The sequence below is a fragment of the Vombatus ursinus genome, unplaced genomic scaffold (assembly GCF_900497805.2).
Source record: "Vombatus ursinus unplaced genomic scaffold, bare-nosed wombat genome assembly UNPS02014810.1, whole genome shotgun sequence".
Lineage (NCBI taxonomy): Eukaryota > Metazoa > Chordata > Mammalia > Diprotodontia > Vombatidae > Vombatus > Vombatus ursinus.
In genome coordinates this window covers 21,319,739-21,391,827 of record NW_020954588.1, presented here as the reverse complement: position 1 = coordinate 21,391,827, position 72,089 = coordinate 21,319,739, and the positions used below count along the sequence as shown (strand labels likewise).

At 40.7% G+C, this 72,089-nt stretch overlaps 1 protein-coding gene across 2 annotated transcripts; it reads right to left on the bottom strand.

Annotated features, from left to right (window-relative positions):
- Positions 1-12,215: 12,215 nt before the first annotated feature.
- Positions 12,216-48,528, bottom strand: ZMAT3 (zinc finger matrin-type 3). 2 transcript variants are annotated; one of them, XM_027875929.1, is made up of 6 exons: positions 48,449-48,528; positions 43,130-43,459; positions 27,490-27,609; positions 22,973-23,139; positions 22,728-22,828; positions 12,216-13,352 (listed from the first exon to the last, which is right to left on the bottom strand). In XM_027875929.1, exons 2-6 carry the CDS (start codon positions 43,403-43,405, stop codon positions 13,144-13,146), a joined length of 873 nt encoding a protein of 290 aa, XP_027731730.1. In that variant the 5' UTR covers positions 43,406-43,459; positions 48,449-48,528; the 3' UTR covers positions 12,216-13,143. The 2 variants fall into 2 exon arrangements, with proteins under 2 accessions (XP_027731730.1, XP_027731731.1); XM_027875930.1 differs by lacking the exon at positions 48,449-48,528 and adding an exon at positions 48,194-48,257.
- Positions 48,529-72,089: the final 23,561 nt, after the last annotated feature.

The window sequence follows — 72,089 nt, the reverse complement described above, 5'->3', positions numbered from 1 at the left end:
TACTACCTATGTGACCTTGGACAAGTCAACCATTCTATGTTTTAGGAAGCGGGGTGGACTTGATGACCTCCAAATGGCCACGAAAGTCCCTTCCAGATTTAAATCTGTGATCCCAGGAGCTTACGACTACGGTATAAAAAAAAGCCACCAGTAAAATCTATTTTTATAAAGGGTTATTATTATGAAGCCAAAATAAGCCATAGAAATACTGAAAGGACAACTCAAAAGCTTCAGTGCCTTAGGAAGGAATGTGTCGCCTATTAACCAAGCTTTCTTTTCAGCTGAAAATCTCTAGATGATTGAAATCAGACATAATGGCACCCAAACAAATTCAGCTTGGCCAACGCACTCCATTCAAAAATATGTTCTGGGCAGACAGACTGGCTTCAAAGGAAACATGAGAATGTTTCCCACACAGTCAGGGCACGTGCCCTGCATCCAAATGAAGATGCAACACTACCTTTGAAGCGTATAATCTGCTTCCTTGCAATGAGCATGCAAGGGCATACTCCATGCAGGACACTGAGGCATGCAAACAACTCCAGGCTGACAATCAATGGCAAAAAGAAGTCAACTCTCCCAGAAAGTGTTTTATACGGAAAATGCCTCAAAGATTAATTGCTGCAGCATTATGCTTTTAAAGAGATACACATAGACCATATAAAGACCTGCATTTGTGGTCTTTGTTTCTCAGCATTTATAAATGTTGATGAATGGGAACAGTGCAATATATGGTGGAATGAGCGATGGAATTTGAAAGGCAATTTGGAATCATAGGTCAAGCCGGAGACCTAGTCAGGAAGTTGTTGTTTAGTTGTTTCAGCCATGCCTGACTCTTCATGGACAGCCCCTCCCACTCCAATTTGGGGTTTTCTTGGCAAAGATACTGGAGTGGTTTGCCATTTCCTTCTCTAGCTTATTTTACAGATATGGAAACTGAGGCAAACAAGGTTAAGTGACTTGCCCAGGGTCACCCAACTAGTAAGTTTCTGAGGTCAGATTTGAACTCAGGTCTCCCTGACTCAGATATGAAGAGACGTTTGAACTCGGGTCTTCGTGACTCCAGACTCTGTGCTCTACCCCCCTGCATCACCTTAGTCAAGAAGAGTTAGGTTCAAATTTCACTTCAGACACTAGCAGTTTGATTTTGGTCACTTAACCCTTTTTAACCCTTTTCCTCCATTTCTTTATCTGTAAAGTTGGAATAATAAGAGTACCTACCGTCCAGCATTGAGACTCAGATGAGATGGAAATTATGAGCTCTTCTTAGAATCCCAAGACCTGAGATCAGTCTCTGGCCCTGCTACTTACTCATCTGTATTTCCTTGAGCACATCATTTCTTCCCTCTGGTCCGTTTCCTCATTTCCCAGCCCACACTAGCCAAACTGCCACTAGTTAAACCATCATTTCTACCACCCCTAGGGAAACTGGATTCTGCCCTCGAGTCTTTCAGCTCTGATAGATAAATTTTTTGCCTTATGTTGCGAGGACCTAGGCCTTCACTGCTCTACCTCACACCATTGTACACAGGACTCCTCCATTCCAGCTCTCCCTTCTGTATTGTTTTCTCCTATAAGAATGTAACCTCCCTGAGGGCAAGGACCATCTTGCTGGTATTTATAACCCCAGCATTAGCATGTATCTAGCTTACAGAAAGTACTTAATAATTGCTTTATCTGTCTTTCAACTTGTAGAAATAAGGGCATTGGACTAGATGACCTATAATGTCCCTTCCAGCTCTCAGCCCCATGTATGACCCAGTTTTGAATTTGGATTTTGTCACTTACTACTCTGAATAAGCCACTTAATCACTTTGAGACTCAGTTTTCCCATTTGTAAAATGAACATGTTGGACTAGGTGAGTGGTATCAAACTCAAATAGAAATGCAAGCTATTAAGCCATACATAAATATCCCTGCAGGCTATATCTTGATTTAGAAAGCCACACATTTATATATATTCCCTTTTTGATTAATACATCAACACATTAAAATCTGACAAGAATTACGTTTTAATCTGGCCACACTCAGCAATGTTGCAAGCCATGGGGTTGATACCCCTGGACCAGATGACTGCCAGTGGCCCAGTACTCAAGTCCTGGAGTCTCAAAAGAAAGAAAATAAATTAATACCAAACACAGGCATAGCTCACTTTATTACACTTCACAGAGATTGCTTTTTTTACAAATTGAAGGCTTTTGACAACCCTACATTGAGCAAGTCTGTCAATGCCATTTTTCCAACGGCATATGCTCACATCATGTCTCTGTATCACATTTTGGCAATTCTTGCAAAATTTCCAATTTTTTCATTATATCTGCTATGGTGATCTGTGATCAGTAATCTTCAATGTTATTATTGTAATTCTTTTGGGCACCACGAACTACATCCACATAAGACAGCAAGCTTCATCAATAAATGTGTGTGTTCTGACTGCTTCACCAACCAGATGTTCCTCCATTTCTATTCCCTGAGACATAATGATATTGAAGTTAGGCCAATTAATAACCCCTACAATGGCCTCTAGGTGTTCAAGTGAAAGGAGAAGTCAACGGATGAGGCAAAATTCAATGTTGTCTGTGCCACAGCCGGGCCAAGCTTCAGCACCCATCGCCCTGATCAGTCAGCAGCCATCGACTTGGAAGCAAGACCCTCCACCAGCAAAAAGATTACAACTCGCTGAAGGCTCAGATGATGGTTAGTTTTTTTTTTAAACAACAAAGTATTTAAGTATGTACATTTTTAACGTATTACTATTGCATATTTACTAGACCAAAGTATCGTATAATCATAATTTTTATATGCACTGGGAAACTAAAAAAATTCATGTGACTTACTTTATTGCAATATTTGCTTTATTGCAGTGATCTAGAACCAAACCCACCGTATCTCCAAAGTATGCCTGTAACTGGCAACCTTAAGATATCTCATGGGTTAAATTCTGAGGCAAAAACAACTTTAAACTGACTATTTGAGATCTTCTATTTTCAAAGTCTTAAAGCTTTAAGAACAAAGGACCAGGGCGCATAAAAAGGGTGACCTTTGAGATTTTGGAAGGTTGGTTAAACATCAAAACAGTGGGGCATACCAGGCTTATAAATGCCAGGATGGCAGCTGAATAAATGAAAAAGCACTTATGAAGTGCTTGTTGTATTCCAAAGTCTGGGGATATAAATATAGACGGTGCTGTGTGCCTCCTCATTCAAGTTACACAGGACCAACTATGTGCCAGGCTTACGAATACAATGAGAACAGTGAAACAGTCCCTGCCCATCAGATTGTTTTGATTGCCTCTGCCGGACTATCATTTCCCTTTTTAATTCTTTGTTATAAGGACTGTCTCTCTAAAAGAGGAGGGGGAAGATGACATCGGGAAATACAGGTGATGTGAAAACAAAAGATGATTAAAAAAAAAAACAGTTCCTGCCCTCAAGAAACTTATATTCTACCTAGATAGGGGAGGGACACTGATAAGTAAATACACCATGGATACAAAAAAAAAATTCAATGAAATCTAATAACAGGAAGGACCAGAAAAGGCCTAGTATAGGAATCAGCATATGAGCTTGAAAGAAACTAAGGATTCTACTAGGAGGAGGTGAAGGAGTGCATTTCATGAAGAACTTATGTAAACGCACAAAGGTAGATGTAATACGTATAGAAACTAGCCAACGGGCCGACTGGACTGGAATAGAAAGGAATAACGGGAAATGCGAATGAACGGTAGGCAAGAATCACATCATGGAGAGATATAAATCTTAGAGTTTTATTAGGGCCAGTCTTGAACTAGCCATAAGATTAGGAACATTCCTGGATAAATAGACGAGTTCCACAGCTATCTCTGTGGTTTCTCATTTGCTCTGGAAGAACAGTAAAGTCTTAGCCATGTTACTAGAGTCCCACCAAGAATGATAGGTGGGAGGAAGACAGGGAATGATGTGATGGATGACAAATTGGACCCTACTTTATTTCAATCACTATTAATCAGTTTGATGTGATTCCACAGGGGTAGTGATAATAAGATCTGTATAATAGGCCCCAAAGCTGTCAACTGTGGATTGTAAGTTCACTTGCTTAATCATATGAAGCTAACCTTTGTTTTTCCTTCTTATGGTGACCGAGCCCGGCATAGCAGAGGCAACTTAATTACATGGAAAGTCCCCCAGTTATTTTTGTTGCCCCTTCATTCCTCATCATCCCTCTATTGCCAACACAGGGAGATGACCATGAGCATTTGACTAACAAGTGGCCTTGTTTGCTGGCCTGTGGCCTGCAGCCTGCCTACCAGCCCATCAGTCCATGTAGTTTTCTGACATCTGTTTATCAGCCCAGACTATGGGTCTGCTCATCAGCTTGGCAGGACCTTCTGAAAAATCAAGATAGGTCTGTCAAGGTCTGTTCATTAGCCCGTTCATCACCCAATGGGATTCTGTACATAGTGTAGACACTCCTGGAGGGTCAAGGGCAAGGTCTGTCAACCAACGAGATTCTGCCTTTTTAGTTTACTCCATCTGTATCGTTTCAGTATCAAGCACTATAAAACTAAGGCCCTGGAGGAAGGGGGCATCTCAGATCATGAGGAACATCTGAGGTCCATTTCATTAGAGGGGACCATGGACTCTTTAATAAAGTGCCACTGACTCAGAGCTCTGCATCAATTTCTTTTATTGTAGGTTGGACAATTCTGGACCATACAATGAGTATTTATTAAGGTACCCCAGCACTACGTTAAGCGATTTACAAACACTATCTCATTTTGTCCTCAGAACCATCCTGGGAGGTAGGAGCTGCTATTATCTCAATTTTAGTCAAAGAAACTGAAGCAGACAGCAGGTAAGTGACTTGTCCAGGATCATACAGCTAGTGTCTGAGGCCAGATTTGAACTTGCATCTTTATGACTCCAGGGCCAGCACTCTATGCACTGCACCACCTAAGCTGTCTCTGGGTGAATGCAGATTTGCAGAATATCATAAGATCATAGGATCATGATATAGTTAGAAGGAATCTTAGAGATCTAGTCCAAGCCCCTCATTTTGCAAATGAAGAGAGTAAGGCCCAAGGAGATCAAAAGACTTCCCCATGGTCAGAGATGTAGTAAGCACCAGAAGCAAGATTGGAACCCAGGTTCTTTCATTCAAGTTGGTACTCTCTCCACTGCACCACACTCATATTGTTAACCAATGTCAACCATTTCTTTTGCCCTTCAGTCTCCAAATCATGACCCAAAAAAAGTGCAAGTGAGGCTCAAATGAGTTTATTAGATTGTGACACAAAACACCTGTTATAACTTCAAGCCTTTACTAAAATGAGGACAGAAATGAGGCCAGAGCACTAAGTGAAAAGAAGCGAATAACAGCAATTACATCTTAAACATGTCCCAGGTTGTATATTAAGCAGTGATCAAAGGAAACAAAACAACCCCTCCCCACCCCAAAAAATATTTAAGGAACATTGTTAATTTCACAATTCACATTTGGTTGCTTTTAATCCTGACACCTTGGTCATTTGTGCAGTCCCCAAACACAAGAGAGATTTCTCAAATGGGGAATAAGCATTGTGCCCCGAGGCCCTAAGTCTCTGTGCAACGTTTACGGCAAAGTTTAGGGGACAAGATCTACCTTTCTGTTGCTTTGACTGAACTCTTCAGGTCAAGTCTTGTACCATTGATGTAGCACTAGAGAGAGCACAAAGGAGTGCAATATGCTACCACATCAATGGTTCTTTAAACCCCGCCCCCCAAATGTCACCAGAATTCTGTTTTCCAACTCAAAAGCACCTCTGTGCTGGAGTCAGAGCTTAGTGCTAGAAGCAACATCAGGAATGCTTTGGAATCTAGGGCATACATTCACTGACACTGCTTTCAGGTCATAGCTAAACTAGGGGCATGTGGTATGCCGTCTACCATACTCTGACCTAGTCTGGATAAGGCATTACTAAGCAGATGTAGCATATACAAATCCAACTGCTACCATGCATTGGGAGGTACCCCTCTTTTCACAAAGGTAAACATCAGCAAATGGAGAATTACCATTTAATTCCTGCAAAATGGCACCCTGAGTCACAGAAACAGAGAAGACTTGCATGTGTTTTTAAAGCAACAAGACAGCAAATGACCTCCCATTTTACAACAGGATTTCTGTCCATAGGAGAACCTAGAATAAATAGGGCATTTCCCATCCAGATTCACAGTCGAGAACCATAAGCTGAGTTCCAGATGGGGTTTGTTCTCAGATGGTACCATCCATCATGACACTTGAGGCTCTGTGATTTTGTTTTCTATAAAAATACATCATATAAAGAATACACACGCAGTAAGACAACACTGATTTTCACTAGTGAGGGGGTCACTAACGCACACTTACAGAGAAAGAGAAAAGAGTGGATTAAGAGGATTATTTGGAATGCAAAATAAGGTTTTTTAAAAGGCAACTGTCAACACTATGGCTTCTAGCATTTAGAGAAAGGAGCGAATGTGGTGGTCAGTGGTTTCTTCCCTTACACAGGGCTTGAAGTACCTTTTCTGGTCCAGACCTGTGATTTCACAGATGTAGCCTAGGATCATGCAGCCAATTATGTTTCTGAGATTGACTTGAACCCAGGGTTTCCCAACTCTGGGAGAATCTCTGGGTGTTACCTACCATGACGTGTGGCCGACTCTGGGTAAGACTGTGGGTGTTATCTAAGATAACATGTTGCCAGTCTGAATTGACTATATTAATCCTTCAGGACTAAAGAAAAAAAGTTTTTTTCAACAATTGTACAATAAATAATAAAATTCTAAGAAGTAAAACACATTTTCTTATCATCCTTTTGTGGGCCCAGTGGCAGGGTTCAGTGGCTTTGAAACTGAGTCATGTTGTCCGAATCAAGGAGTACACACTAGGAATTCCTAAGATTTCATTCTGGCTCAGTGTTTTTCCCTTACTCACTAGGCCCCAGGCCAAATCAGTCAGGCTTTGCCCACCAAGTAGACATAAATAATAAAATATAAGGATACGCCACGGAACTCACTAATGTCTAGAACAGCACTAGAGAAGTACTCTATGTATCATTAATAAGGCTCAATGACTTGGAGTACAGTGCAATCAACATTGAATTATCTGCCCTAACCCCTGCCAAAGGAGTTTTGACAGTTACAGTCCTTGGTCAACCCAAACACTCCATTGAAGTCAATGGTTTCAATCTTCCAACCTCCCAGACATTTTTGACTCCAACAGCTGAAACCTCTTCAACTAAAAGGTCAGTTTCACCTCACCTCTCTACTCTCTTTTGTTCTCAGGACAAAGAGACTCTCAAGGTACCTGAGTACCCTAAAGAAGGGTAATAAATGGGAGGTACAGAAGCAGCTTGGACAAAGTTCAGAATGAATAATCAACTCAAAATGACCAAGAGTTGACAGAACCATAGGTTAATTCCCAAAGGTCAATTTTTTAAAATCTCACAATAAGGGGAATAAATTCTTATTTCTAATTTTAAAAAGAGTTGTAGGAAACCTTAAGATGGCATTCTTAAAATAATTACTACCAAGGAGCTTCCTGATCTGGTGGGAATTGTCTCCATATATTCCACAGACACAAAGGAGAAGCTTGAAAAAGCACAGTCCAAAAGAGGATCCATGAACCTAACTTTTTCATTGAGGTAACACGGCACCTTTAAAAAAAAAATGTTAATGTCTCAAAGGTAGAAGTAGATTCACAATATGGGCTTATACCTGAAAGTAAGCAGGCTATCAAGAACCGAAAATGAAACAGAGCAGGGAAACAAAGTCCTCAATTCTATGCTCTGTAAGATGCACATCTCAAAACAAGCAAGTTCAATTCATGACAGCAGAGGATACCCTTTCCAACATATCTCATTGGCAGATGTATAACTGTGATCCCTTTGAAACAGACAGGTTTATGAAAAGAATGTGGAAATTTAGAATACTGCAAACATTAAACCTAATTCCCCCACCCCAAATTATATTTAAATGAAAAACATGTATCATAATGGGGGCTGGGAGCTATCATTGTCATTGTGGGAAAACTGGGCTAATTTTCCAGAGCTACTTTGTGGTGGTCTGGTGTCTGATCAATGTGCAGTCAAAGTCTATTTAGGATTGGTCATGCTAAGATAACATAGAATAATGTTGGCATGAAGGATTGCGCAAACCTACATAGCTCCAGGTTGTCAATCTCTGGATCAGAACTCAAATGACCCCAGAACAGGCTTCATCAGTTTTTTTCTCTCTTGGGGTTTGTGAGCACTCGCTAAAGGCACTTGTAGTCTGGGCTTTAAGCAAGCATGTCTGTAGGTTCTCAAATGCACTACTATTGTGGGAGTTGAGTGGGTATGTGGGTGAAGGCACACACACAGCATCAGATGGGGAGCTGACCTTGAAGCTCGGAGGGTCTGGGTCAAAGTACTGCCTTTCATACCACATTTCTCTGTGACCTTAAGCAAGTCACTTAACTTCTAAGACTACAGAGTTGAAGAGAAGGGCTGGTTTCATTGGCAGAGAGAGTTTCCTCACCTGGCTATTCCCTAAACCAGTGAGATCACAGGTGTGAGCCTTATTCCTGTCTTATGTGGGAGAAGGGACTCCTCAGTGAGCCTCCCCCTCAAAATGAAGAGAAATCATCAATCTGGGGGCCATTAGTAGTTTTCTGAGAATTAACCATATGTCTGGAAACTGGTAAAGAAATTCAACATCAAAATGAATAGCTAGTACAATTTGGGGGGTAGGGGTCCCTAAACCTGTGATTTCATCTTTCTATGGGACTTTGGGTATGGAAACACTCTACTAATTCGGACAGACAATTTATAATCTTATGATTTGTTTGGGTCAAAAAGGCTCGTAAGTCTCTGATCCAAGATCACAAAACCAGAAGTAAGGCCTGAATCCAGGTTCTTTTGACACCAAGGCCAACACTCTATATACCAAGCCATGTTGTCTTCCAATGATAATTTTTTTTAAAAAATAGATATTTTTACTACCTGTGAACTTCAAGAAGAAAAATCAGGCTTTTTTTAAAAATAATAATTTTAAGCATATGGGCGAGTCTTTTTGTTATTTCTACTTGCAAGTTTTCATTAAACTTCTTATACTAATCACTATAACTAACAATACTAGTTAGCCAGTTTATGTCAATGGAACCAGTAATATTGAGTTAGAGTGTCTCAGTCGAGGTACCTCCAAATCTGGCCTCTCAAACATTACTTTCAGAAGTCTAGAGTTAAAATCTGAGGGAACAAATGACTACTAAGTTTCCTGGCTGCTCATCTAAGGAAAACAGATGTAGGTATGAGGGATGCTTTCATCTGCCTTCCCGGAAGTAAGCTAGCAGTAGGGCTGCCCACTTTTCAGGAGCCTCTTAAGGATCATCTATCCATTTATGCGACTTTCTATGCTCATTTAAGTAGGTCTGAAGCCCCTGTTCTAGAATGTGAGCTCCTTGGGGGCAGGGATTATTTTTGCCTTTGTTTGAATCCCAACGGTTTAGCACAGTGCCTGGCACCTAGTAAGCATTTAATAAATGCTTATTAATTAACTGATCTGCAAGAAGGTTCCATGGAATAGAGAGACCTTGAAACTCTAACCTTTTAACTGGCACAGTACAAGAATAAGCTGCAGCACCTATGACTCTTCACTGTGGCCACAATCTTTCCAAAAATCTTATACAGCTTTACCAAGACAAAAATGTTTTTCCTAAGTAAAAGACACAGGATTCTGAAAACCTCCCTGGGCACCTCACAGAATACACTTCAGCCATAAGGACAAGGGAACAAAGCAACATGGACACACAAAATATGGGTGTTGCACCTGCCAGATAAAGCACATGATATCCAAAAGAAGAATATATCTTAAGTTACTTCCTGTTTTAGGCAGAGGAGACTGCATTACCTAATACATGTAGTTTTCTTTTCATTTAAAAAATGTCAATGATCTAGCTTTTTAAACAGGCCAGTTCATTTGACAACTGGTAGGCCTTGGCACCTTAGCAGTGAACAAAAGCTGAGGTGCTAAAACATCAAGTCCTAATGCCACTTTCTGAACACAAATTCTCTATGTTCAAATGGTTTTTCATCCTTTCAGATGACTCTTGAAATCCATTGATTTTCTTTAACTAAACCCGAGGTCCTTAACCTTGTTGTTGTTTTCTTTTTTGTTTTTTTGAGATGGATGACTTTGGCTGTCTGGTGAAACCTATGGACCCCTTCTCAGAATACTTTTTTTAATGTATAATATAAAATACATAGGATTGAAAAGGAAACCAATTATATTGGAATACAGTCATCAAAAGACCCAATTTTTTAAAAAATTCACAGACCCCTGCTTAAGAATACATCAAACTAAATACTTCCAGGACTTTAGACCAACAACCTTCCACACACAGAGGATATGTGAGAGTGTGTGCACACACCATGCACACACATACATATACATACATATACCCCACAAATACTAATATGAATCTGGGGAGCAAAAGGACAAACCCTAAATCATTTTATAGTAAAGCAGGGCTCAATTTAAAAAAAGAAAGAAAACTCAGCAATTCTCTCATCCCATTGCTCAAAGTACCACCAAGAGGCTACATGACCTGACAGAAGGTAGTCCCTAGAGAGAAGGGGCACAAGCACGAGAATTTACAATTCTTGTGCAGACTTGTATTAATTCCAAGATACGCTACCAAGTCATTTTTGTCATTCTCTTTTTAAAATATCACGTGTGTGTAATTCATTGCAAAAACAGACTCCAAACTGGAATCTATCTTTGGATTCTTCCAGTGGGGAAGGAATGGAACCAGCATGAATGACAATGAGCAGTGCTCAGCAGGAAAGACTCTGGAGTCTGGAGTCTGGAAGAGTAAGACCGAATTGTCACAGGTAAGTGTTACGTTCCCAAACTGCTGACTCTTTTTTAGTGCAAAGAAATTATAGCTGGGAAGAAATTATAGCTAGCAAGAGCTAATGTCTTTCATCCAACTTTCTTTAAAAAAAACTATTTTAAAAACAATGCAGAAGAGGGATAAATGAACCACATCTTTGAGCTCCACTGGGAGCCCATGTTGCTTAAACAATCTATGCTCATCCTTTGATTTACAGATGAGAAAAACAGGTCCCGAGGGGAAGTTGCTTATTTAAAGTCACACAAGAAGAAAGAAAATTATAAGTAAGTAATGAATAAGTACATTTCTAGTACATAGAACAGCTGGAAGGTTAGAGACCAAAATTCAATTCTATTTCATTCACAAATGCATAACTAAAGAAGAGTACAATTGAACTTCTATAAAATAAAATCAGCATCCAGCATTTTTTTTTCATAGGGTTTTGAAATAAGAAGCCAGGCAAGTTCTTTAGGAGACCTCACACAAAAACTAAACATCCTGACATACAATAGGAGACAGAACTTTCAGATTCGTAGAATTAAACCACCAGCACAAGGATATTACATATACAGACAGACCTTTAGCAGCAAACAAAAGAACTTACTGGTCAATGAGAAAGACCCAAAAAAAAAACTCCCTCAATTCCTCATTTTTTGAGGCAGAGCTATAATGCTGGTTTTTCTTAAAACAAAGAAGATGGAGAGAGAAACCTCTAAGATGTCACAGAGTTGATCATCCTTCTGTCTCTAGAAAGCAATACTTATCCCTCAATCCCTCTACCATTTTTTGTAGAAGGCAGGTCTCTTAGCTATCATCCAATTGTCCCCAAGTTCAAGTATTAAATGAAGAAACTACAGTACTCTGAAATTGATCTCATATTCTACTTGAAGGAAAATGGAGAAGGATGAGAACAATTATTAAAAAAAAAAACCCTGAGGGGCACATTTAATTGAATGAGCAGCAAAAGGTTAGAATTGGACAAATGATACAATCTAAAATCAACTTTACAGAGAAACTGTCTTTTAAGGGAACTCTTAGCCTTGGCTCTTTTTATTTGAAAAGGAGCAAAAGGTTAGGAAAAAGCAGCAAAGGTACAGTCTTTCTGAGATACGAAGTAAACAGTTTCACCCAACACCAGAAAGCACTATATTAGTTAACCAAGCACCTACAGAAGAGAAGGGGGGAGCAGTCAGATAGGGAAGAGGAGGTGCAAGGAGATGCCTAATTCAATGATCAGACATGCACAACATTCTAGAATGATTATAGTCATTCCAGAGAAGATAAAGTATAAAAGGAAAGGGGACCAAACACTGTGCATTTAAATGCAGAAATGGTGAAAATTAAAATACATTTTTTTTATCCTACTTTATTTAAAGAACAAAACATAATGGGTATCCCTTAGAACATTGAGTAGGTCCAGCCTAGCAAATATAGAGAGTGAGCATGAAATTGTTCATAACATCTGTGAAATAGCCCAAATCTTATGGCCAGGAACTCCCACATAAGTGCATATTATTACACAACATAATACAATCCTTGGATTGAAAACTAATCAAAATTTTGCCTATTTTCTGAAACCATCTTTTGTATACACACTTTATCATTTTTAAAAAGCTCAGAGGTTATTAAGAGTTGTTTTAACCTCAAAATACCCACAGCACAGCTGGGAACTACATAAAAACAAGCTGATTAGAATTGAAAAGTATGTATCTATGAAGCAGAAGGTAGTGGTAGAGAGGATGAAGGCAGACAGAGATCAGAAACTGGAAATGAAGCCTGGCCACAAGGAGGGTGGATCAGATGTGTTGGAGTGTAATGAAATTCACACAGTGGACAGACCCTTGTAGTTCTATTAAGAGATCACATTATAGAAGGAATTAAAGTGTCAGGAAAGACTCTGAAGCCATTTGTACCAATCGTCCTAGTCATACTGCACCAAGATGGTAGCCCACGTAAAGGCATGGAGAACTGAAACCTACACTTCCCTCCATCTAGTCAGTTTCCAAAGCTACTTTCCATACGGTAAGGCCACGTGCCTTCTGAAGATTAGCTAAATAAAACTAACCTGAAAACCCATCATGACCCAAAAAGCTCATTCTTTTTGAATCAGATTTTAACGCCTCAAGGTACCATTAGGTTTATAGATATCTACATGGAAGCAGAGGCATGTAATCATGTCAAAAATGGCCACAAAGCAGGACAGGTTGACAGAAGGCAAAAGAAGCAGGCAAGACAAAGTGCTTTATCTGAAATGACAATCAGCAATGGGCTTCACTATAAGTATCCCAGATTCTCCATCTCATTCCTGTACCGCTGCTCAGACACCTTGCTCTTGTGCTGTTTACTTTCTAAATGCTGCCTAAATTCCATCTCTTCACCAGCCCCGGCATTACACATGGAGCAGTAAAACTGGCCGCTGGGGGTGACACACATGGCAAGGTCACGGGGAATCCACTGTCGAGATCGAGGATTGAAGTAAGGCCCTATTGAAACAGACACAAAAAGATAAAGGGGAACACAATTGAAATGGCTGGGCAAGGTTTCAGAAGTACACGTTCAATAAACAAAGCCATAAACCATATGTTTGTAAATTCAACTTTAAACGAGACAAAATGTGCAGTGAATTATAATAGCTAGCATTTATAGAGTGTGAAAGAGGAATGTTTAACACAAATTATTTCCTTTGATCCTCACTACAACCCTGTGAGGTTTTACAGATGAGGAAACTGAGCCTAGGAGAGGTAAAATGTCTTACCCAGGATCACATAACCAGTAAGTGTCCTAGGCAGGATTTGAACTCAGGAGTCTTGTGGACTCCAGGTCCCGCACTTTATCCATTATACCATCTACTTGATCCAAAACAAAAAAAAAAAAAGCTAGTAAGTGTATGCTCCATGGTAACTCAGTGCCTCATTGTTGTATGAAGGTGACTCCAGTCTACCAAAGGCTTTGCCAGTGAAACACAAGTTCCTCTTGGTCCTATGGAGCTGGCAAAGCTTCCACTGTCATCCTAGTTAAAGGTCAATTTCTCCTGCCCACAAACCAACCTAGCCTCGAAATGATGAAGCCTTTAGCCATGGTGACCCAGAAAGCAAAAAGACCACATTTTAACAACTCATGCTTAGAGTGCTCTGCCTTTTGCAAAGTGCCTTCCTGACAATACCCCCTGAGTCATGGCTTCACACTATGTAGTAGAAGTATTAATATCCCTTTTCTACAGCTGAGCAAACAAAATTAGAGAGGTTACAGTCACACAGCTATTAAATCAGAAGAATCAGGACTCCGAGTCTGGAGTCCACATCATGACACCAAATTTGCTCCTTGTGCAGGACGGAATTATCCAAATTCTTCCTTAAAAGGATACAGTTCATCCAATCCTCCAATGTCTTAAGGGTTTTATTGCCCTAAACAAAGGAAAACAGAAGGAAACACTAGAGGACTAATCGAGGATTCTTCTCGCCATCACAAAGAGTTCCTTTTAATTCCTGTAATATTTGCTACCTCCAACTTCCCCCTCCCAAAACAAATGCTTCACATCAATACGGAAAATGCCTAATGACTTCATTTTCTGAACAGATGGGCTCTGGGGGTCATGGAATTCTTCTTCCTGATGAAGTAAACCCATAAGCAAGATCAGATGATGAACTATAAGATACAGAAGATAGAGTCTCCCATCAAGAAAATAGATAGGCGCAAAGAGCCTTCCAGATGGTAAAAATGTTTGTGCAATGCAGGGAGCCCAGACTTACAAGGGAGCTGGCAGCCACCCATAAGAAGGGGCAGGTCAAAGAGGGAACAGAGCAGAACTCTTAGCTTCACTAGCTGCTTACCATGACACTTTCCTGTAACAATAGAAACAGCAGTAAACAAGCCAAACCAATCACCTGGTTCCTACGAAAGGAGTGGTGGCCTACCCAGATATCTGCTCCTCTCCAAACTCCCTCAGGTGGACCAGACCTTGAAAGAATGCAAATCTAGACCCAAGATTTTCTTAGCTTGCCTTTTTTCCAATATATCATCTGCCTATACCCTGTCTTCAAAAGAACTGAGAATAAGGACTAGACTGCTGATTTCATTTATTAGAGATGCTGAGAACATTAAGAATGTGACTTGCCCAGGGTTACATAGCCAATATGTGTCAGAGGCAGTACTCAAAGGATCATTTTACAAATAAAGAAACTCAGACCAAGATAGGTTAGGTGGCTTACAAAGAGTCACAAAATCAGTATGTATCAGAGACAAGACTTAAAGGATCACAGATCATAGGATCAGAGATTTAGAGTTTGCCCCAGACCTTTACTAGCTATGTGATCCTGGGCAAGTCACTTAATGTCTCAGCCTCAGTTTCCTTACCTATAAAATGAAGAGGTTGGACTTAGTGGCCTTTAGGCTCGGATCTTTCCAACTCCATATCCAGCACTCTGCCCCCTGAACCACCTTGAACACAGGTCTTCCTGGCACCCAAACAGATCTCTATGCATTGAACAACATTGACTCTTTTTCCTTCTTCATCTCTTAATTTTTTTCTATATCCTTCCCTCTTACTATCCTCACTGTCCCTGCAAAGATGCCATCATTGGAAATCAAGAGCAGGGAGAAATGACTATAAAGCAAAAGATCTGAATTCTAAGACAACTAATCAATACTTAAGCATATTGCCTGGTATCCTCTTCAAAGCTGCTGTTTGTAAGACTATCCTCTTACACTGACAACAGTGTCATTGCCCAATACATTTGGGGGGGACCTCTCTTTGAGAATTGTTTTCAGTGCCTCTAACCCAGTCAAACATTCTTCACTATTTCAGGTATGGGTTCAATTAGCTGGCTACATAAGCTTCTTCCATTCTGTCATTCATCTCTTGAGAATGGTTATGACTTAGGGAAATGGTCAAATGTCATTTGTGGCCAAAGCTGGTGACTCAAGCTGATTTAATACCTTTGAGGAGTCTCAAGAATGAGGCATGGACTCAAAGTCTGATTCCTAAACAGGCTTTGAAAGAAATACCCAAACCAACACTCTCCAGAACTGTTGGGAGCAATGGTAGGGGCATCTTTGGAACAAAGACAGAACTAATTTAAAAGAAACATTCATTAGGTTACATTGGAATCTGAGGCTTCGAGCTGGGTGGGACCTTGGTGGGACCTTTAGAGTTCATCTAGCCCCATCCTTTCATTTTACAGATGAGGAAACAGAGACCCTGAGAAGAAAGGTGACTGGTTCCTCTATTTCCTTACCTCCCACTCACTTCTCAAACCAGTGCAATCCAAACAACTCTTTCCTGGATTACTTGTGATTTCCTTAAAATAGCCAACCCAATTTGATTTTTCTATATCATATGTTGTCTGGAATTATACCTTCAATCCATAGATCCATTTTCTACCAGATTTTCTCATCATGTCTCTAACCCTAATCCTATATGACTAAACCATGCCTAAAATCATCTTCCACTTAATCTGTAAGTACCTTATGTGTATATATAGTCACTTGTGTTGTCTCCCCTCCCCTATTAGAATGTGACCTCTATGAGGGCAGGGGCTGCATTTCCGCCTTTCTTTGAATTCTCAGCACTTAAGATAGAGCCTGGCACATAGTAAGTGCTTAATAAATGCTTGTAGACTGCTTGCCTGATCTCTGAGCTACTAAAACCACTGGCCTTTCTTCAGTCTTCATCCTTCTTGGCCTCTCTACAGTATCTGATACCATGGAACATGCCCTCCTCCTGGACATTCCCTTCTCCCTAAGCTTTCATGGCATTGCTATCTCTCATCTCTCCTCAGGCTCCTTTGTAGGATCGTCATTCACATCCAACCTCCCAAGCATCAATATACCTCCCCTTCAGGGCTCTGTCTTCTATCTCTTCACCATCTCTCAATGAGTAATCTTACCCATGATCACATTGGTTCATGCTCATTACTTTGCTAGGTCTATAGACCTAGATTTCTAGGTCTATATATCCAGCCTTCACATCCATCCATCCATCCATGGGTGTGTCTTCCAGTCACACATCACCAGTTGCCTACCATCTCTACATGTCTATCTCCCATGGGCATCTCAGATTTGACATGGCAAAAAGGAAGTCATTATGATTTCCTCTAAACAGACCTTTGGGTCCTGACTTTCATATTTCTGTCCAGGAAACCACCATCTTTGCAGTCATGCAGGCTGACCAACTCAAAGTCATCTTCAACTTGTTCCTCTCCCTCATCCCACATGGCCAGTCAGCTGCCAAGATCCTTTGATGCTTACTTGCATCTCTCTTTCACCCATCCCCTTCTCTTTATTCACACATCCTCATCTCATCTTACCTAGACTGCTACAATAGCATAGCAATTGGCCTCTTTGTCTCCAGTTGCCCTTGTCATCCATCCCCTACCCAGTCATCATGTGATTATTCCCAAAACATTCCCAAAGGTTTGAACATGTTATTTCTTTGTTTCAGTGACTCTATTTTCTCCACAATAAAACATAAACTCCTCTGCTGCCCACGCAACCACCATTCACCATTTATAGTCTACTGTGTATGCTATCATACTAAGTGCCAAAGATCCAGAGACATGACTTGCTCTTTCAGTTGGAAAGAAGAATGTTCAAAATAGAAGTGGAAAGAAGGGGTAGACATGAGAGGTGGGAATCCTTCAAGCCCTAAGCTATGGCAGAGGTAGAATCGATGTGATTTTGCAACTGACTGGATGCATGAGGTGAATGAATGGAAAGAGTCAAAGATAACTCTGAGATTGTGAGTTGGAATCATTGGGGTGATAGTGGAACCCTCAGTAGAACAACAAAGATGTGAGAAGAAGAAGTAAACTTCAGAAGGAACATTTCAAGTTCAGGTTGCATCATATTGAGTTTGTGGGGCCAACAGGACAGCCAGGTGGAGATAGCTAGCAAGCACTCAAAAAATAAATGAGCTGGGACAGGAGCTCCAGGGAAAAGGTGGGGTGGGGGTGAGAACACCAAGAAGGGAGATAGATGGAAGATAGAAGAGGCTCTAGAGCAGGCCCTTGAGGGCTATTAGGAGCCAGTTGTTTTAGCCACAAAGATAAGGCTACTTGGACAGTCTCATCTCCTCCTGAATCTCTTGGCTTTGACACTTTAGACCTCTGACACTTAGCTAGTCTTCCATCCCTCCTAGTCAAACAGCCAGGAAAACAGAAAATCCAACAGTCACTGGTTCTCTCCTCTTTCTCACCGAGTCCACTAATATACACATATAGGGATATTGGTGTGTACCAGAGATTTCACTGGCATAGATAACTAGCTAGGTGGAAAAATCTCTCAAACAATGCAAATGACTGAACAGCATGCAATTTATAAGCTTAGAGAGTTGCCTAAGGCAACTGAGAAATTAAGTGACTTTGCCCAAGGCCACATAGACAATAGGTATAAAGGCAGGACTTAACATCAGGTCTTCTAGACTCCAAAGCCAATTATCTATCTAGTACATAAGGCTGCCTCCCTATATGCATATACACACACACACAGAGATCATAAAGCTAGACTCAAAAAATTAAATTGCAATTATACAAATGCAAAAGCTATCTTTGCTCTGGAGGACCCAAAATGGTTTTTAATGACTCTTTCTTTGCTTACACTGGGAGTCACTGATTCTATTTCTTTATCAAAAAGTTCAGGAAGGACTTGCATTTAAGAGGTAGGAGTCTGAGAACAAGAAGCAATGCTGAACAGGTATCAAAACATATGGTTCTCCTTTTTGTAAAGAGGTGGGAGAGGATAGGTAAAGAACGTCGAAGGGGGGGGAAGGAACAGCTAGGTGGTGCAGTAGATAGAGCACTGGCCCTGGAGTCGGGGAACCTGAGTTCAAATCTGGTCTCAGACCAGATACCTGACATTTACTAGTTGTGTGACCCTGGGCAAGTCACTTAACCCCAACTGCCTTGAAAAGAAAAGAAAAGAAAAGAATGTGGTGTACACCAGCAGACTTGTTTGCTTTGTTAGTCAGTTTTACTTAATTGTTTTTCCTTGTTACAAGAGTATATGGGGGGGGCAAAGTAGGGGGCAGAGCCAAGATGGCGGAGGGAAAGCAGTGACTGTCTTGAGCTCTCTCCCAAAGCCCTCCAAATACCTAAAAAAATGGCTCTAAACAAATTCTAAAGCAGCAGAACCTACAAAAAGACAGAGTGAAACAAATTTCCAGCCAAAGACAGCCTGGATGGTTGATCAGAAAGGTATATCACGCCAGGCAGGAAAAGGAGCACAGTATGGCACAGGCGCGCAGGCTGCAGTGACCCTGGAGCAGGCCGCGGAGGACTGAAACGCCGGCAGTTGTGGCGGTTTCCAGACTTCTCAAACCCTGAATGCCAAAGACAACTTAGAAGGTCAGTGGGAAAAGTCTATGACTGCAGTGAGAGAGGAGATAGGTCTCAGCCGCAAGTCCCAAGCGCAGCCTGGGACCATGGCTTTTTCCTGAGCTTCCAGCCCACAGACTGAGGGGAAATCGAGTGGCTGATCAGAGGGGGATTGCAGGGATCTCTTTGCCAGTGCTGAGGCAGGAATCTCTTGCTTTGCCCTTGCTTGGATCTGGGTTACAGTTCTGAGGGGTAGTCCTGGGGCGAGGAGGAACACTGATGTGGTGGAGCTTGTTGTGGTGGTGGAGAAAAAACACCTTGCCCCTTATCATAGCACCTTGGAAGAACTGAAAATTTACAGGTCCCTAGAAGTACCTCTGGAAATAGCTGTACAAACCCCTGAAGCTTGGGACAGTACACTCTTCACATTGGAAGCAGACTTTTACCTTAACAAAGAGTTTAAAACTCAAGTAATTGGCCAGGATCATGAGTAAGCAGCGCAAAAAGAGTCAGACTATATTATCTTACTTTGATGACAAAGAAGATCAAAACATACAACTAGAAGAAAACAACAAAGCCAAAGCTCCTACATCCAAAGCCTCCAAGAAAAATATGAATCAGTCCCAGGCCTTGGAAGAGCTCAAAAGGGATTTTGAGAAGCAACTAAGAGAAGCAGAGGAAAAACTGAGAGTGATGCAAGAAAATCATGAAAAACAAGTCAACAGCTTGCTAAAGGAGACCCAAAAAAAATACTGAAAAAAATAACACCCTAAAAAATAGCCTAACCCAAATGGCAAAAGAGGTTCAAAAAGTCAATGAGGAGAAGAATGCCCTAAAAAGCAAAATTGGCCAAATGAAAAAAGAAGTCCAAAAGATTACTGAAGAAAATACTTCCTTAAAAATCAGAATAGAACAATTGGAAGCTAGTGACTTTATGAGAAATCAAGACACTGTAAAACAAATCCAAAAGAATGAAAAATTAGAAAACAATGTGAAATATCTCATTGGAAAAACAACTGACCTGGAAAATAGATCCAGGAGAGAGAATTTTAAAATAGGTGGACTATCTGAAAGCCATGATCAAAAAAAGAGCCTAGACATCATCTTTCAAGAAATTATCCAGGAAAACTGTCCTGATATTCTAGAACCACAGGGCAAAATAGAAATTGAAAGAATCCACTGATCTCCTCCTGAAAGAGATCCCCAAAGGAAAACTCCTAGGAATATTGTGGCCAAATTCCAGAGTTCCCAGGTCAAGGAGAAAATATTACAAGCAGCCAGAAAGAAACAATTCAAGTATTGTGGAAACACAATCAGGATAACATAAGATTTAGCTGCTTCTACATTAAAGGACCACAGGGCATGGAATATAATACTCCGGAGAGCAAAGGAGATAGGATTACAACCAAGAATCACCTACCCAGCAAAACTGAGTATAATCCTGCAGGGGAAAAAATGGTCATTCAGTGAAATAAAGGACTTTCAAGCATTCTTGATGAAAAGACCAGAGTTGAATAGAAAATTTGATTTTCAAATACAAGACTCAAGTGGAACATGAAGAGGTAAACAGGAAAGAGAAAATCATGAGATTTATTAAGGTTGAACTGTTTACATTCTTGCATGGAAAGATGGCATTTGTAAATCATGAGACCTTTGTCAGTATTAGGGTAGTTGGAGGGGAAAAAATTATATGTATGTATATAGATAGATAGATAGATAGAGGGCACAGGGTGAGTTGAAAATGAAGGGGTCATATCTGGAGAATAAAATTAAGGGGTGAGAGAGGAATATATTAGGAGAAGGAGAAAGGGAGAGGTAAAAGGGGGTAAATTATCCCACAAAAAAAAAACGAAAAGAAAAGGCTCTTACAGTGGAGGGGAAACGGGGGAAGGTGAGAGGGAATGAGTGAATCTTAACTCTCATAGGATTTGACTTAAGGAGGGAATAACATACATACTTAATTGGGTGTGGAAATCTGTCTTACCCTACAGGAAAATAGGGGGGGAAGGGGACAAGAGAGTAGGGAAATGATAGAGAGGAAGGCGGATTGGGAAAGGGAGTAATCAGAAGCAAATACTTCTGAGGAGGGACAGGGTCAAAAGAAAGAATAGAATAAATGGGTGGGCGGGATAGCATTAAGGGAAATAGAGTTAGTTTTTCACAGCATGTCTACTATGGAAGTGTTTTGCATAACTGCACATATATAACCTATATTTAGTTGCTTGCCTTATCAATGAGGGTAGGTGGGGAGGGAGGAAGGGAGAAAATTTGGAACCCAAAGTTTTAAAAACACATGTTTAAAAAAAGTTTTCACATGCAACTGGGAAATAAGAAATATAGGAAATGTGGTACAGAAATCTATCCTGCCCTATAGGAAAATTGAAGGGGAAGGGGATAAGAGAAGGGGGGGAGAGATAGAAAGGAAGGCAGACTAGTGGAAGGGGTATTCAGAATGCATGCCATCTAGGGGTGGGGGGAGGGGCGAGATGGGGTGAAAATTTGGAACTCAAAATCAAAAAAAAAAAAAGAAAAGGGATGAGTATTAAAAAAAAAAAGAGCATATGGCGGGGGCAGCTATGTGGCATGGTGGATACAGCACCAGTCCTGGCATCAGGAGGACCTGAATTCAAATCCAGCTTCAGACACATAACACTAGCTGTGTAACTCTGGGCAAGTCACCTGACCTCAATTGCCTCACCAAAAAAAAAAAAAGGGGGGGGTGGAGCATATATGCTATTGGGGGAGGAGAACATATCAGAATATGCCTATCAAGGTTAAAAAGAAAATCCTGAAATAAGTAGATCCAGCCCATTTATACAGCCAAGCTTAAACCATTCAGCTGGCGAATACTACAGGAATAAGAAAACCACAATGCAAATGGTTAAAATGAAAGCAATGAGAATACTAGAAAAGAAAAAAAGCAAAGCGCATTCTACTTCTCACCTAAGTCTGTGAGTCAAATATTCCAGTTTTCTTCAGCAACTTGTTGGTCCCAAAGCAATTTCATTTGCATAAGAAGTACGAATTCCTTAAAATCAGGGACTGTTTTTTGAATGATGTAATTAGATATTTGTAAACCTTAAAGCACCATATAAATGCTAGCTATTATGATATACAATGATATTTAATAGGAATATCATTATTACTATAATTATTATTAGTTCACCATTCTTTGGATCTCCAGTGCTTAGCATAGGGCCTAGCACATAGAAGGCATAAAATAAATGCTTTTTTGACTTAGAATTTCCTGCTATTAATGTAGGACACAACTTTGTGACTTAGCTTTAGAAAGTTGTCTGGGTACTGAAAAATTAACTGATAGGACCAGTCACAGTCACATACGAACACACACACACACACAGAGGTAGAATCACAGGCTAGACTTCAACTCTGGTCTTTCTGACTCCAGGGCTACCACTCTACTCACAACGCCACACTAACAAAGGAATTACTACTTCAAAAATTATCAGGATGTGTGACAAGAAAAAAAAAATTTTCAGACAATTTCTCTACCCTGACTACAGGCAAATTAGGAGATATGTAAGGTACCTGTATTATTTTGAAGAGCATATGCATTCCTCCTATTCTGCATCATTTTATATTCATTCCCTTCTTTCCGGGTCCTCCGTTGACTTGCCTCTGATGAATCCCTGAAAAAGAAAAATGGAAAAAGGGGGTGTTGGGAAAAGGGAAGAGACAGAGATGTGACTAGAAGCCCATTCAAAGCAGTGAGTCTTGCCCACAAGCCCCACACACTACGTCAGCAGGCTTAGGCAAAGGTGGGTGATACCTACAAGGACAGGTTGTTCTGGGCCTCCACCAGTCTTGTCCTCTTAGCGTGATTCTTCCCTTTGTAGTGAGCCTGGGCCACAGCAAGGGAACTAAAGGAAGCATCACAGAGCTTACAGTAATCATTCTCTGTGGCCCTGATCACTCTGCTGCCAGGCTTGGAGATGTCCACCTGCCAACAGAGAAGCAACAGGGGGAAATGGCATCAGCTGATAGAGAACTCACAAGGAAGCTAGGTCCTTTGGCTCCTTTCAAAGGCCCTCCTTAAGAACATTGTACACAATAACAGCCACATTGTGCAATGACTAATATTGATAGACTTAATCCTTCTTAGCAATACAAGGATCTAAGACATCTCCAAAGGCCTCATGATGGAAAAAGCTATCCACATCCAAAGAAAGAACTATGGAGTTTGAATGCAGATCAAAGCATACTAGTTGCTATTTTTTTTTCTTCTGTTGTATTTTGTTTCTTCTTTCTGGTGGTTCCTCCTATTGGTTCTAATTCTTCCTAACGACATGACTAATGTGAAAATATGTTTAATAGGAATGTATATGTATAGCCTATATCAGATTGCACGCTGTCTTGGGGAGGGAAGGGGAGAAAAATTTAAAACTCAAAAGCTTATGGAAGTGATTGTTGATAATTCAAAATAAATTAATAAAAGAAGTTTTTTTAAATTTAAAAATTTTTTTAAAAAAGGCCCTCCTTAGTACTGAACAACCACGTGGGGGATTACAGTACCATAGATTGAGGGCCAAAAGAGACATCCAACCCCTTTATTTTATAGATGAGGATTTTGCGGCCAACATGGGTAGAATGACCTTAAGGTTACCTAGGTGAAGAAGTCCCTGACAAGTCATTTAATCTCTCTAGGCCTCAGTTGATGAGATGAGGATCTCTAAAATGAAGGGCTGAGACTAGATGGCAAAATCTATGTATGATCTCATGGTCCCAAGTGGCAGAGCCAAGATCTGAACCCAGATCCATCAACTCCAACTACAGCACTCTTCCCACACTACCTAAGAATGAGGTCTTTAATATTTCTCTATGCCCCCTGTGGAGTCACCCAGGATTCTCTGCTCCCTTCCTAGGAAGTCTGGAGAAGTGTGACAGCTTAGCATAAGCTTCAAGACAAATGGAATAAGTATCTTTTATTCTCACTGGTAGGAGGTCTTGGCTCTTGAAGGAAAGAAGATAATTTTTGAATCGTGATTTTGTGTTACAACAACGTTTCACCTATACTTAAATATGTGAATGGCTGATTACCCTCTCCACTATGGAAATAAGAAAAAGAATTGAAATTATGGTGGAGTACAGACTGAAATCATATATCAGCCAAAGCTTTGAAAATAAGGCCTAAGAAACTTTACCAGGAAAAAAATTAAATAAATCTCACCCCAGAATTAACTGGGCGGGGGGGGGGGGGGAAATGCACCACAGGCAGCTAGGTGGTGCAGATAGAGCACCTGGCCTAGGGTCAGGAAGACCTGAGTTCAAGTATAGCCTCAGACACTTACTAGCTATGTGACCCTGGGCAAGTCACTTAACCCTGTTTGCCTTGGTTTCCTCATCTGTAAAATGAGCTGGAGAAGGAAAAAACAAACCACTCCAGTATTTCTTCCAAGAAAATCCCAAATGAGGTCATAAAGAGTCTGACAAGACTGAAACGACTGAATAAAGAGCAGGGGGTAAGCAAGCATAATGGTAGAACAAGTACAGTCTAAGCCTAAGGTTTCACCCATGACCTACCAATGTGGAAGTACCCTCTACCAATGAGGATCAGTAGCTTATCTATAACTCATGGTCTGTAAGGCTGTCTGGAGCACTGAGGGGTAAAGTAACTTGTCCAGAGTCACACAACAATATGAAACAAAGGCAGTACTTGAAGCTACTCCAAAGCCAGCCCCTCTATCCACTACATTGTGTCATCTCTCACAATCAGTGACCAAACAAATATTTTCTAAATGCCTATTGCATACAAGACTCTATGGTCTATACCCCAAGGAAGTCAATGAAAGTAAGAATGGCCCCATATAAGCAAAAATATTCATATCAGAAATATTTGTGGTAGCAAAAATAAAGTGTATGCCCAACAACTAGGGAAGAGATAAACAAATCGTGGTACATGAACGTCACAAAATCTTACTATGCGGTAAGAAACAATGAAAATGAGGAATACAGAGAAGACTGAAAAGACGTGAACTGATACAAAGTGCAAATAAGTGGAGAATGAGGAAAACAACACACACACACACACACACAGTACTACAAAAATGTAAATGAAAACAACAAAATCATGAAACTATGCTGATGGGTCCACTACAAATGTTATATAATTTCAACTGGGTTCTCACTTTGGCAAGGCAATTATTTCTACACCTTCTTAAGCAATTCACTGTCACACTTACCATGCTAGCTCTACCAAACCTTTTAACTTAACACATACTAACTGTGTGACCCTGGGCAAGTCACTTAACCCCAACTGCCTAAAAATTAAATTTTTTTTAATTTTAAAAAAATAAAAATTAAATTAAAAATAAGTACGAACAGAACGGAGCAAAGAAAGCCCTGGATGTGGGAGTCAGAAGAGTTATTCCAGACCTGCCACCAGCACTTAGTGGTGGGATCTTAGTCAAGTGACTTGAACATTTCAGCCTCAGTTTCCTTCTCTGTAAAATGGGAAACACCTGCCAAAGTGACCTCAAGACCAAAAGTGGCATAAACTATAAAAGGATATTCCAAATGTGAGGGACTGTAGCTTACTCAGCATGTGGCACCATGCCATATCTTGAATTCAGGAAGTGCTTAATTGTTTCTCTCATTCATCCAGTATGAATGAGCTAGGCACAAGGAATTGAGGCCCAAATCAGAGTGTGGCGGTAGGGATGGGAAAGGAGGGGCTGTTGACATGTTTCCGGAAAACTGACAAGCCTTGGTAATGACTCTGGGGTCATTATGGGGGCCAGAAAAGACAAATATGGTCCCATGGTTTCAAATCAAGGTGACGTGGAGAATGATGGTATAATTAACCAAAAGTTAGGAAGAATGGTTTAGGTTTGGATGAAATCAATTAGGAGAACCTTAAAACCCTACTGAGATCCTTCTTGACCTCAGTCATTTCCTGTTACTATTTGAGGAAAGCTATACTAAGGCAGCTCCATTCATATCTGCCCAATGTTCTTCAGCCACGTTGGATAAATTTTGAGTAACTGTCACTTAATAGAGAGATACGTTCTTCACAGAAGAATAGAATTAAGAGTTAAAGGGGACATCAGTGGTGACTAGTCCAACCCATCCCCCAAAGGGAACCTCCCCCCCATACCAACTGACAAGTGGATAAGTCTGTGTCCTATGTCAGTTGAACAACATGCAAGTAGCAGCGGCATCTGCTCTGACATTTTGGAGGAATTCACAGTCTACTTGGGACATCACTAAGGTGAAAACCATTTAATTCAACCAACTAACCTCTAAAGGCCCCATCTTGACTCAAGGTCCTCTCTTGACTCATGATTCTGCATTCTGTTTCTCATATTTCCTAAGAAACTCATGAAATTTAGCAGTTCATTTTTATAACAGTTCATAAAGTTGCTTGGTTTGGAAGGTATTGTTTCATTTTAGAGAAGAAGGGAAAGGAAAATAGTGTAGGTGGCTAGTACTCTTATTTCTACTTTACAGACTGCAAATTGAAGTAGAAACAGAATTTTTCCCCCACAAAAAAAAACCAGGAAGCTGCCTGAAGGCAGGAACTATTTCATTCTGTCTTGTACCCCCAGATCCTGGGCACAGCACCTAGCACAATGGAGGCACTTAATAAATGATTGCGGATTGATTGATTGATTGTCTGATAGATGTTTTACCCAACAGTCTATATGATGAATCCAAAGCAGATGAAGGAACAGATTCCTACTGTCTTGTCCAATTCTCAGATTTACACCCCTTGAGCTATTCTTCAAAGATCTCTGAATTTTGGCTCAGAAATGAATTTGGATTTTTGTTCAAGTTTTTCACTTGATACTGGAATCCAGAAGGAGCTTAAATCAGGCTTCCTGCTAGGTAGCCAGGAAAAGGGATTATTTGTGATGGAATGAGGTCCTCCGATTACACATTCAGGAACAGCCTAGAAATCATTCCTTCCTCTCAGTCTGGTAGACTGGATTCACTTAACCTAGGAAGTGGAAGATTACACAGAGACAGACTCCCATTAACTATATTGTCATCACATCTGAGTCACACTCAACGTAAAATCTCCACTACCATGGCTAGCAGAACTTTGCATCCATCAAACCCAGGCCCCTGAATGAAGAGGGAGAGACAGAACCACATTTCAGGAGCATTTGACCTGTCTAATAATGGGTTTGTGGAAAAAATTAAACAGCTCTCATTCCTGACTATCTATTAATCTTCTAGCTCCCATCTGTCATAAAACATCTGCCAGGACTGTTCCTCATTGAGTAAGACAAGAAGATTTTGTTTCCAAGAAAGGTGAGAACTTTCTGACCAACATCTCTTCCCACCTTACCTGGGGGGAAGCTGGCACGACAGGAGGGGGGACGGGCTCCACTACATGGCTCATTCTGGTAGAGGGTGGACAGCTACTTGCCGCATAGTAATTCCGGAGTTTCTTACTATGATTTTTACCCTAGAAACAGAGTGGCATAAGTCATTATCACCAGGAAAGTTTTCAGTCATGTGATTCTATTTTTTTTTTAAATCAACATTCATTCATTCATTCGTTCACCCAGCATAGATTAAGGACCTATGTGCCAGGTGCTATGCTGGATACAAAGGACAAAAGTGAAGTACTCCACGAACCCAAATACATTTTGATCTAGGGAGATACAATGTATACCAAGATAAGTGGAATATAAAATACATACAAATATAAAATATACAAAAAGTAAATACAAAGTAATTTCATGTAGAGAAGAACTTTAGATATTATCTAGTCCAAAGATCCTTAACTTTTATGCATGAGAGACCCCTTTGGCAGAGTCAGCCTGGCAAAACCTGCCGGCCGCTCCTCAGAACAATGGTTTTATATGCACAAAATAAAATACATAGAAATAAACAACCAAAAAAATCCCACAGAAGTCAATCTTTCAAAATTTAAAAGAAGAAGCATGACTCTGGAAAGCTCGGTGGTGCAGTGGATAGAGCTCCAGCCTTGGAGTCAGGAGGACCTAAGTTCAAATCCAGCCTCTGACACTTGACACTTGCTAGCTGTGTGACCCTGGGCAAGTCACTTAACCCTGATTACCTCACCAAAAAGAAAAAAAAAGAATAAGCGTGGCTCAAAGGAACAGATATGAAAAGATGCCTCCACTCCATTCTTCAGCAGAAGCATTGTAGGTTGCACATATTTGCAGTCTTTTTCAATGTATTGATCAGTTATGTTGATTTTTCCCCTTTTATTTTCTTTAAAAAAAAACTATTTGTAACATGGGATAGCTCTCTTGGAGGGGAGAGATGGTAGAGGAAATTATGGTTATATGAAAAAACTAAAGATGTTTTTAAATATAAATAAAATACATAAGATTGCAAAGGATGACAATTACATTGCGATAGTTATCAAAAAAAAAAATTTTAAGTTCACAAACCCCAGGTTAACAATCCCTGATCTAAACTAATACCTTCAATTTCACAGATGAGGAAACTGAGTCTCAGAGAAGGGAAGTGACTTACCCAAGGTCACACAGGTAGTAGCAGGAGTGGGATTTGTACCCACTGAATCCAGCTACAAATATTTCAGAATTTCATACACTACACACATTTCATAATTTCAGCACTACCCCCTCCCTCACAAAAAAAATCACCTCACTGAACTCCATACAGATTCTAGCATGACAATTGGTTAATTCCTAATCTAAAAGTAGCCAATTACTTTCCTTATTGTTGTTCAATCATTTCAGTTGTGTTCAACTCATTGTGCCCTCAATTGGGGTTTTCTTGGCAGAGACACTAGAGGAGTTTTCCACTTCCTTCTCCAGCTCATTTTATAGATGAAGAAACTGAGACAAACAGGGTTAAGTGACTGGCCCAAGGTCACACAGCTGGGAAGTGTCTGAAGCTGAATTTTAACTCAGGTCTTCTTGACTCCAGATCCAGCAGTCTATCCACTGCACCACCAATAAAACAGAAAAGATGCCAGAGAGGAGGTGTTGCAGCAAAACCAGGAGAAACAAAATTTGTAAAACTCTGAAAATATATTGAGTTTTCCCCCAAGATCTCTGTATTTTCTCTAACTTAATTATGATCAGGAGTTACTGCCTGGAAAGGAGCTAAATGCTCTCTAGTTCTCTCTAGTGGATTCAGAGGATTTCAGAGTAACCTTGAAAGGCTCCCAAAGGCCATCTGTTCTAACCTCCCTTCTCATTTTACAGATGAGGGAACTGAGGCCCAGAGACGAGAAGTGACTTGCCCAGGGTTACACAGGGGTGGAATTTGTCCTCAGGTCCTCCAACTCCAAATCAACTGCTCTAGACACTGGAGCATGCCGTCATTGGGCCAGATAATCCAAAGTAATTGATATTTGGCCAGAGGACAAAGCCATCTGACTTCCAGACTGTGTTTTGCTTACACTATCATCCCAATCTGTCAGTGTTCCTCTAACACATGCACCAATGGTTAGCGTGAGAAAGGATACAAAGCAATGTGGAGGAGGAGGGAGAAGCCTGAGAAAGATTATTTTTTAATTGTTTCAGATAAGGCAAGGTGACAAAACAAAGGGGGTACAGGATTCCCTCAAATGTGCCATTTAAATTATTGAAATCTAAAAACGACTAAGAGGTTTATGTTTAAAAGTTCAGGCTGGATTGGAAGTTTGGGGGGCAAGATTGAGGAGTCCACTATTAGCAGGACCTAAACGCTACTGACTTCTTATATTTGGGGAGCGCTTCAATCAGCAATTTCCTATTATTCGCTGTTTGTTTGTTTGCTCTTCTCAGCAGTGTGCACAATGAAGAGTGCTAGATTTGAGAATTAAGAGAAACCTAGGTTCAAATCCCACCACTGACACTTTCATTTATCCATTCCACAAGCATTTATTAAACTCTGACTTCATACCAGGAACTGTGCTACATAATGAAATACAAAGACAAAAGAAAAAAATCCCAACACCCAAGGAACTGATGCGCTCTTGGACTTAACCGGCTGTGTGACCTTGAGCAAATCATTTCACATCTCTGAGCCTGTTTTCCTCATCTGTAAAATATCTACCCTCTAAGAGGCAGCATGGGGATGATAATCCCTAAAAATCTACCTCCCAAGAAGGATAGAGGGCTGGCCTTGAAGTCAGGAAGATCTGGTTCTGTCACATACTGATTATGTTTGTGCTTTCTCCAGCCCTAGCAGACATCCCTCCAAGACTAAGTTACCAACGTATCACAGTTCAGCACTGATAAAGGGAGTTTCTACACCAGGAGTTTCCTACTGTCAATGAGATCACTGGGGGAGGAGGAAGGGCGGCAGGGAGATTTTTTTTTTTCAAGTATCTACTTTCCTAGCCTGTTATTGGAATCCAATGGAATAAGGCCTCTCAAGTGAGTGGTAAACCTTCAAGCTATTAACAGCAGCAGCAGCAGCAAGGGATGTTGTTAGCCCTACAGAATATTTTTTAGCGCTTGATTTAACCACCAAATCTTTGCACTTCAGTAACATGATCTTTCCACCATATAATGATCTCATATTATCTCACATTTCTAGAGTGTTTTAAGGTTTACAAGGCACTTCTCCTACAACCACCTAATAAAGGATGCAATATAAGCATTATCTCCCTCTCCACCCCCCTTCCCTTTTTTTCCCCTCCAAATCAATTCATCAATAAGCGTGAACATACCTGCTAAGCATTACAGTGTTAAACTCTAGGAATACAAAGACAAGGAGGAACCAGACCTTGCCTTTAAGAAACTCACATTCTTTTAAATCAGGAAACTTAGACACAGCTGCTGTGACTAACCAAGGTTCACATAAGTAATGGGTGACTGAGCTAGGATTCAAACTCATGCCCTCGAGCCCTCCCCTTCCCCAGAGGCCAACAGTAGCACTCTGTGACTATAACTCTGATTTTATCAATTCAACAACCCAGATAAAAAACAAAATCAGTACTAAATATGAACCTGGACCTCTCCTGCTTCCACTGCAGGACTACAATAGTTTTTTTTTTTTTTAAAGGATTGGCTTGTTTCTTTTTAGCATTGCTGGCCACCCCCCTGTCCTGCCTTGCTTCCATTTTTGATGGCGGTGGATGAAGTTTGGGCACATCAGAGGTGGCCCACCTCAGGTACCCTAGGAAAGGTTATTAGAGAGAGTCCATGCTTTCCGAACTTTTGTGATTTGGTATTAAAAAGCAAATGTCAAAAGTCTGATTTTATGTTCAAGCAGAATTTTTAACCTAGAGATAGTACCTAGCTGCCTTCTGAGAGACACTTGCTACATAAAATAAGTTTGCTCCATTAAATATCATTCCTTCTAAAGCTGTCTATTTTCCCCCTGAATACTGGTTTTTCTTTTCTTCCTTCCCTTGAATACCAGATAACAGAAGTTGTGGGTTCTTACCTAATTACCAAACAAATACTAATATGTGTTACAGTAGAGAGAGTGTCAGGCCTGGAGTCAGAAGGCCCCGAGTTCAACTCCATCTTCAGACATTTACTAGGTGTGTCGCCCTGGGTGAGCCTCAGTTTCCTCATCTGTAAAATGAGCTGGAGAAGGAAATGGCAAACTACTCCAGTATCTTTGCCAAGAACACCTTAAACAGGGTCATGAAGAGTCAGACATGACTAAAATGACTGAATATAAATATTAATCCACATTTAAGAAAGCAGAGAGGACACTTTAAAAGGGATTGTGCCCTCTCCAGCTTACTATGAATGACAGCATATCAATATCTCAACTAGCTCTTGACAGTAACAAATACGACAAGAACACTGGCTTTGGAGTCACAAGACCTGGATTCAAATCCAGCTACTTACTAGTTGTATAACTTTGAACAAGTCACTCCTGTTTCATCGTCTATAAAATTAGGAGATTGGACTCGGTGACCCCTCAAATTCCTTTGCAACCCTAAATCTATGATCAATATGGCACAGTTCATTGACCTGGGATCAAATCCTGTCTGACACTTAGTTGCTGTGTGATAATGACACCACTTAACATCTCTGGGCCTCAGTTTCATTACCTGTTTAAAAAAAGAGAGAGCTAAACTGAGATTGTTGGGGTCATTTCAGCTCTAAACTTGTGATCCAGTATCAGAAATGTGAGGCTCATATCAGACTGCTTGCCTTCTTGGGGGAGGGAGAGAGAAAAAAAATTGGAACTCAAAATTTTATAAAAGTCAATGTTGAAAACTATCTTTACACGTAATTGGAAAAACTAAAATACTGTTAAGGTGAGGGGGAAGAAATGTAAGGTTCTCAATATGATTCTTGGGGTTTTCCTCTAATCTGGGTTCACAAATTCCCTCCTCAGAGCATCTTCTCTCTACCCTGGACATTTTTGCTGATAAGACAGTGTTGTTGTGCAGCACACCAGGCTTGCCCCTAAGGAACAGCAGCCTGCAGATAGATGCTAATAAAAACGAAGGCATGGTTTGTCTCCAGTGATTTGATTTTTAAATTAAGTTACAACCAAAGCCATGATTTTGCAGCTATAAATATAAATGACCTCATTTAAAAATAAAACAGCCTGGAAGCATTTGGGGGCTGGCTGACCAGTATAAGAATCCCTGAAACAAGGTAAAAGCTCTCCTAACTTTATGCAAACTGCAGAGCAGCCACCAGATCTGGCCCATCCTAGGAGGCAAGAAAATGTTCCAGAAGTGTTTACTAAATGCTCCAGATTATGGAAATATATGTTAAAATACTGCAAGACACTGCTCAGACTGGACAAATGGCTTTCCTTTCCTGTCAGTTAGGCAAACGAGCATTTTAATCAATAATCATCAATAATCAATCAATAAACATCAGTTAAGTGCCTACTATGTGCATTTGTTAAACACCTACTATTTGTGATTTCTACATTAGAATTAATGAGCTGAGGGGAAAGGTATTACCCTGGGAAATATGTGCACAGCTTGAAACTAACATATGATGCCAATGAAATTTTTTATAAACTACAGCACAGTGTGGCAGCTTGAGGGCCTGCCTTGGGAGGTAGAAAGAACTGAGGTCAAAGCAGCCTCTGATCCACACTGGCTGTGACCCCAAGAAAGGCACTTAATTTTTCCATGCCTCTTGCAATTCTCCTGGGCCTTGATTTCCTGCTTTGTAAAGTGTAAGTGTGGAGCACAATGACCTCTGGGGTCCCTTCCAGCTCAGATCTATGATACTAAAATGACAAGTTACAGAAAAGTTGCTGTTCTATTCCAATAGAAGGAGTTTCCTATGCCAATGAAATCATAGGTCTAGACCCCTTCAAAAGAAAAGTTCCATAACAAGTCACAGAAAGTAAGCTCTTCTGTCCTGCTGGAAAAAGATAAAGGATAGATTTTTAATAACATCCCATAAATTAGGGTGCTGGGCTTGGAGTCAGGAAAACTCGAGGTCACATCCTGCTTCTTACACTAACTCAGACAATTCCCGACTATGTCACAGAGGGACTGCAATCTGAAATGGTGGAAAGAGTTCCCACACTAGGAGATCTCTCAAGCCAATAAAATCCCTAGTTCTTCCACCTATTTTGCACATGACAAAGAACAAAATCAGGTGGCCTACTCCATAGAAAACAGTATAAAATTGTAAAAATCGGCTTTTCAGATTTTCTGAAAGACCTTTCCTATCTGGAGAATAGGCGGCAGCAGGAAATAGCAGATATGAATACTTGACATAGAATCAACAAGATGCAAAATCATATCTGGTTTCAGACACTTGTCTACATTCACGTGGACAAGTCACCTAACACTCTGAACCTCAGTTTTCTCATTTATAAAATGGGAATAATAATAGCACCTACTTCACAGTGTTGTTGAGACATCAACTGAGACAATGAAAAATACTTTTCCAAACTCAAAGCACTTAATAAATGTGAGCTATTATCTCCACCAGCTGTTCCAGATGTTCTCTGTGCTTTGGTTCTATTTTATTAGTCTACACACTCTGGTTTCCTTCCCATTTCTTACTCCAGTAACTCTAACCCAGTCCTATCCTTTTCCTCAACCCTCTCATCATTCTGCCTGCGACTGTGTGGTCAGCAGACCTTAAACCATTTTCTGGAGGCCACATAAAAGTCTTTATCTTCCTGACCCTCTAAAGCCTTTATCTCGCTGACCCTGTTTCCTCATCTGTAAAACCAAGATGGCACCTGTAATATCCACTTTGCAGTGCTATCTTGGGGATCAAATACAGCAACACATGTCAAGTATTTGGTGAAATATAAGACTCTGGGTCAGAGGTGCTTAATGTGTTTTTGTGTCATGGACCTTTTGGCAATTTGGGGAAGCCTAAGGACCCCTTCTCAGAAAAAAAATAAGTGCCTACATTCCTAATTGAAACAAACACTCAATTTCAGCCTTAGGTTAATGTAAATAAAGTTGTAATCTTTTCCCATCCAAGCTCAGAGACTCCCTGAAATCTACCACAGACCCCTTAGAGACCCATGAACCCCAGGTTAAGAACTCCTACTCTATATAAATATCAGCAATTATTGCTAATGTTGTTGTGGTTGTTGCTAATTTCAGTTAGTCTCCCTGTGCCTACAACTCCTACAAGTAAGGGTAATATTATAGAGCTGGAGCTGGAAGTAACCTTGGAGGTCACCTGCTCCAATTCCCTTATTTTACAGATAAGGCAATTAAGGTACATAGAGGTTAAGTGACTTGCCCAAGGTCAAAACTAGATATTATGACTATAAATCTAGGGCTCTGTCCATGGTACCAGTCTCTCCATTGCTTCCCTAGAACATGCTGCCCTACTCCTGTCACTTTCTAATTTAGAAATACTAAAGAACACCCTGATTATTGAGACATTTACCCAATAATTTGCTTCCTGTTTGTTTCTTTCTTCTCCAAATTTAATTAACTAATTATATCAGACTTGAAGTAGTTAGGGACCAGTGCTATCATTAATCTGATCACCAGCCAATTTTAGTGCTCATTGAACAGCAGACACACAATCAAAATGCTAGAGCACAATAAATCAGGGGGAAAATCTGAACTAGGGCTCATTTTCATTACTGTCTGTTTCAGGCTCACTGCTCAACACCATGGTGTGTAAGGTATACTGAATTTCCCCATGCATGACCAGCAGCCTCCATTATAGTCTGTCCAAACTATTTCTGAAAAACTAAATCTACAGCTACATAAAAGCATCTTGGCAAGTAAAGATAGCTGGGAAGAATTCAGGACTTGGAGTCAGAAAGCCCAGGATTTAAATTCCACCTCTGACACCTACTCACTGTGTGACTCAGGGCAAATCACTTAATCTCTGAACTTCACTTTTCTTACTGGTAAAATGAGGATGATGATATCTGTAGTAGCTATCTACATTGTGAGACTCAAATAAGATAACAGATGTTAATAAAGCACTATATGAAATGCCAATTGCTATTATTAAAACATGTATAAAGCAACCTAAGTTCTATCCTATAAAATCAAATTACCTTCAAAGTTTCCTTAAAAGGTAGGACAAAAAAAAAATCACAGAATTTTAGAGTCAGATGGGACCTGAATGGTCATCTAGTCCAACTCATACCAAGTAAACAAAGTTCAACTATGAATACCCAATGGGTCATCCCACCTCTTCTGGAAGACCTTCAATGAAAGTCATATGTACCATGTGTGTACATGCAAATGTTCCGGCCTTCCTGTTTGACATTTAGGAGACCAGAGATTCAATAACCCCATGCTCATCTAGGCCCTTAATCCCTTTCATCTAGACCATTTCAATAGCTGCCTACCTGGTCATCTTGCCTTTAGTCATTTCCACTTCAAACTATACTATGCCCCAGCCATATTAGTCTTCTTGTTGAAGATATAGAATGCAAACTCCCTGAAGTCAGGGACCATTTAATTTTTGGTTTTGTATCCCCATCACCTATGACAGTGACTGATATGTACAAAGTGCCTAATCAATACTTTTTGACTATTTGAGAGGCATGATGATTGCTGTCTTTCCCCTACCCAAAACCATCAGTGGCTCCCCATTGCCACAGAAGGGATTCAACCTCCCTTCCTAGCCTGACCTCCTTCTGCTTTCTTTCATGTAGCTTTCACCAGAGGTGTCGAACACAAGGCCCAGGAACCATATCTGATGCACAACACTCCCAAGTATGGCCTGATCCAGAATAAAATGTAGATGACAAATATTTAACAAAACAAATAAAAATACAATAAAACATAGATATCAATATGTTTTTCTCTGAGTCAATATGCAGTGCACAGGGATCCTTATGTATATTTTGGTGGCCCTTGTTGCTATTTGAAGGTGGTGTAGGACACCACTGCCTGACCCTACAGCCAAGAGGATGAGTGATATAGTGACTAAAGAGTCAGTCTGAAAGAGGCAGCTAGGTGGCGCAGTGGATAGAGCACCTGAAGTCAGGATGACCTGAGTTGAAATCCGGCCTCAGACCAAACACTTGACACATACTAGCTGTGTGATCTTGGGCAAGTCACTTAACCCCAATTGCCTAAACAAACAAACAGACCAGCAAACAAACAAAAAGAGTCAGTCTGGGAGACAGGAAGCCCTGGGTTCAAGTCCTTCCTCTGGTACATATTAGCTAGGTAACCACCAGCAAGTCATTGGGTATTTCTATAAAAGCTATAAATTAGACATGTCGTAGGATCATATTTGTAGAGGTCATCGCACTATTTAGGTCACATAAATAGTAAGTGACAAGCTGGGATTCAAACTCAGGTCCCCAGAGGCCAACATCAGTGCTCTATCCATCTTGCCACAATCCTCTATATATCCAGGAATGAACACATTCAGACCTAGGATCCCCTTCTTTGGGGGCCAAAACTATGATTTTATCCACTCAACAATCTGGATAGAAAGCATACTAGCTACAAAATACATAATAAGCAGGTTTCTGACTTCTCCCAATTCCACCATAAGGCTATCTAGTTTTCAAAAAACAAGGATTAGTATATGAAAAGTGGCTATTTTGTTTAGTGTTTGTTAAATTCAGAATTTTTTTAAAAGCCTAAATGTTCAAAGATTTAAAAAAGAAAAAACACAAAGATTGGCTTATTTTCCCTACACCCAGAAAATCACAACTCAACTACCACCACTACCCCAAAAAAAAACCACAAAGCTACACACAGACTTGCCTATTCCTTATGTCTATACATGGTCCTCAGTTTCGTTCTCCTGTTTTTTTTTGGGGGGGGAGGGTTGGGCAATGGGGGTTAAGTGACTTGCCCAGGGTCACACAGCTAGTGTTATGTGTCTGAGGCCAGATTTGAACTCAGGTCCTCCTGAATCTAGGGCCGGTGCTCTATCCACTATGCCACCTAGCCGCCCCCTCTCCTCCTGTTCTTTTACTCATAATATCCTTTATACCCTTTGCTAGCTCTTGGCTTTTGACAAACCAAATTATCCAAAGCCAACACTGGCCCAAAATATCTTTCCCTGGGTTTAATTATTTCAAGGCAGTTGCTAAGAGCTGTGAGTAAGGCTATGAGAGATGATGCTGCTCCTTCATTTGGCTCCTGCGGACTCCTGACAGAGGAAGCCTTGAGTTTTACATGCGTCATCTTATCACACTGAACTGGAATGGGAAACCATTCCAATGACTTGTCACCGCTCCCCAAATCCCCCACCTAAAGATTTCACTTTTGAGTTCCTCTGATAGGCGACAAATAAGAGACATCTGACCTGGCTTTTGAATGCTTAAAAAAAAATGTTCCCAAGTTTCCTGAGCATCTATTATATACTAAGCACTGGGGTCAATGCTGAGTGAAGCCCCTGGCCCTCAAGGTCCAGAGGATCATGGAAGCTTTAGAGCTTATGGGAGCTCAAAGGTAACCTTGTCCAACCTTCTCATTTTATTTAGATGAGGAAAATCAAACCCTTGTCCAAAATCACATAGGTAGTAAATGATAGAGCTAGGATTTGAACCCAGAAACACTGGCTCCAAGTCTAATATGCTTCCCAGTACACCCACTGCCTCCTGGCTTCAGGGTGATGTGACCCATACATATAATACCCAGCAGTATGAGATAAGCAGGATGCAAGAATCAGAGACTCAGAGCTAGAAGGGACTTTAGGGGCCCTGTAATCCAACCTCATTTTTTAAAATGGGGAAACTGAGGCTCAGAGAGAGGAGGAAATTGCCCAAAATTAATTCAAACCCAGGTCCTCCACTTCCAAGGCACAATAACACCTCCATAAGGGAGATACAAACATTATGCTACGAGAATCCAAAGAAATGAGAGATCATTTCAGCTTCAGGCAAGGAGAAGGGATAGGGAATAGAAACAATGAGAAGTGCCACTCAGAGACAGTAGCGTTTGAGCTGAGCTTTAAAGGATGGATAAAATTTCAGTAGGTAGAGATGGAGGCAAGGGAGGCATCCTAGGTGCAAATTCCATTCATCCAACATTTATTAAGCCAACTATGGGCAAGGCACCAGGAAAGCAAAGACAAAAACAGTCCTTGCTCTGACCCCAAAGAGCTCTTATTCTACTGGAGGAAAAAACACCCACATGGAGAGGGAAATATGAATTAACTTCAGGCCTGGCATCATTAACAACTGGCAAAATCAGAAAAGGCTTCCTGGAGGAAGCGGCATTTGAGGAAAGCCTTGAAAGGCTCTAAGGATTCCAGGAGGAGGAAGGAGAAGGGAGAACTCCAGGGAGGTGGGGAGAGCCTGTGTAAAGGCAGAGGGGAGGTTCAGACGGTCATGGACTAGGAACAGCAAGTGGACCAATTGGACAGCAACATGCACAATGGGGTGTAATGGACACCCCACATAAAAAGACAGGTTGAAGTCAAATGGTGAAGGACTTTAAATGCCCAATAGAAGAGCTTGCGTTTTATCCTAAAGTGATAAGAAGCCACTGAAGCTTCTTGAGCAAAGGAGTGACATGCTTAGAACCATGCTTTAGAAATATTATTTTGGCAGCTATGCGTTTGACAAATTTGAGGTGGCCAGGCATAGAAAACAGATTAGGCAGCTATCCCAGTGGGCTTGGTGGGAGGTGATGAGGACCTGACTTCGGGTGGCTGGGGTGTTTCTGGAGAGAAGGGGATAGATGCTAGAGAAGTAGAACTCAGTAGTATCTTGGGTGGGAGGGTAGAAGGAAAAGTCAAAGATGACTCTCAGGTTAGGACCCTAGGTGGCTAGTAGAATGGGGTTGCCCTGGACAGGAAAAGAGAAGTCAGAATCAAGGGTGAGTTGAAAAAGGAAGAGAAAAAATTCTGGCTTGGACATGACTTTAAGATGCCCGTTAGACTTCCAGGTAGAAATGTCCAGCAGACAATTGGAGATGGGGGATTAGACATGTAGATTTGGGAGTACTCTCCACGGAAATTGGAAAGAACTCTGTGAGTCTTAAAAACAAAGAATTGGAAAACTGGAGGCAAGTTCTCCATCCCCTAAACTCTTAGAGCATGTTGTCTGAAACTTCCTTCTGGAATCAGCAGGTTACCTAGGAAAGAGCACAGGCTCTGGATCAGACAACCTGGGTTTGAATCCTGGCTCTGTTACTTAAGTCTAGCCAACTCAATTCCCTTCTCTGGGCCTCAGTTTTCTCATCTATAAAATGAGTAGGCTGGGCTAGATGCTCACCAAGGTCCCTTCCATCTCTAATTTTCCTGATTGTCTCAATTTGGCTAGAAAATGATAAACAAAATTCATATCATGGAAAGCCTTGAACGTCAGGGAGAGGATTTAGAGTTGCTTTGGGGGCAGTGCACAGCCACCAAAGGTTGAGATGGGAGGGTACAATGATCACAATACTAATGGTCCAAGGAGATTAATCTGGCTGGTGTGTAGGCTAGCCTAAGGAGAAAAGATGGAAGCTGGGAGACCAATTGGGCAGATTTGAAATAGTCTAGACACAAGCCATAAGGACTGACATGATCGTGGGGGGTGAAAAGTAGATGACAGATTTGAGAGACCTTCCAGAAGTCGAAAAGCTATAGGACATAGCAATGAAAACTTGTCAAGAGCAAAGATAAAGGAGTAGAAGGTTTTGAGCCTGGGAAAATAAAGTTAACAGGATCAGAACAGTTTTAAGGGAGAGGTCATGTTTGAAGTGTGGGTGGCACATCCTGGTGAAGATATCTAGCAGACAGACAGAAGTTCAGGCCAAGGGCCTGGAAGAGAGGTTAGAACTAGAGATACAGATTTGAGAATCATGCAACCTCAAAATTAAAAGGAACCTCAAAGGCCTAGAGATACAGTGCGGTAAAGCTGGGATGACCTGGGTTCAAACTGTTCCAAAAGATACTTATACACTATGGGACTCTAGGCAAGTCACTTAAGTGATGCATGAGCACAATCTCTATACTCAATACTCAATATACTCAATACTCAATATACACAATCTCATCTGGAAAGTGAAGGCATTAGACTGAAGGATCTCCGAGGCTCCTTCCAGCTCTAAATCTATGATCCACCTAATCCAAGCCACCCCTGACCAAGAATCCCCTCTGCTATATTTTTAAGAAGTCATCATTCAGCCCAAGTGTTAAGCTGTCCAAGGAGCAGGAACCCACTACCTCCCAAGACAGTCCATCCCGAGTAGAAAGGAAGGTTTTTCCTTAAATCAAAGTCCAAATCTAAAACTTGTAACCACTGTTGCAAGTTCTGTCTTCAAGCACAGAACAAAGCTGATTCCTACACTACAGGACAGCCCATTAAGGACTGGAGGCACAAAGGTGACCATTTAAGGCCTGGAGGTAGATGAGATTATCAAGAAAAGTGTGCAGGGAGCAATGAAGGTCAAAGGAAGCAATTTGGAGAATGCCTGGGGGGCAGGAAATGCCTAAGCATCCAGTTCATAGGAAGAAGCAGGAGGAGACAGAGGAAAAGTGAGAGAGCCAAGGGAATTCTGGGAGCCCAGTATTGTGGAGGCCAAGGAAACAGAGAGAGAAAATCAAGGAGGAGAAAAACCATTACCACAGAGCAGAAGGCATACTTCAAGGGACTGAGGAGTGAGGGATGTAAGCAAGAGAAAGCCAGGAGGACAGATTCTTCTTTCTAGATATTGGCTACAGAAGAAAGCAGAGGAAGAAAACGACAGCTTGGATGGAGAAGTTGTTCTGTTGTTGCCTTTTCTTTTTTAAAGAATTGAGGAAAACTGATTCAATTTGAAGGAGCATTCGTAGGAGCCAGTAGAGTGAAAGAGATGGAAGTGTGGCACAGCGGGAGAAGGGTTGCGGTTCAAATTCTGACTCTCTCACTCATTATCTGGGTGACCTTAACCTCGACACTTCACTTTTCCAGGCCTCAGTTTCCTCATCCTTCAGGTTAGAAAGAATGGATTAGATAATCTCGAAGGTCCTCTCAAGTTCTAAATCTAAGATATGAAGATGCAAGATTCAAGGGGGCGATTGTGAAGCCAAAACCATGAGAGTAAGAATTGGGCTCATGATTTTGCCAAGTGAAGAAACTTCTTCTCCCCACGAAGGCTGGCATCTTCTGTGCACTGTCTAGTCATAGAGAGCTCCCTAGAGCATGCTCAGTGACTTACTGAATCACACAGTGAGTATGTCAGAGACAGGACTGGAATTCAGGCCTTCTTAGCTTCAAAGTCAGCTATCAACTACTCCAAGTCTGCCTTGAGTAAGTATAAAATTGGGTTTTAAGAAACTCTGAAAGGCCTTTGGTATCTAAATAATAGAAGGCAGTAGGGAATAGATAGAGTGCTTGACTTGAAATCAGGAAGATCAAAGTCCAGATCCTGACTCAGATACTTAGTAAATGCCTAACTCTGGGCAAGTCACTCTCTGGGCCTCAGTTTCTTTATCTGTAAAATTAGCGAGTTGGCCTAGAGAACCTTTCAGGTCTAAATCTATGATCCTATAGTCTTCATTTTTACTAATGAGGAAACTGAGGCTCAGAGTAGTGATATGTTCAGCAACACAGTCACAAGCTAGTTGAGGTGGGACATAAACCCAAGTCTGCCTTGCTCTAAGTCCAGTACTCTACCCCCTACACCACCATTGCCTCTCAAATATCCCACCCCACACACCTCAAAAACTGCCCTTTCCACCTGCTACTCTAAATAGATGGAAAAGATTGGAGATATCTTCTATGTACAGAGGTGTTTGCATGTTGCCTTCCCCATGAGAATGTGACTTCCTTAAGGATGAGCGCCATGTGTTTTTTGCCTTTCCTTATATACCCAATGTTGAGCACAGTGCCTGGCACAAAGCAAATTTACTTTTTGCAAAATCAGGAGTAGCTGATGCACAATGTGAGAAATGAAATCAAGACAGCCCTAATGAAATTTAGGGGTGGGACCTACATTTTCCAGTACTCTCTCTTCTCTCCTTTCTCTTCATTGTAGTTCATAAATATTATTTAGGGATTGCCAAATTTGCATCAGCTGCCATTAGCTTTTTATCTTACCCTTCCCTTATTCCAATCCTACTCCTATCACTAGATAAAGAAAATACATTTATGTCCCTGCAACTTCCCCTTTAAATAAGAAAAAAAAAGCTACCGATTTTGAAAGCTGCCAGACTGGGTCAAATTCCGTACATCAAATGTGAAATATCAGCTCTACCTAGTAAATGAGGAACACAGGTTTAAATCCCCAAATGAGTGACTCAGAGCAGTCTACAACAAAGAATGGAGTTTCTTATGCTCATGAAGGGGAATGTGGGATGGAAAGCTTCCTATAAAACAGGTATAGAGTATCTCTCCATGGATCCCGTCATTTACCATATTCTGAATTATTGCTGTGTTGTTCTTACACATGTATTAACCTTTCTTGTGTCATGGACCCCTCTGGCAGTCTGGTAAGCAAATGAGGGGAGCCCTTTTCAGAACAATGTTTTTAAATGCATAAAATAAAATATAGAGGAATACAAAAGAAACCAATTCTACTTAAATACAGTTATCAAAATAGTTTTTAAACAAGTACTCATGGATCAGATGCTGCCTTCTGAGAGGCCCAACTCTCTTAAAATGCCTTTGCCTCTGATGCACCCTCTGTCCTAAAAGAGTTATTAATGAAACTCATCTTGAGGTTTCTGTGCCATACTTACCTGATAATGAGCTTGAGCCTGCTGGGCTGAATTCAAGGTGACATTACAAAGTTTACAGTACAAGGGCCTACATAGCTCCTCCAGTGCAAAATCCTGCTCCGAGGCCCCAGCTCTAGTGAGCTCCTGTGCCCTGGCCAAGGGCAAAGTGGCCTCCAGCCCCAGAGGTCTCTGCGGGGACAGCAGAAAGTTGGTTCTTGACCTGGTGACCACTGACATAGGAAGAGGGGGTGAGAGCTGCTCAGGGGGAGGAAGTCCAGTGTGCTGCAAGAGGATCATTGGGCAGGAGGGTGAGCATGCTCCGGGGGCCAGTGGAGAATCTGGTCTTCAGATCTGAATCAACAAGAAAGAGATATTCAGATGGTAGCATTAGGAAACATAAGTAACCCTTAAATGTTTGGGCATTTCAACTCAGTGGGTGTTTATAAAGTGCCTATTACGTGCCGGGCACTTAAAAAACACTTTGTTTATACAAAGTCAAGAACAAAACAGTCACTGCCCTCAAAGAGCCTACAATCTATTGGAGGAAAACAACATGTACACCCACACATAACTAAATATAAAAGATACAAAGTAATTTTGGAAGGGCCAAGCCATACAGGGTAGCCAGGTGGCGCCATAGTGCATAGAGCGCTGGGCCTAAAGTCAAGAAAACTCATCTTCATGAGTTCAAATCTGGCTTCAGGCACTTACTAGCTGTATGACTCAATGCAAGTCACATGACCCTGTCTGCCTCAGTTTCCCTGTCTATAAAATGAGTTGGAGAAGAAAATGGCTAACCACTCCAGGATCTTCACCAAGAAAACCCCAAATGGGGTCATGAGGAATTGAACATGACTGAACAACAAGCCACGTCAAGAATTCATATGAGGTGAATTAGGAAAGGCTTTTTAATGGAGACGATACTTGAGCTGAGCGTTGATGGGAACTAGGAAACAAAGGAGAAGAGGGAGAGCATTCTATCATTTCAGTGCAAAGAACTGATTAGACTGATCATGAGGGCTGAAGAACAACCAAAGAAAAGTCTGCCTGCTGTAGTAGAAAAGCTACCAACTCTGAAGTCAGAAGACCAAGGTTTAAATCCACCTCTGCCACTTATTACCTCCACTTCCCCATCTGTAAAATGAGGGGCTTAAATTGATGACTACTGAGGTCCCTTTCAGCTCTGAAGCCACGGGCCTATTATACCAGCTTGTGACTCTGGAAGGATTATTTCATGTCTCTGGGCCTCAGTTTTCTCATTTGTAAAAATGAGAGCCATAATTAGATGTCCTCTGAGCTCCCTTTCAGCTCATTATGATCTTATGACCCCATATGACAACCCAGTATTTCTATACTGTTATTTTTCCTCTGATTTGATAAGCCAATATCTGGGCCACCTTCTTCCTTTTTCATCTGTCAAGGAAAAAAAACCCTATTTCTTGCATTCCTTCCTAATGAAAATTCTCAAGGTTCAGCTCTTTGTGGAACTTGCCACTTAGCCAGAGACTAGGGTTATGACCCCCCTCCAACTCTTAACCCACTTGAGCATAAATGAGATTTGATTTCAGTCCACCCAGTTCCATCAGCTGTCCTACTGGCCCTCTAACACATTAAAGGTGCTTCATCCATGGCTAATTAAATCTACAAATCACAGAGCTGAAAGGGACAACAGAGGTCACCTCAACTAGATCCCCTTCCCCTAGGCACAACAAAACACAAAAATCATCTTAATTATCACCCTAATGACCACAAAGACCATTATGAATCTCTGGCAGATGACCTCAGTGCCCTCTAGGTTAACTTAATGTCAAAATGGTTGGAATTAACTTGTCAAGTAGGTTAACATGGGAAACAAAGAGACAAAGCCATTTTCATGCCCTCCATAGTGCGACATATTGAGAGTCAGGTGACCAGTATCTTTCCTAGCGAAGGGTCAGATATGAGGGAATAAAAGACCTTGCCTAGTGTCAGTCTGTGGCAAGACCAAATTAAACTTACTCCATTTAATAAACCAATGGTTCCTGATTACTTTAGATATTGACACCTTATGACTTAAGAATATATTCTATAGGATCTTTTTCTCTCGAAGGATCTCAATTTTTTTCTTCTTTCTTCAAGGGGCAGACAACCTGTACAGAACAAGCTGGGCAAGTTCACAGATGCATAGCACTTAAGAACTGAAGGGGACTTTAGAGGTCATCAGTCAGTCAATCAAGCAACTAACATTTATTAAGTGCTTAGAGTCTGCCCTGAAGTATGCTAAGCTCTGGGGCTACTAAGAATGATAGAAAACAGTCCCTGCCGCTTTCATGTGCCTGCTCTGTGCTCAATGTCCTCATCTGCAAAATGGGGATAAGAATATTTGTACTGCCTGCCTCATGAGACTGTTGTAGGGATGAAATGAGATAATGTATGTAAAGTGCTTTTAAAAAGCCATATAAATGTCACTGATGCTCATTATGTCCTCTCATCCTTATTTATGCCATGATCATGCCTGTATTTCCAGCATGAACCATAGGTTATCTTTTGGAACTTCAAGTTTCCTCAAATCAGAATCTTGGGACCCTCTGTTCATCACTCCACTTTTTAACCATTCTCAAAACCTTCTTCTTCAGTCACCAAAGTATGGATATTTTAAGCATCTGAAACACAAAGATGAAATTTTCCATCTGTCTTGCAATGTGGGCATATTTCAATTCAGATAGGCTTATTAAACGAAGACAATTTTGAAACATCAAAAGCCTACTACCTCACTTGATAAAGCTATGTAAGTAAGATGTTCTAAAAATCAATGTGACCTTGGGCAAGTCATATAACTTTTCTGGGCCTCAGTTTCTTCACCTGTAAAATTAGGGAGTTAGACTGAATGACCTATGAGGTTCTTCCAGACCCAAATCTAAGATTCTATAAAAACTTTCAAACAAAATTATGAGCAAAAAAATCAATGAAATGGAAAATCATGGAAATGGGGAAAGAGGAAAGTATAATTACAACTGAGAAATTAAGATGATTGCTTTACTTGTGATAATTTTCATTCGTTATGAATTCCAGCTCTACCTACTAATCTTTATGACTCCAAATAAGTCTCTTTCCCTAGTTAAGCCTCTCTTTCTACACCTTCAGAATGAGGGGATTGGACTATATGGTCTCTAAGATTCTCTCCAGTTCTCAGTCCTACTATTTATAACAATACTTGTTCCAATGGCATGAGCTGTGTATGTGATGTATATATATATATATATATATATATATATATACACATATACACAATGTGTGTGCATGTGTGTATATATGCCACATATATTTATACCACACATATACATATTTACATATATGCCACATGTATCTATACCACACATATATATACACACACACATGTGCTTATGCATATGCTCTCTCTCTCTACATATATATGTATATATGTGTATACACACACACACACACACACTCCAGAGATTTAAAATAATAGCATGTCAGATGATTCCCTACATCAGGTTAATTCCCTCAACTAAATCGGGCAGAAACCTTATTGAGCAGATGGAGGACCATCAATCTGAAGGCAGAAGCAGATGAGTACTTTTTTTTAATGGTAGAAGAATTAAAAAGATTGGCTGGGGGGCGGGGGTGTTAAACATTCCAATAACAGTGAAACAGTAGCAACATATGATATTGAGAAGTTAAGTTCATAGTGAACATGGAAATACAAAATGTCATCAGGAAAACTGTCTCAATGCTAGTCAGTGACAACTATAATACAAAGCCAGGCTACAAACAGAAAGGGTCAAAACAAAGGCAGGGTCAGTCTGTTTGGAAATTTCCAAAAAAGAAATTGAATTGCTAAAAAGAAAGTTCAGCACCTGCCTTCATTTTTTTGTTTGTTTGTTTGTTTTTAACTCATTCCTTTTGGGGGGGAGAACTAGGGGAAATCTAAGATGTGTTGTCTCCCATTGTGGTCAGCTTCTCTTCAAAGGGGGGAGGGGGGGTTCCTCTCAGTGTGCAGAGGTAGAGTGGGGCCTGCTTGCCTCAGGAAGAGTCAATCACCCTAATCCAAAGCAGCCTTGCCAGAATAAGGATTTACCCACGGCCAGATTTATTTTTAACATTTACTGTATAGTTGGATTTTAAAAAGAAAAAAAGGATTTCATCTGGCACATTGGCAATGTCATTTCTAAAAATATACACAGAGGGAATAACTATATCCGAGGTTGGAGAGCTTCAACAACATAATATCAAAACAAAATATCTAACACAGTGTAAAAAAAAAAAATACATGGAAAAGAAAACCAGGGAGTCATTCAGCATATAGCACCTATCTTAGTACTAATACTGTCTTGGGGGCAAAGGGCATGGCATGGTAGCTTAGATAAGTTTTCTCCAGCTCTTAAAGACTATCAAATCTGATGACTGACGGAGAAAAGATTCAGAGATTTCGAGCTGGAAGGAAGTTTAGCGTTCATCCCCCCCAATCTTCCCTCTCCACCTCCCCCCACCCCCTAACACCATTTTACTAAGATGAAAGAACCGAGGCCCAGAGAAGTTAATTTAGTCCAGGGTGGGGAAATCGCTACTTTCCAGGATAAATGGAAGTGCCTAACGGTCACCTCCTAGCTTCCAAAACTCAGGGCCTTTACATTATACTTCGAACTGAGGCCGATAGCTTTTTTTTTTTCCCATTCGATCCCAAGGAATTCACAGAGGGTGGGTGAAAGAAAATGCTGGTTCCCCCCACCCACCCAAAGAATTCGGGTATGATTGATTATTCTGACGGGGAGCCAAGAGATAACAAGGAAGGAAGGGAGAGAGAAGGGAGGTGTTACTCAGAGGTCACCACAGGCATCCAAAAGTAGCCTAAGCAGTTCCGACCAAGGCGAAGAATGGGAAGATAGTCCTAAGAGAGAGGCCGTGGTCCTCGCAAGAATAGCTTTTTGGGAAAACAGGGCTCCAGTTTTAGCTCCGGTGGCTCCTAACCACAAGCAGAGAGGGACAGTTGACTTCTTCCACCCCGGCAGAATCAAAGCCGGATAGGGTTCAGAGTCAGACGGCGGTTTAAACTCCCAGAATGTTCTAGGGTCTACGCAAACACACCTGAATCGGGTGAAGCAGACACCCGGCTGGCTGGAAGGGGGAAGCCTAGCCCCACCACCTCACCTGGGAGGAATCGCAAACAGCACGCGCAAAGCCGCCCGAGACAAAACAAAAGTCACGTGGAGCGCCCGAGAAAAGCCCCGGCCCCCGGGCAGCGGCCGAAGCGGCGGTATCCACCCCCTGTCCAGCTCAGCCGTAGAGCTGTGCCGAGAACCAAGCCCGGAACCCAACGAGCCCCGACCGCATCGCACTTACTGGAGCGCCAGGGGCCGGCTGCGGCTCACGCACCGCTGCTGAGCTGGGGACCTCCGAGCGCCCCGAGACGGACCGCCCCGCACATCCCGGGCCAGGTGAGGTGATGAGCTCGGGCCGCCTCCGCGCCCTCCCCGGCTGCCCGGAGCTCCCGGTCCTGGCCCCGGCTTGGGAAAGCCAGCGCCACCGGACACGGATGGAAACAGCTGCAGGAAGTGACTGCGGAGGAGCCGGGGAGGAGGAGACAGAGGAGGAGACTGAGACCGGCTGACTGGGGAGGGGGCGAGCAGCGTCGGCGGCGCACAGCGCCAAGGAAGGAGGAAGAGAGGGGAGGGAGGGAGACAGAGAAGGAGAGAAGGACCGGCCGTCGCGTCAGAGGTGGGGGAAGAAGAGGGGAGGAGGAGGGAGGAAGGTGAAGGAGGAGGAGAAAAAGGGAAGCAGGGGAGGACGGAGAGGAGGAGGGGAAAATGGGAAGAAGGAAGAAAAAGGAGGAGGAGGAGGAGGAGCCAAAGCCACTAAACCAAAGAATGGGAGGATAAGGCCGTCCTGGCTGTGACCCTGACCCTGACCCTGACTCCAGAGCAGTAAGGGCAGCCCGGAGCCTAGGGCTACAGCTTTGCAGCTATTTTGAGACTATAGAACGTAAGCTCCTTGAGGGCAGGAACTGTTTCCTTTTTGTCTTTGTCTGCCCATAGTCTAACACAGTGCCCGCCTCCAGGTGGGCACTGCTTGTTAGTGGATTTCATTCACAAGGAAGAACCGTCATCCTAGGTGCCAGGATAGGGAGTAAAAAAATAATAGCTAGCTTTTATAGAGCCCTTTAGAGAAAAGTTTGCAAAGCACTTCGCAAATATTTTTTCACTTTATTCTCACAACAACCCTGGGAGGTAAATGCTATTAATATCCCCGTTTTATAAATAGGGGAAAGGAGACAGACAGGGTTAAGTGACTTGCCCAGGATCACACAGTTAGTAAGTGCCTTGAGGTCACATTTGAACTGAGATCCTTCTGACTCCAACTCCAGTGCTGTAAAAATAAAAAGTATAAAGTACCCCCCAACAATAACTTTTATAATAACTGACATTTCTATAACTCTCTGAAGTCTGCACAAGCTTTATGTGAACAATTCCATGTGTGACTCAGGACAAACCTGTGATTGCATCCCAGATTATGGATCTTTGTAGGCTTATCCCCAGCCCCAAGCACCATGCCTGGCACATATTTTGGATTTGTGACAGGACCTGTAATTACATTAGTGTCAGGGACTCCTGCTGTGGAAAATTCCTCTTCCAATAAAGACTGTCAATTATCCTACAATAATACCCCATTTATTTGTTATTATCATCATCATCTCCATTTTACAAGTAAGAAAACTGAGGGTACTGAGAAAAGTGAAATGTTTTATCCATAGTCACACTAGTCATAATCTAAAGCTGGGATTTGAACCCAGTTTTCTCCTTCCAGATCTAACAATTTTCCACTTTTCTTCATCTCTTCTTAGGTGCCTAACATATTGTCATACAACTTAAAGATGTTCAATATGTGTACCTTCGTGATAACTGTCGATTTGGAGTGTTGTTTTTTAACCTGATAATCAATAAAGGGTTGAATTTTACATAATTGCAGCAGATGCTTAAGAAGTTACCTGCTGTCTATAGACCTGTCTCTGGGCTTAAGTGCTAGGATGATATTTCTTTTGGAGTCTAATAACCTCACCCTGATGCTACTTGGCATTCCCTAAAGTAACTGAAAATTCCTTTGTGTTTTCAATCTACAGAATTGGTAACTGACCATAGGTAGATAAATACCTCTAGTTTTTTTATTCTACTTTAAGAGGATAAGTGTGAAGAACATCTTTACTGGCGTTTCTCTTACAAAGAATACATAGGTTCATATCCTTAGAACTGGAAAGGAACTAAGATATTTAATACATGTCATGATATAGTATATAAAATTAATATTTTATATGAAATATTTCATGGATTTGCTAGTCTTCACAGTAACTTTCTATTACATTCAACAAAGATGTATATGAGAGGCATTGGGGAAGGCAAAAATGAGATGGTCCCTTTCTTTGAGCACCTTACATTCTGCTTCCAATTTGTGACAAGTATAGTCATAGTTTTATTTAAGTGTGGCAGATAGAAAATTATTTATGCACCCAACAATAAAGGGGATAGATGCAACAGTCAAACTGGATTGCATTAGGCTTATATAGTCAAGAAACTCATGGTGTGATTAAGATAGTCCAGATAACTCATTACTAAAAGTCTCATTGGAGATATCTATAGATCTATCTATATGTATAGATATATAGATAGATATATAGATATAGATACATAGATATATATAGATCCTTGATACTTTGAGGCATCCATGCTCTCACTAATGTGGATCCTCCCTCTAGCACTACCAATCACAAACCATCTATGTCTGCCCATGGGTTGCTATCAATAGAGAAGTCATTCTCCCATTTTCCTTTTCTCCCTCTAAAATGGACAGAAGAGAATGAAGACAGATTTGGGTCAAAGGAAAGATAGGAAAATCCCTTTTAATAGAATCTGATCTTTAGCATTCTGGGGTCCCATCCCAAATTTATTCAATAAACTGGAGAAGTCTCTTTTCCTCTAAGTCTTGTCTCCTTTCACTTTCTCAAACTCCCTAATCTCAGAAGTTTGAATAAGCATCAATGTTACTGGCTATAAAAATTTAATAATGTAACAAATAATACTAATACATATTTAGTTATTTCAATAATGTATCACAATGAGAAAGACTACAGCCAGATTCACCTCTAACCATCAACTTTAACTGCTACCTTCTGCCCAAATCTAAAAACCCACTCCTACCATTCAGCTCTCAGGCAGTCTCCTCTGCAGCATGAAGTAGACAGTTCTCTCTGGAAATGCCTCTTTAGTCTTTCTCAAAGACAACAGTTAACTGCTTCCATCTCTCAGCAAAGTTTTCTTAGCATTCCTCTCTGTAACTCACATAGTCTCTCTTGGGCTGCTCAGCTAGCACATCAGACATAGAACTGAGCCCAGACCGTCTTATTTCTAAGGCTGAACTTCTACACTGCATTGTCTCCCAACCTTTATTCTTATTGGACTTAATTCCAAAACTTTTCGTTATTTTTAGTTGCTTCCCCTAGATCCTGTCCAAGTCAGAATGCTTCATTATCAGTTCTGATGCACCTGTAAAACATTTTGAAAATATGGGGTAATGTTTCAGGATTGTATTCTAGTGTCTGGAACTTCTTTTTGCTTAGGCCATTAATTCCTTCCTAAAAATCCCATCTATTGTTAGTTCGGTGTATTTCCAACAGGGCCTTCTTTTCATCATCCTGCTTCATTTTGAAAGGGGGAGATTTCTCTTCTATCTATCAATTAAAACTCTTCTAATTTTTGTTAATGTTAGGCATACCACCCAACACCAGAGTATGCTCTGAGATATCCAGCTTTCTGTTGCATGTATCTTAGGCTTGCAAAGTAGCTTACTGCCTTAGCTCTGCCCCCTTGGTGGATAGTACTGATGTCTTGTTATTAGTCTAGGGTTTGTATTTGTATCATCTCTTCAAATGTCAAGCATACCGACTCTACATTCTACTTGAATACACTCATGTCAAACTGGTGGACAGTTGTAATAGAATGTAGCCCTGTCTCTATGACTTGGTACTATTGGTGTTCTTACATCATGTGGCTCTAAATTCTAGTCCCAAGAGTCTTTCAAAAAGAAGGTCACTCCATTCTTCTATTTTTTTCAGTAGCCATGATACAATGGGAAAAGCCCTAGCTCTGGAGGCCCGGGGTTCAATTCTTGTCTCTTCTAATTACTATATGTATGACTTGGACAAGTAATTTAGTCTCTCTGAGCCTCAGCTTCCTTATCTGTAAAATGAAGTTGTCGGGCTAGATGGCTTCCTTCCCCTCCAGTTATAAACCTAAGATCCTGCGAACATGAGCACGTCCTTCAAGTCTATGATTCTAAGGTGGAGAAAAGGTGTCCTCAACTTGTTTTCCTAGCACTTTCTTAAGATGTTTAGGAGGGCATTTTCCTCTGCCTCAGACTGCTCAGTACACAATCAAGTTCCTCCTGAAATAATTTTACTGTCTTCAGAAGCTTATTATAGTTAATCTTCTCTTTCAGGTCTAATCTGTACATCAAGTACTGTAAGCAGGTACATCTGTAGTTTCCCTGGCATCTAGCAACTCAAAATAACAACAACAACAAAAATAATAATCACCTAGCATTTACATAGCTTCAAGGTTTTCAAAGTGCTTTGTATATATAATTTAATTTGATCCTTACAACAACTCTGGGAATCTGGTACTGTTATTATGCCCACTTTACAGATGAGGAGACCAAAGACAAAAAAAGGTAAGTGACTTCTTGAGGGTCACAGAGCTACTTAGTGTCTGAGGTAGGATTTGAACTCAGACCATCTTGACTCCAAGTTCAACCTTCTATCTAGGAGGGGCCAGCTAGCTAGTTCTTAACTAATACAGCCTAACAGCATCTACTCTTCTAACTTCATTCCTCACTCTTCTCCTAGCCTCTGCAACAGTCTATCCTTCATGACAAAAGGTACAGAGGAGCTGAATACAATAAGTTCACTGCAAACTCTACCCTACTAAATTGCATCCATAGCCTATCCAAGCATTCAGATACCTTGACATCAGGGTCTTCTGATTTTGGACCACATATGAGATCAAAAGTCAGTCTCTAAAGACTTTCCATTAGTCTCCATTAGTTTCATTAGTCCACATCATTTGTATGCCACTGCTGTTACTTTTTTAATGTCATGCCACATCTAAGTCTTGAATGTTTCCACTCTAAATGGGGCCAGAAGCCCTCCTGAGAAGTTTTGTAACATGGCTTCTAATTTGTATCCACTCTCTTCTCCCCAGATGCCAAGTCACCTCTCCCACTGCCTGCATACAGTCATTCCTCTACAGGAGGGCTTTGAGCTTAGTTCTATATCTTCCTTGTTTGTAAGAGATCTAGTGACCAGTTTCTTGGGATTCTCCCCAACTTTCACCTCTCCACAAATGATAAAACATGATTTCAGCTACAGACCATACACATGGTTTTGTCTCTCCTTATTGGGTTCATTAAGTACTTTGCATCTCCCCAAATCATGTACTACACCATGAATTTACCTTCAAGATTCTTGTTCTTCATGTCATGTGACATTCTTAGTATCAGAAATCCCATATGGTGATTCAGTTCTAAAGCTTCTTTCTCACCAATGCTCGAAAGACTTAGCAGCTACTCCATTGAGGGAGGGAAGGTTGTTTTGTTATTTTGTTGTTGTTTTAATTAAAATGACGATCAACATAGACAAGCAACAGATATCAGTACTTGATAGAAAATATACAAGAGTGATGCAGAATAATGCAATAGTGGCATAAAAGTAGTATTACAATGAAAAAGCAGGTCTGATCAGAAGGGAGTCCCAGCAGGAATGACAAAATAATAATAAAAATAAAATTCCTTAAAGTAAAATCCCAGCCAAAGGAAATTTCTCAAGCAGTCTCTTAAAAAAAAAAAAAATACTGAGAAAAATATTTCTCTCAAAGATGTCCTGTATGTGGTGCACACTTCCCAGCAGCAGAGGGTGCTCTGGCACATCAGCCATGCTCCCTGTGCTCTCAGGTTCACCTCACAGGTGGTATATCAGTCTAGGGACTGTATTAGCATCATCATCCAATCAAATAGCATGACTTGAGCCTGCATTCCACTAATTCCTCCAATTTATCCTTTTCGTGCTGAGTTTCACTGAAGATCAAAGGCATGCTAGAAAAGGGTTTTAATCAGAATAGTAGAAATAAATTAAACTGGGTCGAAAGCAAAACACCCACCAGATGCATTATCAGCCTGCAAGCCTTTTGGTTCTCTGTATCAACCAGCCAAAAGACAAGCAAGGAAAGTCTTGAAGTTCTTCCCCATCACTCAAACGTAGGTCTGGACCATGCTTTACTCAGAACTTTTCACTCACAACCACACCCCATACACAGTAAAACTTCTGACGATGCAATGTAGGAACTTGGGAAGGCTTTGTTGGTCCCTTCCCAGGGCGGTACCAGATGTTGAGCAAGCACTGGTTTCACTTTCAGGCTCTGGTGCTTTCCTTCCCCAATCTCCAGCTCTCATTCTCTGTGGCTGTTAGGTTTAAGCAATTAACCTGATCTCTGTCCCTTTAATATTGAGCAGGTTTATAGAAGTCTGATGGTCCAGGTCAGTAATCCGAGCTCCCGAGGAGACTGAGGCTGGTGGATCTCTTAGGTTGGGGAGTTCAAGCCTGCAGTGGACTGGGCTGATCGGGTATCTGAACTAAGTCTGGTACCAAGAGTGCCAGCGCCCAGAACCCAAAACCCAATCTCCCTGGGAAAAGGACAAGTTTCCAAAGGAAAAAAAAAAAATACCAGGCAAGTCTGAAGCAATTTCCTGAAAGGATATATAAACTGTTTAGGTATCATAGTCTCAGCAGGGCAGATAAAGAAGAGGCATGGACAAGCTATTATGAGCAGGGCCCCACTTCCCCAACCTCAATCATTATGTTCAAAATCAATCTCCCTTTTAAAAAAAATTTCTCTCTGCTCCAGTTCAGCCCCGTCACTCATCCAAACATGCTTCCAGCCACAAGACTCCTGCCTGGAGCTCTGAGGGAAGGGCACCAGTTACTACATTCTAATAAAATAACCAATTTAAGCACTTTGCAGACTTTAAAGCACTATATAAATACTACCTGTTGTTGTTGCAGTTATTGTCATTACGTTCATAGGTTACCAGCCCTGCTCTCACTGTCCTCTAAGGTAAAACGAGAACTTATGTGATCAATGGTATTCATCAATAAGGACCATGGATACCTAGGGCTGCAGAAAACTGAAATGACAACTTGTGAACTTGCCAGGGCTGGTTTTAATATTAGCTTCTCTTATCCCCCTGAAAGAAAATTACTATATGTTTATATGTAAGTACATGTGTATAGCTTACCCTCCCCCTCATTACCTTACATATATTTTGTATTAATGTGTATACAAATACATAAACATATAAATATAATGTGTCCTTTCATAGAAGTACAGTATGTTTGGGTTTTGAATGAAGGAACAATGACTTAGTGACTAAAGCTAGCCAAAAGGAGATTGAACTACTCAGGAAAAAAGAAGAGTTTCTCCTCCACTAGAAGTCATCAAGCAAAAGGTGGATGACCATTTCTGGGGATATTATAGAGGGCATTTCATGTTTCCAGTATGGCTTGGATTAGATACCTCTAACATCCCCTCCATTGGTGAGACACTGTGATTGTACAACCTTGTCTTACCTTGCAGGGTTTCTGGTGGCCACAAGCAGTGACAGATTCCTCTTCCCTTTTTTACTGCAATTTCTTATTCACCTTCTAAAATGTATTTCTTTCTCTTCTTGACTATCATAGGAATTTAGTCAGTCAGTCTACTCTCAGGTCTATAGGATGTGGCTAACAAAGTAACTAGGGTGGTTTCAGTAAGCCACACTTAAAAATCTGCCATCATCTAATAATAACCAGTGCTGGTTTTTCCAGCCAATACAAGTGAGTCCTTCCAGTTGGTCAGCAGTTCCACTCCTCAAGGGACAAAGCAGAACATTCTTTATCCATTATGATTTCACATTTCTGTGGTGCTTCAGACTTTACAAAGTGCTTTCTTAATAATGCCGGTAGTATTATCTCCATTGTAAAAAGGAGGAGGGAGGGTTTACTGACTATGGATGGCATTATGTTAATTGCATCAAGCCCTCTAACATAGCAGAGCTTCCTAAATGAGATCATAATCACTGCAAGGAGGGGCTCAACCTGGCATCCATGAACCAGGTTTTTTTTTTTTAATACATTTTGGTGACTGTATTCCAATATAATTTGTTTCTTTGTAATCCTATGCATTTAATTTTATGCATTTAAAAATATTATTTGGAGGAGGAGTCCATAGGCTTCACAAGACTGACTACCAAAGGGGTCCAAAACACACACACACTTAAGAACCCTTTCTCTAAAGAGTTTGGCTTATCTGCCCGGATAAAACCAAGTGGATAAAGAATGATTGATCTCTGGGCTTTGATAAAAAACTGAATGGATACCTTATAAAGCTTGCCCATTAACGTATGTGCATGCATTCATGTGTGCATGCTAATGTGTATGTAGTTTAGTCAATAAAACTGTATTAAGTGCTTACTATGTGCCACTCATTGTGCTAAGTGCTGGGGATATGAAGAAAGGTAAAAGGGCAAACTCAGAACTCAAGAAGTTCACAATCTAATGGAGAAGACAATATGCAAACAGCTGTGTACAAACAAGCTACAGACAGGATAAATTCGCAATAATCAACAGAGGGAAGTTACTAGAATTAAAGGAGTTTTAATTAAAATTAAAAATCAATCAATGTATCCCTGATATAGTTATTTACATACTTACATACACATATGTCACACAGGCACTGCGAACGAAGAATGAGATGAATGTAGAGTTGATCAGGAAAGAGTGGCAGGATTAACTGTAGGAAATTGCAAAGTGTTTCCGATGACCCCAATCTTCTTGAAACAAAGACTCATTTTTTAAATACCAATATACTTTTGATAATGTTGAATACCTATGAGTCATGGAGCACTACAGGCCCCAAAGAATTTAAATTGAAGCTTGCCCACTCAAAACGCAATGGAAAACAAGCTTGGTGGCCTTCTGTAGGCTGCAAGAATTAGGAAATGAGAAAGAATGTCATCAAGGAAATGTATAAGTGAAAAAGATGATTTGGTCATCTGGCAAGAATGCTAGATAACTTATGGATGGCCCTAGAACTCGATCAGTATCCTGATGTTGTTAAGAAAAACAAAGAAGGCCCTAAGGACAGGAATTTATATGCAGAAATGGTCAAAAAAAGTATAGATGGGTCTCTAGCAGAAATACCCATTTCAATTTTCATTTGAGAATTTGTATATTCATGCTTCCATGAATCCATGTTGATTGACCTTTAAATTCCCCTAGGATGAAGAAGGCATAGCTATCCCTTCCACATCTCATGGGTTAGGGGCGCAGTGCCCCCATGATCTGGAAAATCTGCATAAAATGTTTTGGCCTTCCCATCATACCAGAGAAGAAGTCTGAATTTTTTTTCTTTTTCTTTTATGAGGTGTTTATAGTACTTTGTTATAAAATTTGAGTTGATATTATACAGTAGTATGCATATATTTTATGCCTTTGAGTTTCTGACCTTTTTCTGTGTGGTCGGCTGGCCTTCATGTGTCATCTGCAGCTTCTTCAAGACTCCCAAAAAAATTCCCATCTAATATCTTATGCCAACCCATGATATATCGAAACTACAATGGGGAATGTTGGGATGTGGAAAGGATAACTGTAATGTGAACTTTGGGGATAGTTACATTCTTTTTTCCAGTAGGAGGTATCACATCCATTCAACCTGGCATAGTGGTTAAAGTGTTGGACCTAGAGAAAGAAAAATCCAAGTTCAGATTCTGACATTTACTGGCTGTGTGACCACAGGCAAGTTGCTAAACTCTTCTGAGCCTCAGTCTCTTCATCTGTAAAAATGGAAGTGACAATACCCAGCAGTTCTTGTCCCACAGGGGTATTGTGAGTCTCAAATGAAGGCATGCATAATAATGCACTTTACAAAACTTAAAGCACTGTATCAATATCGGCTGTTGTTATTCATTACAAAAATACATATTCAAGTTTAGCTCTAACCTATAATTGAGTGATGGGAGGATGGGATAGGAGGTCAGAAACTCCAGTTACTTTTATCTACCTTACCTAAAAGGATAGTACCTCTGTACAAACTGTGCTGCTCCTTTATTTCCCCAAGTGAAATTATATAACAGCCATCCCCATTTCCATTTTTCTTCCATTTCAAGCAATGACTTTTCCCCCTCTGATCTGGAGGAAGAAATGACCCTCGATAAAGCAATCACCGATATCCTTTGGTCGAAAACTATTTGTGGGCACTGGAGGCTTGGTGTGGAGGGGGAAATCACAAGAATGAACTTAATAATGGAGCTGAAGCATGGCCTCTGTCAGAGGAAGCTCTGAGGGGCCTCAAACCTTGGATGGGCAGGAAGCCCTTCTTCCTGAGTCTCTTCCGCCACTGTGAGTTCTAGATTTAAAAACAACTGACTCTTAACATTCGTCTTGAAAGTCTCAGAATGAGGTCAGAACTGCCCTACCCAGCTAGCATTTCCTTCAGTACCAATCTAAGAATTCTAAAAGTACCCTGGAGTGTACCCCATGGTATCCTATTCCCAGAAGAAGTCCCAGAATCTTAGATTTAGAGCTACAAGTGACCTTAAAGGTCACCTAATCTACCCCCCTCATATTAGAAATGAGAATAAGAAGGCCCAGAGAAGGTTTATTGGATCATAGATAGAAGTGACTTGTCCCTGTCACACAGGTAGTAAGTGATATGGCTAGAATGCAATCTCAGATGCTCCAGCTCTAAGGTCAGTGTTCTTTCTCCTGTTTCAAGGGCTGCTGTTATTTTATGCTAAATGATATTAATCATGTTTCCCTGACAGATCATCTGCCCAAAATCACAGGAACTTCTTCCATTAACACACAGGACCTCATTGAAATCAATTGAAATTGAAATGGCAACATTGAAATCCTCATCTTCTTTGGTTCAATATATTGTAGCACGTCCACATAATATTCTCCCAGTTTTGACTCTGATTTTTACTTTTTATTCTAGTTATCCAGCCACCTAATAAGGTTTCAGAGAAAGTATGGTATAGTACAGGGGTGGGGAACCTGCAGCCTCGAGGTCACCTGTGGTTCTCCTAGGTCCTCAAGTGTGGCCCTTTAACCGAATCCAAACTTCACAGTCAAAGGGCCACACTTGAGAACCTAAGGTGGCCTTGAGGCCATAGATCTCCTACCCCTGGTAGTAGATAGTTTTGCTACGTTCGAAACTTGGGTTCAAACCTTCATAGACAGTGGCTATGTAACCTTGGGCAAGTCTTTTAACATCTTAGTAACCCCAGTAATTCTCTGAGATGAAAAATTACAGAATAAGTACCAATCAGCACCAGTAGAAAAGATTCCTGATTGGGAACTCTGTGGTCGAATAAAATTATAGGTCTAGTTTGGGGGGGGGGGGGGGGGGGGGGGGGGGGTGGAGAGAGCACTACTACAACACCAAAAATCTAATTATTAAAATGAACATCACATAGAATTAGTATAATTGTACTAGATGGCAGCAAGCCATTAACAAGCCATGATAAATGGACATCCTTATGGCCCTGGGAGTTTCTTGGTCATGTCTGAGAATTTGATATGCTCACAAAGGGAACTAGAGGCAAAACACAGTAAAAGACATCACTCACATCTTAGAGCAAGTCATTTGTGGGTTTTATTTACAAAGTATTAAATACAGTGAGCTTGAAAATGCAAGTAACTCTGATGTTAGGAAACTGACTGCAATGTCCAAGGACCCTCTTCTGTATATACCCATGTGTTTTGGACTGATTTCAGTCCAAGGAATCCTGACTTCTAGTGAGAGGGCTTCTCACGCTTTTCTGCTCATCAAATCCCTACCCCCATCCTCTGGGAGGAAAATTAGTTAAATCTTAGGTTACAGCTCATGTCGCATATATCTTATATGTATTTCCCCAAAAGGGAGAGGGTCTCATGCCTGATTCACAATGTACCATGTGATTCAGGCATGAAACAGGTATTTATTCCTACACAATCTGTTTAGAAATGCTAAACATATGAGTTTTGTTTCCTCTTTCTAGTGGTTCCTCCTGTTGGTTCTAATTCTTACAACATCACTAATGTGAAAATATGTTTAATAGGAATGTATATGTATAGCCTATATCAAATTGTGCAACATCTTGGGGAGGATGGTGAGGTGGAAGGGGGAGAAAAATTTTAAACTCAAAAGCATATAGAAGTGATTGTTGATAAATCAAAATAAATTAATAAAAAAAATGCTAAACCTAAAAAGAGTCACAGAAGGTATTAAGAGAAAGACTTAAAATAGGATTCAGTGACATAACTACCGCTAGAATCTGCTGGAGATTAATGCTAGAACATCATCAGAACATACAGTAATTTGGGGGATTGATTAGGCATTTTGAATTTCACCTTGGTGCTGCACTGTCCAAACAACATTCAACCCATGTCTACAGGTAGGCAGGAACACCAATCAGGAGGCTATTGCAATAATGTACACAAAAGGTGATGAACTAACTATAAAGCTATGAACTTGAACTAAGACGGTGGTTAGAGGAGTAGAGAAAAGGGATCAGATGCAAGGGATGTTGAAGAAATAAAAAGGAAAAGATTTAGCATGTGATGGGATATTTGGAGTAAGGGAGAGTAAGGATGATACAGAGAAAAGGGATGGTAGTACCTTAAACAGAAATAAGGAAGTTTGAAAGAGGGGAGAGTTTTTAGGGGAAAATAATTGTTTAGTTTTGGACAAGCTAATCTCTCTGAAGCTCTCTTTTTTCGTTTACAAATGAAATAATAACTTTACAACTACCTCATAAGTTAGTTGTGAGGTTTAAGGAAGAATGTATGTAAAGCATTTTACAAAGCTTAAATAACTATGTAATGTCAGCAATTATAATGATAATGATAATTGCTAAGATTTACACAAAGCTTTAAGGCTGGAAGGTTGGCTAGGCACTTTATAAACATTGTCTCATTCCTTCCCCGGAAAACCCTTTGAAGTAGTTTCCACAGGTATTATTATCCCATTTTATAGATGAGGATACTGAGGTTCAGAGAGATCAAGTGACTTGTCTACAGTCATACAGCTATGAAATACCACTAATAAAATTTGAACCCAGGGGAAATATATAGAGACACATCTTCAAATTTATTAACATTTTTTCATCACTTTAAGTCAAGACAATCAACAAAACATTAGGTCAAGCACTGGCTTGTAGCATTTGCCAGTTTCTGAAGTGTAAGTGCTCACTTTAACAATTGGCTCCGTGAGATGTCTCCAGAACAACCTCAAAGAGCTCACTATGTCTAGTCTGCCCCCATCACCAAATCCCACGATCTTCCTGCCAAGCTACAGGACAATCACTCTTCCTCCTCCGTTCCCATTACTTTCTACCTCCAGCTCCCAGAACAATCTCAACCCAATCCAATTCTTCTGGAAAAGTCACATAAAATGGCTGCCCTTAAGTTCTATTCCCCACCCCTTTGACTTCCCCTTTCTTTGGCTACCATTCGCCTGCATGTTTTGTTGCCCCCTACTGAAGGAGAGTTAGGTGGTACCATGGATAGAGCACTGGCCCTGGTTTCAGGAGGACTTGAGTTCAAATCCAGCCTCAGATATTTACTTAACTGTGTGACCCTGGGCAAATCACTCAACCTGGTTTGCTTCAGTTCCTCATCTGTAAAATGAGCTGGAGAAGGGAATGGCAAACCACTCCAGTATCTCTGCCAAGAAAACCTCAAATGGGGTCACAGAGAGTCAGACATGACTGAAACAACTAAATACCAACTATAATGCAAACTGTAGCTTTTCTTTACTTGGCTCCCCCCAATTCTTAGTACAGTGCTCAAACCTTCAAAAATCCAACTGGAATGCTATTCCACCTTAGTCTATCCTACCTCAAGCCATCACCCATTAACAAATTCCTGAAAACACCACCTTGTGAGATGATCTGATGACATGAAGACATTAAATTTGTCACTCCCCACAACCCCCAGAGTGAAGGTTTTAATTAATTTCATCCCCATTTGAGTGGTTATAGTCTACTTCAGATCACATTCTACAACATCTTCATTAAGCAGTGTGGTTTATTGGATAGAGAGTAGAACCTGGAGTCAGGAAGACCTCAGTTCAACTACCACCTCAGACACTTACTGCTGTGTGACTTTAGGTCAATTATTCAATCTCTCAGGACCTCAGCTTCCTCTTTTGTAATAAGAAGATAGCCTCTAAGGTCCTTTCAGCTCAAAATCTATTATCCACTTTCAGGTCCTCCTTGACACACAGTTCTCATATCACTGACTGATCCACAAACCCTGAATTTCTTTAGTCTTAGCATCCATCATACTACTTATCATAAATGTCATTTGGCTTCATCTACACATCACAATTCATTTACATACGTGCACATTTATTAGCATACATGCATAATCCTTTTTTTCTCTATTTACTACAAGCAGCTCTAGAAACTTAGAGTCATTTTCACCAAAACAATATTGATGTCAAAGGCTTACAGAGCCTGCAATTGGATAGTCATCCTGATCATAATACTTGAAATTTATACAAAATGCTAGAGTTTGCAGAACACTTTCACATACATTATTTCAAAAAATGGAACCTCAGAATTTCAGTTATGTAACTTTTCATTTTGGGGATTAAATACAAAGTGTTCTGTCCTGAAGTCTTACCACAAAATTCCTTCCTGGTGCTTTTATTTTGCAGGAAGTTTCTATCAAACTATATAACTAGGAATACAACATTTCTAGTAGTGACAAGAGTTAGTATGGGGTCACGTAATGCCCGTTTAGCAGGTATGAATGCAAATGTTTTCAGACAGCAGTCACAGTGAAATATTCTGCATTTTTCTTTCTTGTTCTGTCCTCTCTCAGCTCCATGGTTTTATTCATGATATCCCCTATCTCAATTGCTGAAATCCTTCCCTACTTCAAGCCTCAGTTTGGATGCCAGCTCCTATATGAAACCTTCTATGGTGCCCCCAGATGAAATTTATTTCTCCCTCCTTGAATTTCTCATGGTATGTTGTCTGGGCCTCTTTTCTGTTCTTATATTCTGGCTTAAATTGTAGTTTTTTGTGTATTTGTATAATATTATGCATATTAGACTAGAAGCTACAAGAAGTCAGGAACTACACAGACATACACATACATACTTCCTCTTTGTATCTTTAGTGACTAAGACATCTTATAAATTATTAAATATGCATTGGATTGAATTATATTTTTGAACAGTGAGATAAATGGTATGCCAATGTTTCCATCTTAGTTTTTTTTTTAATGTCTTTCTTTCGTTTGAAAGGCCAAAGCTTTTGTATGTGATTATGAGCTAGTGTTTAGCATATTTACTAAGTAGGAGGACATTACTACTGTAGTCTTATAATTTAGAAATTCATCCCCTGTTTTCAGTCACATAACAAGGACTTGAATATACTGTGGGGAATCTTGCACTTCTCAAGTGCAAGTGGAGATTCGTGTCTCCACCCAAATATCTGGGACACACCCTATGTGACTCTACCTAGTCTGTCGTCACTGAAACGCCCATAGAAAGCATTCAGTTCATGAAACTCAAAACAGAAAACTTTTGTGTGTATCTCTGGGGCCCCACCTCAGTTGTGACCCTTTGTCACCTACCCCTAGGTTCTTGGTTTAGGGGTAGTCACCTATAAACCTACTAGTCACGAGCTCCCACTAATATTCCTCTTAGTAAATCAAACCAGATACCTGCAAATTCAAAGCAACTAGAATTAGATCAGATTTTAAAGCCTCGTGGCACTCATTGCCAAATGTCCCATCCTCACATACCTATCTTCAAAAGAGTACTAATCTCACTTTCACTTAACACCTTGGGGTTTCCAACCATTTATAGTTGGGGAATAGCCTTTTTGTAGCTCTGGGTCCTCACTAACTCACCTGTTTGCCAGTTCTATGCCTGTCTCTTTCTCCAGTTTCTGTTTCTGCTCTTTCTTCAGTTATATTGCTATTGAATGGTCATTCACTCCTTGCCTAGTTTCCAGCAGCACTGCTCCTGGAAGCAAGTTGCTTGTTTCTAGGCAGCTTCTGTCATGACTCTTTCCTCCTTTCCCCCTCCCCAGCAAAATTCCCATCATCCTTTTTAATTGGGTACTTTTAAAACTGTTGACTTATGCAAAGATTTCTGGGGGACATAATTACCAAAAGTAAACACGGTGTCCCATTCCTTGGACTTTATCCCCTTACATTCAGGTTCAAGAAAACAAAATAAGCTGAAGAGCTTATGCAAAATGACAGCAACCAGCAATAAGCAACCCTTGTTGAGAACACGTGACTCCTCTTGTAGTTTATCACGGTTCCCAGCGGGATGCATATGGCCTGCCAACCTTTCTCCAAAGAAAATACTTCTCTGTCATGGGCCTTGTCCATATATAATAAAGAGAATATTCCAGAGCTTTCCTACCACATAGCTATAATGCTGGAAGCAGCATTATAGCTCAAACATAGTGGAGGAGACTTCCATCTGAAGTCCTTGAGTTGCAGTTCCCACTGTCCTCTGGCTTCCTATTAAATTTACACTGAAAATTGGTTATCCAATCCAGGGGTTTGCTGATGATGCTTTAAAGAAAAAGCAATCAGGCAGCTAGGTGGTACAGTGGATAGAGCACCGGCCCTGAAGTCAGGAGGATCTGAGTTCAAATTCAGCCTCAGACCAATCACTTGGCGCTTACTAGCTGTGTGACCCCAGTTGCCTAAAAACAAAACAAAAAAAAGTAAGCAAGACAAATGTTTAAGTTTAACCTGAATTTATTACATTTTCTTCATCACTTCCTTAAGTCTAAACAATCAACAAAAGAGAACAAGTTATAATTTATAGCCTTTGCTAATTTCTGAGGTGTAAATGTTCCCACTGAAAATTTAACAGTTGGCTTTGGGGACCCAGTGCCCCAGCACCCATCCCTGATTCAGCTTGTATCTGAAGAATTCTACTGGAGGGGAATGAACTCATTGCTCATGATATAATCCATTTCATCCTTGAGACAGCTCTTATTGTTAGGAAATTTTTTCCTTCTATGGAGTCCAAATATGTCTGTCTGTAACTTTCACCCATATTTCCTACTTCTGTCCTCTGGGATCAAGTAGTAAAAGTCTAACATGCTTACACAGCATGTTGAAGTGGAAATAAGATTGAATTTGAAGTCTAAAATCCTGGGTTAAAAGCTCACCTGGTATATTTATGACTTATGTGACCTTGGGCTTAACCTCTCTGAGTCTCAGTTTCTTTATCTGTAGAGAAAAAAAGGGGGGGCTGTGTGGTTTGAACTGGGTGGCCTTTAAGATTCCTTCCAGATCAAGAGGGGAGGGGAGGGAAGGGAGCAAAATTTAGAACTCAAAACCTTTTAAAAATGAATGCTAAAAATTATCTTTACATAAAATTGGGGAAAAATAAGATACTATTAAAGATTTCTTAAAAGATTCGTTCCAGCTCTAAATCTATAATTCCATGTTTCACATGAGCTCTTCAACTTGAAGAAAGTTATCAAGCTCCCATTATATTTTCTCTTCTCTAATCCTTATAAATCATGATTTCCTATCCTATCTTGTTCTGGTTCCCTTCTTCTTGATTTGCTCCAGCTTGTCAGTGGACTCCCTAAAATGAACTAAAACCAACTATCCAGACTTGCTCTGACCAGAGCAGAGTACAACAGAATCAAATCAACAAGTCAAAAAGCATTTATTAAGCACGGGCTGTGTGCCAGGCATTGTGATGAGGTCTGGGGATACAAAAGGCAAAAGATAGTTCCTGCCCTCAAAGGCGATCATAATCTAATGAATTCTTTATTTTCTCTCTCCCTCTGGACACTATGCTTCTCTAATTGGCCTATTATAGCATGACACTGTGGGGAGTGGGGGGGAGGTGTTTTGTGTTGTACTCTTAACTCATATCTGCCTCGCTATCCACTAACATACAAAAATCTTTTTCAGGTTAACTGTTGTATCATGCTCCTCAGCGGACCACTAGGTGTTGCTGTGGACAGAGTGCCAGGCCTGGAGTCAGGAAAACTCATCTTCCTGAGTTCAGATCTGGCTTCAGACATTTACTGGCTGTTTGCCTCAGTTTCCTCATCTGTAAAATGAGCTGGAGAAGGGAATGGCAAACCACTCCAGTATCTCTGCCAAGAAAACCCCAAATGGGGTCATGAAGAGTTGGACATGACTAAACAACAAAAAGCTATGTTCTGTTTTTGAAATTAATTTTTTAATCCAACTCTAAACATTTTATATTTGTATTTATTCCTATTCAGTTTCATCATATTAGATTTGGCCCATCGCTTTTGCCTGTCAAGAAAATCTTGGAAACCTAATTCTGTCATGGAACATATTAGCTGTTCCTCACAGCTTTGGTTCATCTGCAAAATTAATTTGTCTTAGTCACATGATACTACAGTCTCTTTTCTAGCCCCCTCCTCAGATTGGGAGTGTATTGCCAAATAGAACTTTTCAGAAACCAAGGTCTTGTCCAATACTGTTGCTGCCTCCTCAGAAACAAAATAACCGAAGTCTTGGGTGCAGTTTCATTGAATATACCACATTCAAGTAAATGATTCAGTCTTTCCAGGAATGACAATGTGTTTGCATTTCAATATTAATATATCTTAAGCCAATAGCCACATTCAATTGAATTCCACAAACATTTATTAAATGTCTACCTTCTGACCGAGCACTATGCTAGGACCTGGCAATAATAATAGCACTTTAAGGTTTACAAATAATTTTACATATATTATTATCTCATTTGATTCTTGTAATCACTTGGTGAGATAGGCATTATTATTTTCCTCCATTTTAGAGATTAGGAAGCTGAGGCTGGGAGGGGTTTAAGTGGCTTATCTATGGACACATAGTTAATATCAGGCATAATTTAAACTCAGGTCTTCCTGACTCCAAGTTCAATATTTTATCTACTGTATCACCTACCTGCCACTATAAAGACCAAAATTAAATAGCCTCTACCCTCACAGGTCTTACATTCAACAGAGGGGGAAAAAATGCATTCTTAAATTAGTAAATACCACCTATATACAAAGTTATTCAAGGACATGGGGCACTCTAACACCTCAGAGATCTGGAAAGATTTCCTAGAGGAGGTGGTATTTGAGCTGATTCTTGAAGGGAAGTAGGAAATCCAAGAGGCTAAGGTGAAGAAGGAAAGGATTCCTACAAGGAGGGCCAGATTAAGCAAAAACCTAAAGGCAGGAGATGGAATGCTGTCAGCAACAAATAGTGAGAGAGCCAGTTTGACCAGAGCATAAACTTAGGTGTGGGAGTAATGTAAGGGTGGAGCCAGATTATATCAGGCATTAAATGGCAAATGGAGGAGTGTATGGAGATAGGTGACCATGTTAGGGATGCTTCTGACTACTAGAAAGTGACTCTCAGGAGGTCGTTGTTTCTGTTGTTGTAGGTGCCATTATTATCTCCATTTTATTAGATGAGGAAACTCAGGCAGGCAGAGGTGAAATGATTTGCCCAGGATCACACAGCTAGTAAGTATGAGACAGAATTCAAACTCATATCTTCCCGACTGCAAGTCTAGCACTCTATCCATTTATGGCACTCTATCCCCTTCTTAAAACAGAATCTGACATCATCCTGATTTCATAGGATCATTGGAATATGTATTTTGAGCTAGGGGGCACCTAGAAAGCTATCCAGTTCAACTCCCTCATTTTAAAGTTGAAGAAACTGAGGCCCAGGAGGTCACTCAAGCAGCATTCATCAGAAGTAAGATTTGATAGTAAACTTCAGTGATTCCCTATTGCTTCCAGGATCAAATACAAAACCCTCTTTTTAGCATTCAGTGCCCTCCATCACCTGGCCCCACCTCCTTTCCAGCTGTCTTATACCTTAATGTCCACTGTGAAGTCTTCAGTCCAGTGACACTGACCTCCTGGCTGTTCCATAAACAAGACATTCTACATCTTGTTATCCCAGTATTTTCTCTAGCTATCCTCCATGCCTGGAATGCTTCCATTTCTCATCTCTGCCTCACGGCTTCCTTGGATTCCTTCAAGTCCCAAATAAATCCTATCTTCCACAGGAAACTTCTACCAATCCCTTTTAACTTCAGGGCCTTCCTTCTTTTAATCATTTCCTATATCTTGGATATAGCTTGTTTATACACGTTTGTGTCTTCCTCGTTAGAACATGAGCTCTTTGAGGGCAGGGACTGATTAATCTTTTGCCTCTTTTTGTATCCCATTCCCCAACTTCAGTGCTTGGCACTGAAGGTAGGAGCTTAACAAATGCTTATTAACTGACTGATTGAACCCAGGATCCCTTTGACTCCAAAGTCAGTAATCTTTTCAGTACACTAGTTATAGAAAATGCAACTCTATTTTTTAAATTATTCCTCCAAAGAAAAAAGCTTGTCTGATTGGCATTCCTCCAATCCTTCAAGGAACTACAATTTTATCAGTGTGAATCTCAAAGGTCATATTGTCTGAGGATTAATCAAGAGTTACCCCCACAGTAAACCTGGGGATGAGCTTCAAGATTTAACTAGGCTGGTCCATCTCTGGGCCCATACTTAAAGCCTTCCTAGCTAGCTAGAAGCAGTTAGACCCTGTGCTTCATTGTGTGGAGAAAGGACACTTACACAATTGGCATTGCCTTTAAGAACCCAGGGTTACATCCACACAGATATTAAACATTGAAAGGTAGAGGATATGGTTATCTTGATAATCACTTTCCTCTTAATTTATGTAGCATTAGAGTTGTTAGACGTATTTCTTTCAAATATTCTTTTATAAATATGTCTGCCATTTTCCAGGGGACAGAATTGTCCTGGTTTTGAAGAAGGGATCATGGAAGCCGGAGGGGCAATTCTCCATTGCAAACTTTGAACAAAAATCTGCATAGCCCACTACATTTTACAACATCCTTTGAGCACTTATATTCAGAAGATGGTGACCAGCTGTTTTCTATGTCCAGTAAAGAGAGAATCAGAGGAAATGCCTTAAACTGCAGCATGAGGGACTTGGATGCAAGGAAATTTCCTGACATTGAGATCTGTTTAAAAAAAAAAAAACAACTTGTATGGGTTTGTAAGGGAATCTATGAAATATTCTCCCATGGAAGTCTTTGAAAAACTGACTCTGGGCATGGTTATTCACATCCAGAATACATAGGATATTGGATGTGTTAAGACTGGAGGATTGCTTGAGCTTAGGAATTCTGAACTATATGATAAAGCTAAATTCTACTGGGTGTCTTCACTAAGTCTGAGAGCAATATGGTGAGTGAGGGTCATCTGACTGCCTAAGAGGAACGAACCAGCCTAGGTTGTAAAGGGAGCAAGTCAAGGTTTCTGTAGGGATCAGCACTGATCCCTGACCCCATGCTTCACTTCCAGTCCGGACAAGAGAGGGAGACTTAGGCTCAAAAACAAAACAGAGCAAAATTTAAAAATAAAAAAACCCCACTCATTTGTCTGTTTGTAGAATTCTGGTCAAAGGTACAAGGATGGTTTCTGTAACCTATGACACTGTACTTTAAGGCAGACCTCCATGCCAATGATTCACAAGTACAGGATGGAGGCTAGGAAGCAAGACAATATAGTTCTTAGGAGAAAATACCTGTTTGTTTTAGTAAACAGCAGGGTCAACATTAGTTAATAGTGTTGTATAAAAGTTTAAAAAAACAACATAATATTATCTTAGGCTCCTGAATAGAAATATAGTATCCTGAACAAGGGGGTTATAATTCTCTGTACTTTGCCCTGGTTAGACCACACAGGGTGCATTGGGTTAATCTCAGGTGTTCATGTTTTCACAAGGACATTGACAAGCTAGAACCAGTTCAGAAAATGACCAGGCCACTGAAGGAATTGGAAATCACAACATACAAGGATTTAGTTGAAGGAAATAGAAATACTACAGAGAAGCAGGATGGCCTACTGGAGAAAGCAGGGCTAGAAAGGGAGTAGAAAGTGATAGAGTTAAGTGTAACATAGCGGAACAAGCATTGACTCTGGAGCCAGAGACTTGTTTCAAATCCTGACTCTGATACTTAATTATCTGTTCGATCTTGGGCAAGTCATTTAATAATAGCTTCCATTTACATAATGTCTTAAGGTCTGTGTAGGGCTTTATGCATGTTATCTCATGTGATTCTTACAACAGGGGAGGGGGAGATAGGTGCCATTACTGCTCTCATTTTACTGATGAGTAAGCTGAAGCAAAGAGAAGTTAAGTGACTTGCCTAGGGTCATATAGCTAGTAAGTATCTCTGAGGTCTCATTTGAACTCAGATCTTCCCTGAATCTGAGTCCAGCACTCTATTCTCTACCACCTACCTGCACCAATTTAATCTTGGGCCTCGTTTTTTGTTTTTTGTTTTTTTTTCCCAAAGGAGATGAGTTAGACTAGATTTTTTATTAAGTCCCTTTCAGCTCTACCCTATGAAAAGGTCTAAGTTCAAATCCTACTCAGATATTTATCATCCAGGGCCTTACCAGCGCCTCAACTTCTCTGATCCTCAGTTTCTTCAGTCATCCTACCTATCTTCCAGGTTTGTTGTGAGGATCCAATGTAGCTGTTGTTGTTCAGTCATTCAGTGGGGTCTGATTCTTAGTGACCCCATGGACCACAGCACACCAGGCCCTTCTATCCTCCACTATCTCTCAAAGTCTGTCCAAGTTCATCTTTGTTGTTTCTGTGATACCATCTATCCATCCTATCCTCTGCTGACCCCTTTTCCTTTTGCCTTCAGTCTTTCCCAATATCAAGGTCTTTTTCAGGGAGTCCCATCTTCTCATTATGTGGCCAAAATATATAAACTTCATCTTCAGTATGTGACCTTCTAGTGAATAGCCTGAATTAATTTCTTTAAGCATTGACTGATGTGAACTCCTTGCTTTACAAGGGACTCTCAAAAGTCTTCTCCAGTAACACAACTCAGAATCATTGACTCTGTGGTGCTCAGTTTTCCTTACAATCCAACTCTCACAGCCATATATTACTCCTGGAAAAACCATAGCTTTGACGATATGGAACTTGTCAGCAAGGTGACGTCTCTGCTTTTTAGTATGCTGTCCAGATTTCCATAGCTTTCCTTCCAAGGAGCAAGCATCTTTTCGTTTCATTGCTGCATTTGTTGTCTGCAGTGATCTTGGAGCCCAAGAATATAAAATCTGACACTGCTTCCGTTTCTTCTTCCTCTGTTTGCCAGGAGTGATGGGACCAGTTGCCAAGATTTTAGTTTGTTGTTATTGTTTTTTTTGTTAAGCTTTAAACCAATTTTTATACTCTCACCTTCATCAAAAGGCTTCTTAATTCCTCTTCACTTTCTGCCATCAGAGTGGTATCATCTACATATCTGAGATTATTGATATTTCTCCCAGCAACCTTTTGATTCATCTAGCCTAGCATTTAGCATGATGTGCTCTGCATTTCAATTAAATAAGGTGACAATATCCAGCCTTTAAGATTTTCCAGTCTTAAACCAATAAGTTGTCCCATGTTAGTACTGTCCATGGTTTTCTTGGCAAAGATACTGGAGTGGTTTGCCATTTCCTTGTTCAGTGGATCGCCTATTGTCAGAACTCTGAACTATGACCTGTCTATCTTAGCTAATCCTACCTGGCATAGCTCATAGTTTCATTGAGCCCCTCTACCATGACAAGGCAGTGTTGGGGAGGGGGGAATCCAATGTATGTAAAGCCTTACAACACTAAACAGTTATCAGCTATTATTATGTAGAAGAGATTTCTGCTTTGGGTTGGACTAGGTGTAACCACTAGTGAGCCCACTTCTAACTGGGATTGATCTAAAAACAGTTTCCCCGGTGAGAAATAAAAATATGCTTAGTTGCTGGAGAAGGAAGTAAGAGTTGGATTAGGATGACAGAAGATAAAGAAAAAGGGATGAAAAGCAT

What these genes read in the sequence shown, in the direction of transcription:
- ZMAT3 (XM_027875929.1), bottom strand. Translation starts at nt 43,405, where the DNA reads ATGATCCTCTTGCAGCACACTGGACTTCCTCCCCCTGAGCAGCTCTCA. An exon ending in AGGCTCAAGCTCATTATCAG is followed by an intron (nt 27,610 to 43,129) that starts GTAAGTATGGCA and finishes CTCTGTTTCTAG; the next exon opens with GGTAAAAATCATAGTAAGAA. An exon ending in TCGTGCCAGCTTCCCCCCAG is followed by an intron (nt 23,140 to 27,489) that starts GTAAGGTGGGAA and finishes CTCTGTTGGCAG; the next exon opens with GTGGACATCTCCAAGCCTGG.